Genomic DNA, 72,089 nt, shown 5'->3' with positions numbered 1-72,089 from the left:
TGCTGTTTTATTTTCTTCCTAAACCGAAAATAGTCCCGGGTCCGTTCGATTGTTTAAAACTTAAGTACCTAACAATGTATGTTTACTTTATTTAAGGATTGGTGAATTAATTGGAATTTTCTATTAACAATATAGATTGACTTCGACGGTAACATTTAAACAGAACTTGTGGTTTAGATGGTCACAACCTATTATTGAATTGAACCTACGGTTTGCTTGAAAGTTACATACAAAATTAAGACCGATTCAATAGCACAATTGTATCAACAACGGCTCAACTGAACGATCTTGGTTATATTTAGAAGGTGTCAATAAGTTAAGCTGGCCCAAAATTGCTTGATATCTGAATGGGGGCTCACTTTTCAAATGAAAGCTTATGGTGTCAGATGGCGACGAGTTTGGGGAGATGCAGTTTAGAGGGTGCGTAAGTTCGGTCCTTGAAAAAAAAGACAGGTATTTTAGACTTTTTCTTCTTAATTCTAGCATATAGAATTTTAATGAACTTCTGTGCCTCAAAATTTTTAACGAATACTTTAGGGTTTAAACTATAAGCCCGATTTTTTCAGAGCAGTTCAGGGTCCCCGGTATGAATTGTAATTTTTTAAAGAGAAGGTAGAAAACACTTTTTTCACAAAGTTACTTCGAATTAACGGAGCAGCAACATTAACCTTGCTTCCCCACCAACTCAACAGGAAAGGAGGCGCACGGCTATCTATCTCGTTGGATTGGGTAGGATCTTTTGACGTGTTTTCGAAATGGCTGGGAGTACCAAAATACACAGGAATGGTTGAATAGCTAAAACCTTTCATTTTTATCCTGTTTGAGCTTTAGGATCGCATCCGTACTTTTCTTCTTGTTATTTAGTAAAGCAGCTCTAAATCGGCTATTTCGAGAAAAAAATTCTACAAAGTTGCGCAAAATTGATGATGTTTAAATATTGTAGAAAACCGTTCGAACCTATCTGCAAAAATAAGGAACTTAGATGCGGAATTTCATCAAAAATTTTGGTCACCCTATTTGTGATTACAGGAAAATGTGCAGTATATCATATTGCACAATTTTGTAGAAGAAAGTTTTTCGCTAGAATATAACTATCAAGCTCTAGATCCAAATTTCCCCACGAACTCGTTCCCTTGAACGCTGTCGGCTGGTTAACCTAGCGTCTCCACCGATTGAACAGTGAAAGGAGGCGCACGGTTATCGTTCTTATCGTTCGCGTTGGAGTGGTTAGGAGCTTTTGACGCGTTTTCGAAATGGCTAGAAGCACTAAAATTCACGGGAATGGTTAAATTGTTAAATTGGTTAAATAGTTATTTTCGATTAAGATCAATCCCTGTCATCTTGAGGACAGTTGAAGCACTTTGGGTGACAAATCAAATCTGTGTGCTTTCAAAAAGAACTATCTGGCAATCTTCTCTCTGATGATGATGGAAGTTGATAGAAAAAAAGTAGGATGTCTTCTGTCACACTTCGGCTTTTATAGGGGGTCGAGGGAAGACAATTTGACGAAGGTTCCCATTTAGCACATTATCGTTCCTGATCATCGGGGGGCTTAAGCTTTTAATCGCTTCGATCATGGACGCATCGATGAATGACGACGAATGTATGGAGCTTTTCTACTAAATAAAATATATATTCAGGATGCGGCAATTAATTTCATTCTGATCGTCGGTGTTCATTCCTGTGCAGCTGATTATATTGGAAAGCGGCAAAGTGTTTGGTGTTTGGACCGTCATAACTCGGACGACTCCACACTGTGAAGCAGAACCCAGAAAAGTCGCTACAAAACTCAAAAAAACAAATATCAGTTTTCATGCCTCATTTTATTTTATACTTACAGTAGATATGTTGTCGACTGGAAATCATGATAATGTACTTTAATATCCATTTAAAATGGAATAAAACTAAACAAAAGGAGCTCTTAGAAAGGGAACATGACCAACTTATCTTCAATTGAACAATGTTTCTACTTAAAATTTTTTGTCACAAACTATAACATTGAATTTATGTTTAATATTCTTTCTCAAAAATGAAGACACATCACAGGTTGACAAAATACTTTACAAAGTCAACTACAAACTGTCAATAATTAATTTCATGATAACTCGAAAGTTAGAATATATCTGAAATTGATTCATATGTACTCAAGTCACAGTTATAATTAATCACTGAAATTTTGGGTTTATGAATAATGAAAATAATTTTGTATCGTTAATGGTCAATCTTACAGTTGTAATATTTTCGACAACTTTACGTCAATTGTTGATATACATAAGCAACTTTTTCCGAAGAAACAAAATGGCTAGCACCATTTATTCAGAAGTTAGATGTCAGCGCCATGTGTGGAAAAAAAATTGATCCTGCCTGAATACAATTTTCAAAAAGATGTTTTTTTGGTGAACAACATTGTCGAAGACATGAACACTGTGGAAACAACTGTTAAGGAGTTACGAGGTTTTATCGCACCAACGGACCAATTTGCCCCACTGTGCGCCGTCTTAACCAGGATGAACTTGGAAGGATTACCAGTTGGCCGGTTTGTAGTTGAATAGGTAGATTGCACTTTTCGGTACGTGACTGTAATGTAGAGCGATACTCCAAGTATCATCTCTTCCACACATCTTGGACCAGTTTCTGGAATAGGTGCCATTGCCAGAGTCGGTTTGATGGAATATCGAGGAGGACGGAATCTGGAACACTTTTGCGGCATGTTCTCGTCAGAAAGAGCTTCGGAATTAGCGGTTCAAAGTCAGTTGGATCATCAGTGGGACAATCGGTTGTGAATTTGGGCAGGATTCTATTTGAAACAGTAGCGTAGTCATGTTATTATAAGCGAGGGTATGCGTTCCGAGGACACGGACAAAGTGTTTCTGAGCTGATTTGCTTAACAGTTTGCGGGCGCTCACTGGAAGGCTTTCGGTAATTTTGAAGGAAACGACAGCAGAAACCGAAGACACAGATGAGACGTGAACAGCTGGAAAACTTTCCGATTAGCCGGTCGACGAAAGTTATTTGGGTTGGCAACCATGGGACAGCTATGGTTGTTCGGCGTGCATCTCCCAACGCTTCAGACGGTTGATCCGATATATTTGCAAAGCGAATATTCAGGTCTCTGCCAGCAGAGGTCCAAGTCAATAATAGTGTCGGCTGAGACTCTACGTGAAATGCAATCCGCCTGGTTTTCCATTCCAGTGATATAATTCAACGAGCAGTTCTCGATGGCGAGCTGAATTTTAGAAGCTTGGTTAGCAACAAAAGTGTTTCATGCGGACGAGGATACCCTGAGCCAGTACAGTATGACGGTAGTGTCGACTCAACAGTAGCATCGAGCTGTGGTGATGGTTTAACTCTTTTGTAATGTTACGCTACTCAAAGGCGCCACGCAGTCCAAGTCGAGGAATTCACTTCCTTCTGAGAGGAACTACCTACTTTTGATTTCGTGGTTAGTAGGGCTACTTTGATCCTTATTTACTATTTTTAGTACGGATTTCATTTTGTGCAAATAAAGTTCGTACTAAAAACAGCAAATATTTGCTTCTTCTAATACCTGCTCGTCTAATACCTAGGTGTACAACTTCTCGGTCTCGGTCTAAGTCAAAAGAAGTCTGAAGAGCACGGTTCTCCGGTGACTCTTCGTTTGAAGCCCATTTGCGAAGCTATTATCCGCCCTTTTCTAGGAGGGCATCTAGTTGTTTCTATGGTCTTACCACCGAAAAGAGATCGTCGACTTAGACATTCTTCCTGAGCGTCTCCGCTGCTAGCGGAAATTCATGTTCTTCGTCGTCTGTAACCTGACTTAGTACCCGATAGGCAAGAAAGGGGTCACTGGTCGTGATCGATCGAAGGAGTATAGACCGTTCCGATAATTATAAATACACTTACGATCAACCGTCATCTCAAATAACGTGCAGTATTCAACCAAACGTTGGCTGCGTCCTGTTGTTTACATCCAAAAGAAACGGATGCTGGCATTTTTTCTAACATTTAGTGCGAAATTTTGAAAATACGTGGCCTTTCTCCCGAGCAAAAAAAGCGAATTGTGCACAAATGTGGCACCGTGAGTGGTCTTTTTCTAAGAAAATTAGCCAGAGAAGAAGGTATAAGTGTCGGAGCAGTTCAAACCGCACTGCGGAAGTATTATGAAGAGTGCACATCTACTGATGCCCCAAGACGTTCTACCGGGGCTGTTGATCCCACAATGGACAAAAAGGTTAAGGAATACTACAAGCGGCATTCTTCAGTACAGGTACGAGATGTGGCGAGAAAGCTTGGAACCTCGGCGAGTAACGTTATGCGTGCCAAGGGAAAAATGGGTCTGCAGACCCGTCGGAAGCAAAAGCAGCCAAAACGAAATCCAAAACAAGCTGAATCTGTGAAACCGAGAGCTCGGAAGCTTTATGACAAACTTCTGACCAAAAAAATGGGGTGTGTTATCATGGATGATGAAACCTACATAAAACTGGACTATAAGACTCTGCCAGGACTGCAATTTTATACATCACCGAAGGGAAAGGATGTCCCTGGACCAGTGAAAGCCATTTACACCGAAAAATTCGGCAAGAAGGTATTGGTTTGGTAGGCCATTTGTGAATGTGGGAAAATATCTCGTCCATTCATTACGAATGACCAATGAATGGTAAAATTTACGTTACGTTACGTTGATCAGACACCTACCATTCGATTTCTGAGACTTTTTTACTCAAAATAAGATATAATTTGACTACCACTTAAGATATTAGCGAATTACCATTAATGCTAAAAAAAACGATATTATTTTGCAAAATATACTAAAATTATGCCAAACCCGGTTTCGTATAGTCACCGTTTTGAGCTCAGTTTTTGTCCGATTTAAGATCTGTTTTTTTTTTTCAAAAGATGGGTAAAAAGATGCTAATATGTGGACAAACTCTTAGAATTTCGATATTTGGCCTCAAAACAAAATAGCGTCGAAAAAACATAAAAAATTACCGGTTTCTCAAAAATTAAAAAAGGCGCCATTATTGCCCCTTGAGTTGACATATGTTCAAACTCAGGGAAATTTATTTCTGCATCAAACTTCATCAAAAAATCATACATAGGAGCTAAGGCAAAAAGGGGCATTTGATAACTCGTCTCATGACTCAATGACTGCTGCAATGGAGAAACGTGGTTTTGACAATTGCATTATTCATTGGAGAAGCGAGATGTTATCAAAAAGAGAAATAGCAGCAAGCCTTGGTAGCTCTAATATAAGTGTAACAGCTATAAAAGGGTGCCCACAAGGAGGGGTGATATCTACTCTGCTGTGGTCATTGATAGTTGATGATCTTCTAAAAAAATTGATGGAAGAAGGCTGGTTCGTGGCAAGTATGATGATATCATCGCAAACCGAATGCAAATTGCCTTAAACATTATTTCCTCGTGGTGCGATAGGGAAGGCTTAAATGTAAATCCTTCAAAAACCACTATCGTCCCATTTACACGTAGAAAAAAAACTATGCTTAATGATATTAGGCTAAAAGATGAGCTTCTTAAACTCTCAAATAACGTCAAATACCTTGAAGTAACTCTTCACAAAAAACTTAACTGGAATACACATCTAGAGCAGGCAATAAAAAAAGCTACAAATACTCTATGGATATGTAATAAAACTTTTGGTAAACAATGGGGACTCAAACCGAAAATGATCCATTGGATTTATTCGGCTATTGTGAGACCCAGAATTACCTATGCTTCACTAGTCTGGTGGACAAAAACAAGGGAGAAAGGTGCTCAAGATAAGTTGGAAAAACTTGAACGGCTAGCCACTCTCTCAATAACGGGTGCAATGAGAAGCACACCCACCAAGGCATTGGAAGCTCTATTGTTTATGCTTCCACTGCATCAATTCATACAATTAGAAGCCGAAAAGAGTGCCTTACGGATCAAAAGATCATTAAAGCTCTTTGAGCAATACTAGAATGTTCTGAAATATGCCTACGCAGGAAATACAGACACTCAGACATTTGCATGATGTCCGACAGTCAAGCAGCGTTGAAGGCTTTGAAGTCTGCGACATGCACATCAAAACTAGTTTGGGAGTGTGTTCAATCACTCCAATCACTGGGTTGTAATAATCAAGTAGACTTATACTGGGTTCCTGGTCACTGTGGAATAGATGGGAACGATAGAGCCGATGAACTGGCAAGACTTGGATCGTCTCATCAGTTCATAGGACCAGAACCCTTCTGTGGTCTATCCGCGTGTTCCCTTAGAATGGAACTAAAAGCATCGGAAACTCTGAAAGTGGAATCCAACTGTACAAACACCTTCATCGGTAGGCAGTCGAAACGTTTTATCAGTCCGAACGTTTCTATTACTCGTAAAATACTGGATCTTTCAAAAAGAGATCTAAGCACGTATTCTGGTTTAATAACAGGGCATTGTCCGAGCCGTTATCATTTAAAGGTTATGAAAAAACTTCAAGATGATACATGTCGAGTATGTGGCATGGAAAAAGAAGACTCAGAACATCTGTTATGCCGATGTCCGGCAATTTTTATCAAAAGATATAAGTTCTTCGAGAGAGGTCTTCTGGAACCCTCTGAAATCTGGAGAACAAATCCCAGTACGGTTGTGCGCTTCATACGAAGTATAATACTGGACTGGACTAATGCTATTGGCCAGACTTTAACGACCACTTCCAATTCAAGTAGGTGATCCTGACTAAGCAAAATTAAAAAGGGGGAATATGTCACAAAATATCAAAACATTGGTCGCAGTGACGAAAATACCCAACACGGAGAAAAAAAAGGCAAAAAAATTGTTGCACTGTGTTATCTATATTTCAGAAAAAAATGACCCGAAAAATCCTGTATTTTTTGTTTTATTCAAGAAAGAAGATGTAGGGGAACTGCTCCATTATCCATCTCATTAAGCCGATATTCACGAAGAATGCACGGATTAAACACCAAATATTCACGAAATCATTGAACAAACAAGCTAAATATGCTTACGCTCTTATGGAATCGTTTAGAATTGTATATTTAGTGAAATTAGCTAGATTTATCCTGAATTTTGTAAAACAAACCATTTTTCACAACGCTTCCATATCCATCTCAATACTTGAATCACTGCTCAATTATTCATCTCACAATGCCCCTATATTCATCTCACTGTTAATCATGAATGAATCACATTATCATGAATGAACGTAGCCGCAGCCCGTCGTAGTAGTTACCTAGATATACGCTGCAGTTGTTTACGTGCAAAATAGGTAACCTAGGTAACCACAACAGTACTGTAGATTTATGTCAATTATGTCGGAATAATTCAACATTTTCAGTATGATTTTTTCGTATTGACAGATTTGGCAGCTCTTGATTTTCTTCAACGCAGTGAAAACAGATGAGAATACAAACAGTTGAAATTTAGGAATTGTAGAAATTCATCTCATCTATTTCTGCTAATTCAAGCTAGTTTTAGGAAATTTGAGGTGAACATTTCAAAGATTAAAGTATTCTTAGTGTAGTGCGTGATTTTGTTAAGTGATTAAAATAAAAAGTGGTCCGCTAGTGATGGAAAAAACTTTGGTTGGCTGCGGAACGAGTCCCGTTGTAGCCGTATAGAACGATGCGCGGATTTTGTTTTCTGAGGTAGGTGATTAAATTAAATGAGTTTTCGAGTGCTGATGCCCGGCTATAATATACAATTTAGTGCTTTCAAATGAGTTTTTGAAGATTATACTTTATGAGGAATCTAAAGTGAACTAAGAAGAATCCATTCCATGGATCAGCAGATTAGTTTAAGAAGAGAATATGCATTTTTTCCTGTTTTCAATTGTGTTTATATGTTGAATGAGATGAATATACGGGCTGAGATGAATAATGGAGCAGTTTCCCTATTTATAATTTTTTCGGAACAGTCTATAGCTAACTCGATGCTGGGTGGCATGTCCTAAGTCAAAGTGCCGACGGATGTTATTGGCAAGTCAATTGGAGTGGAGTACTCGTCAACTCGGGATTGAATCTTGGAGGAGAACATATACATGGCCTGGCTGGACGCTGATCGTCAGGTAGATTTTTTCACGCTGAGCCTTAATGCGCTACGAGAATCTTTTCGAGTCCAGGAGTGCGCGAGCGATGTGCTCGACACCGTTACATGAAGTCGATAAAGTAGGTAAACATCTTTTTCCTCAACCGCTTAAACATCGCTAAAGTAACAAAGCGTGTGCGAAATCACAGTAATGCTGCCAGTCAGCATTATCAGTGTCAACTGATTGGAGCAGGGAGTAATTTTCACATTCAGCTCGTTCGTATTAAAATTGATATTCGTAGTTTTCAGTTTCAACTGAGAGTCTATTACTGGCAATGAAAATTTGCAACCCTGCTCCGTTGTCGTCGATGAGAATAATCACGGCTATGGCAAAAAGAGCCGTCTTTTGATAGTGTCCAGTGGAAGCGCAACTAATCGAATCGGCAACCATTTTTACATTTGTCCATTTCGAAAATTATTCGTGATTAAAAAAAATACTAATCAAGTCGGACTCGATTATCCGGAGTGTCGAAAATTTTTTCACTCCGCATAATCTAATTGCCCGGATTCTCGAATCACCCATTTTGACGTGGGACAACGTCTTTGTTTTCTATACTGGTATGCATTCTGTAAAATTGGCAATGAAACTGGGAAATGTTGCGTCAGATTTCAAACGATAATAACAGCATAACCACATGATGAATAACAATAACCAATATATTGTTGGATAGATAAAATGTTGAACAATTTTGTAATACGCTAGTTATCATTAGTTTTTCTTTGCAAAGCGGTAAAAATCGATAAAAAAAAAAATAAGGACAAATTTACGCGAACAATGAACCAATCACATACGAGCATTCCTAGTACAGACAACATAAATAGACACCAACCATTCCCTCTGATATTCTCTTTATCAATATCAACAAAAACATTGACAGAGTCTCCCCGTCCTAATGATGTCTCGAAGGAAAGGTTTTTTGAGAAGTTTGAAACATCCTCTTTCCTTCAATATTTTCTTAACCTGCTGTTAGAGCGTAATAGGAACAGATGTCTTGAAAGAAAACATGCTGGTGAAAGCAACAGTACAGTAGAGAATATGTAAAGCAGAGCACCACATCTCGTCGTCTATCATTGCAGCGGGCACGACTTCTATTCGCGTGCAATCAAAACTGCAATGCTGCTACTGATGGTGATTGAAAGTTTATCTCATGAATATGATTACCATAAGAACCATAAATTACTCAACAAGAATTGAACTTTTTTGCAACGGTTATAAGTTTTTTTTTTATTTTCCATCTTCGACATTCACTACATAATCGTGACCGACATACTATTGAACGAGTAAGTTCCTAAAAATACTAATTTAAAGAGAAGTAAGAGCCGGCGAGTGCTTATGAATTTCTTGTCCATTTACTAAGATCTATTCAGGATCTTTTTTTTACATTTCAACATTGTTAGAAATTTATTTTTAACTTTAAAAATAGAATAATTTACTTATATTAGCTGTCTTCGTAGTAGAGTGAATAACAGTGTTGGCAAATGAAACAAACTTGTGAAGTAAAAACAAAAACTTTAACTTCGTTGTATTTGTTAAATGTTGTTTGCACAAAAAAAAAAAAACACTACAAGCACAACATCACTAAGTGTCAATAAAGTTCTTTCGAGTGTAATTAAATATATTTCTGAAAAAATGGTAGAAAAAATTATTCAACTTGATCCTGGAACTGCTGTATGTTGTACAATACAAAGCCAATAACAAAAATTCATTAGTGCGGTATAGCATATATCGATTCAAATTTAGCCTGAAAAAAAGTCGCGAAGAGATGGCATATTTTATAATTGATGCAAAAGTTTTTCTCCTAAGCGCTAATAATCTGGCTAATGGTTTCCTAGTGCAAGTGCGCATTTAATTTATATCTACCTATAGTATATTTGATCAATAAAATAGGATGGTCCTGTGTGTCGAAATATCATGCTGAAAAGGCATTTCAATATAGGTAGAAAATCAACAGAATTCGAGGCACAATTTCCATGCTTCAAATTCCAATGCCGGCAATCTGGTCGCATGCAGTTGGTACTGATGCACCTGATTGAAACCTTTCGAGACCTAATCATGCTCGTGTATTATTCCATATAACTGATCTGATATGTAATTTTCTAGATATGCGAATATAGAATCGCTATTGCTGTTTACTCGTATTCCAGTTTAAAGGGTTGTCGCTGGGGATTACTGATATATGTGCGAGGATTGTTATTTATAGCAGCGGTAGTCTAGAGCACAGTGTATGTTATTTTTGCTGTGTGTTATTTAGGGTGAACCCCTCGGTTCGAATTGAAGGTCTCGTGGGGCTGCTCCGATAAAATCAACCAGGGCTTTCTGACGAAAGCTCCGATAAAACCAACTTGGGTAAGTGTACTCAAATCAAACCGCTGCGAAGAGATTAGCTGTAATCCACGAGCTAAGTGCACTAGTGTTGAATGCATATAGCCAGCTCGCAACCGAGGCTTGCTCAGGCTCTGGCTGCCAAACCGCTGGACCCCGCCAGAACGAATGCACCGAAGCGCGAATAGCAGCAGCAGCGGTGGTGGCTCAAATTTCACTAATGGAGACTGTGCAAGCACCGTTTTGCTTCCGGGCACTTTTCGTTTCGGTCGTCTATTGCCGGAATAGATCGTGAAATTCGCGTCAATTTGAAAGATAGATAATGTGCGCCTCGCCTACACCGTATGTGTGGGTGTATGTGCCAACGCCGTTATCAACTTCAGCGTTTGTCTAGTACAGTAAGCAACGTTCAGGAGCAGGCCACGTGGTGGTAGATGACAGGGCTTAGTGCAAGAAAGGGCGGATGCTCCGCGAGTTCTGTTATAGCTGTTGCATTATTTGAGCTTTAACAGTTCCTGATGTTCATTGAGATTAATAGCTCTTGGGCCTAGCGATGGTGGTAGAAAAACGGTGGTGTTCTGATGGGCAGAATGTCGGGCTTAGGACGAGTGCATGATAAAAATTTGCACATCATCGATTAAATAGGATTTTGGATGTGATATAGAGATATGCTAGATTCTCGGTTGGTTGAAGCTGCTCTTAGTGAAAGCAGGATGCATTAAACAAGAATTTCACCAGAATAATCGATCTTTTGTGATATCGCCATTTTCTCAAGAAAATAAAAGGTTAGGAAAAACGGCCATAATTAATATTCCTAATGTACAAATGCTCATAGAAAGTATAATTTTCGTGCAATGAAAAATCGTTTCACGCCATTGAAACATCTAAACTTGCCCTTTCCTTTCATAAACCCTTAAGGATTTGTTTGTCTCATATACCAAATCATTCATTGCAGAAGAATCTATTAACTGAAAGCAGTCATAATTCAGCTACGTTAGAAAAACAAAGTTTCTATTTTTATCCAGAATGTTGATAACGGAGACATGAAAAAACCGCAAGTGTGAAAGTTTGATCGCATCAGGTGCAGCTATTTGAGTGCGGTTGTAGTAAAAGTAAATTTGTGAATATAGTTTGATCGCGCTGAAATTTCTCTAACGAACATAAACAACGTGCATTTCACTTTTTTGCTACACATTCTGCCAACCGGACCGGGTGACACCCACTGTGTTGGGTGATGTTAGCCACGGTAGCGGAATACTATTGAAGCAGACTCGTGGTGCCTATCAATTTGAGATTCTGCGACGACGAGTCTGCTCGTAGATACCAGATGGAGTGGGAGGTAGAGCGCTGGGTGATATGCAAGCAGTAGGATATTTACTACGAAACTGGTTGAACACAAACAGTATCCTGCGACAAGCGACGAGCTGCACTCGATACTGCAGTCAGTGTAGGCCAAAGTCATGGCCGGTAAGCTGGTGGTAACAACTCCTGCCTTCTGCCATTAATATTCGTGCCTCCGAAGCTGATGTGTCCAAGCTGGAATGCGTTCGGGATGGTACCGGTCCGAAAGTGTGATGTTAATGGCATTTGAGACAAGTTGAAAATTTATGATCATAATCCTTGTACAAACTATGAATGATGCCTGCCTGACCAAAGTTGTTGTTGTTGTTGTTCAGCAGCGAGGTTTCATTGCAGCGATGTCGAGGTTTGTGCGGTCAGATGAAAATGTTTGGTTCGGAGTGACCATTATGTCTGGCCAATCATAGATAGTATTCCGCAGAATTGGCATGATGCTAGCGAAAACCGACATTGGTAGTCTCGTATATCATGCTAGATAAACTCTTTGATTGGAAGTATATTGACCGTAACGCATGCAGACAGAAAATTGACGAAGCCATTTTCGACTGATGCTGACAGAAAATCAATTTAACAAAAAATTATATCCACTGAGATACTAGACGCATTTTGATTTTTGTGGACAATAAAATTTACCAGATAAAGTATTCCAAACCTTCACTTGCAATTAATGCAAGAGGTTGAGGTATATAATTCATTGTGTCAGACAATGAGCTCATTTCATGGATTTGGTTTTAATGTTAAAAATAAATCCAACTCAAAATTTCTCAATTTCAACTATGCAGAACAGAGAAAAGTATTGACAACAATACTCATATTTATACGTCTGGTATTATGTCACTTGTATTTGTTCAAACTCTATAAAAAATATCGTTCGAGTTTCTTGCAGCTAAGTTGTGATGGAAGGTTGTTTAAAATTAAAAAAAAATAAAAACCAAAAGAGAGTAGAGCGGCTGGTAACGGGCCAGAACATGAAACCGGTAACGTGTAACGAGAGGGATCGTTGAGAGGATGATGATGAGGTGGTTTGGCTGCTGAATGTCGTCTTTTTATGATACAACGCTGGTAGTTTCGAAAAACTTGTTTGCCGTCCTCTACATGCTGCCATACACAACACTGCTGCCCCCTGCTTTGTGCCCGACAGACGACGATGGTGGGGATGGGGGTGGGTGTGAGTGCGGCTCTAGCTGGTATACGTGATTAAATCGTGTGTGGAAGTACCTTGGTGTATAAACCACATCGTTGGCGGCCGTAGCCATGCTTTGTTTGTTTCGACGGGTGCCCACATGATGCTTTCCATGCAACACGTAGTACTGCAATTAACATGTTTCCATAGTTTTTCGATGGCATCTTCATTATGGTTTTTCATGGCACGGTTGCTCCCTCCTGCCTGACAGAGTTGTTTTCGTTTTTTAATATGAAAATATTCTGCTCGTATTTTTTTTTCGCATCGTCTGGCGCGGTAGCCATGTGGTTAATAGTCTCCCAATAATGGTGGAACGGTATTGTTGTTTGTACAAGTGATTTTCACCTACCATTAAAAACCTGTTAAATAAAACGAGTTTTTGCAACGTGACGAGTAATTATTGATAGTGAAGAGCGGAGCCACTGAATCGATATTTTGACATTCAATTTGTCACATTGAAAGGTTTTTTACATCACGTTAGATGGGTAAATGGAATAATTATCTTTCAAATGACCTAATTTCAACCACTCAATCACTGATAACCCAAACCATTATGTTTTATGGCAATAGTTAACGGTTATGAGGATGAAATCAGTCCATTATCAGATTTTAAAAAAAATAGATGTCAGGTTGTGGAATCGACATGTGGACAATGACGAGTGTTAATTTTCAGGATCTTTTCATATAATACCCGCAGGTTGCGAGTATACTACTAATCGGGTGATGTCAATTGTGTTTAATTTTATTTAACTTCCGATCATGGTGATAGAACCAGCTATCATTTGTGAAATAAATTCTATTAACTCTATTACTTTATGTTGGCAACGTGTGGCTTGACTCGTATTATTTTTTTCTTCTACCAGTCTGGTATTCGAATGCGTTTGTTGCGCTTCAGGTTCAATTTGTGATCAATTTCATGATAATTTTTCAAATCTTTTGAATTCATTTCTGGTAGTTCTAACCTTAGTTCAAGTTAGTGGTTTTAGTTTTTGGAACATTTTTGTAAAATGTTTGTCTCTGTTCAGAATCAAATATATTCATTAGTATTGATTGGAATTTTTTTCGTTTCTGTTTTTTTGGAACGGCACCATTAAATTCAAACTAGTTTTCTACCTTTTCATAACTTTTAGGACACTAGAAACATTATTTGAGTTCTTTTATTTTTTCTTTTATTTTTGTCCAAACAATTCTCTGTAATATGTCAATTTGGAATCCCTATTCCATACCTTTCATTTATTTTATGAAGGCACCTTTCATTGAATTTCATCAAAAATGTATAAGTGTAAACAATTCAATGTATGTTGCTACCATGATTCCTTCTTCAAAGTTCAGCATGAAACATTTAAACTGTTTTTTTTATGTTTCTCTTTTAGCTATGTTGTTTGGTAATCCTAATGTTATTTAAAAGCACTTTTGGGCGTTTTTACATGTTTTCAGAAACGCTATCAGTTATTTCGTTTACGGTGCTACACGCACTTTTGACTATTTTTTGTAGTTATAAGCTTGTTTTGAAATAAATATTATATCTACTATTTTAGTGTTCATTTTATGGCGATTTCAAACTTGATAATATTGAAAATATATTCAATTAGATTCTATTAATATATATTGATTTTGAATTAATTCAAGCATATTTTTACATTTTTGTTTCTCTCGTTTTTTGGTCTTGACTTTAAATCGTAAGTCGTTTTTATTGCATTTCTCTAAACTTAATTTGGGCTTCAGAAACCATATGAGTCGTTCGTATCTTCTACGTTTATTACGATTTTTAATTCGTTTATTACACTTCTAATTGCTTCATTTCCTACTTGCCATATTCTTTTCGAGAAATATTTTGGCGATTTCAAGCTCGATTTAAATAATATGCATTTTCTAGGTTTTTTTCACTTATAGAATGTTTTTTCGAGTTTTCGCCTTTTGTTGGTGAGTTTCGACGATAATAACTTAGTTTTGGCCTTCTCTAGTATTTTTAGTGAGCTCAGGTTGATTTAAATAATTTATTTTGCGCTTTTTAGTCTGTTGAAATATCATTTTGTTATTTTTTGGAACCATTTTATTTTCTGTTATCGCTGGATTTTTTACAAAGTTTATAGTTTGCGGTTTTTTCTTATAGAATTTTTCTTTTGAGCTTTGGTTTGAATGGTTTTCTTAACAATATTCAAAATTATTTTCTTTGTTCGCTTTTTCTGGTCTAGGGAACAATTTTTCGGTATATCAAACCTTTTAAGCCAACCGAATATTTGCATTTTATGAATATTACAAGCAAATTTTTAAAAGCAATATCGAAAAAATCTCCCTTTTGTAACAAATTTGTTACTTATATAACAATAATATTTTTTCCACATGTTACGAAATCAAGACTATTTAATAATGGTCGTCCACAACAATTCCACTAAAAAGGGCAACGGACCTATTTTGTATAGAAGGTAATTATTACTACAATTTTGAAAAAGACATTATGACAACCGTATTGGCTGCAAAAGTGTTCTTAATCTAATAGAGCGCTCTATGTGGAAATAAAAATATTTTTAAAGTCAAAACGGTTTGTTTGATTGGCATAGTGTCTCTTGCAAAATTGTAGATAATAATTTTGTGTTTCCAAAAAAAAAAATATCCCTGTGAAAAAAAAAATTTTTTTTTTCTCAATATTATAAACTTTTTTTCCTAATTTCTTCATAATCGGACAGTCACAGTTCTTAAGAAAAAAATCAGATTTTTAGAAATGAGCTTCTTTAGATATTTAATTAGGGTATCGAACGTCTTCGTCAGTGGTTTTCTTCGGCAGGTTTTTGCATAAGATAGCTGCAGAAAACCAGAAAAAAAAATTTATTTTTCAAAGTGTATATTTTTTCGGAAAGACAAAATCGTTAGCCACAACTTTGCCGAAGACGTCACACCGATCAAACAAACCGTTTTGGCTCTGAAAATATTCGTAACCATCAATATCTTTCCAAAATAGCATTTTTAAATAGCTTCTCAAAAATGAGTCGTATCCAAAAAATTAAACTAATAGCACAAAAAGGCATCTTTTACTCATAGAAACGTATATGCTAAGTTTCTGCCAAATTAAAATTGGCATTAAAAAAAAAATTAAACTGAGACATTTTTTGTGAAATTGCTCACCTGTTACTTTAAAAGCAACCACGATAATTTTCCTTCTTGTAACTAAAGCGCGGTATGCATTTTAAAAGAAATTTCTTTTCCTATCTCAATCCCATGTTAAATGCAGATACTGAATCAGACAATGAAATTTCTTTGTATGAACGGTACGCAGCTGAAAAGATATCGAAAACCGGAAGTGACAATAAACTTCTCTTTGTGTGAATACAGCTGTGGAGCGAAATGTCACTTTTTGGAACAGAAGCAGTAGCATTATTCAGGTGCAGAATGAATCAGGCAGTTAACTGTTTGCTCTTCTGATCGTCTCTCAGTCCCAAGTTGTTTTGACTTGGAAGAGAAAAAAGGACCAAGTAGAACCGAGCTCATTGACGGCAGAAATTTTTTCTGGGAAGCATTCTCAGCTGTCAAAATTCCGCAACAAGATTCTTCTGAACTCATGTCAGTGATGCCACATATACAGGTTTATCTGCATTTACACAGATTTTTTGCGTATTTTACATACAGATATCTGCATATACAGATTACAGATTTTCTGGAAATAATACAGATTTTTTTGGTTTTCATGGGGTCGTAAATTGAACTTCTTTATTTAGTTGAAAAACATAAATTAACTCAAATGCGGTGGAGCGTGTCGGAGGTTTTATTATATTCATATGCTACGCATAAACGTTTGCATGAATAAATCACAGAAAAATACGGATATGTCCAGTACATATGCAGATTTTATTTTACAGATTTTTTCAAATTTTACCAAGGTGATAAGATTTTTTGAGCTCCAAAATACAGATGAAAATGTGGCATCACTGACTCGAGTAACGACACATACTGTCGTATATTTTGCACAAGTTACTAGTGTGTTCCATCTCTAATTCATCCGGTGTATGTGTGTTAGTCCGGTCGTCGTACGCGTCTCAGCAAAAAAATATGCCAAGTGCTGCCAGATATTTTCTGCTTCGTGTTGTATGACGAATGCAAATGTCGATGATTTCAAAGAATTTATTTATTTTCTTGCAAGCGGATGACAACCGTGCTGAAGTTCCGCATGTAATAAATTTTATTCTTGTTTAGGCTTGATTCTCCTTAAATTTCATCTTTTTCACCGTGACAAAAAAAAATTAGATCTGTTTGATAGTACTAAACTCGTGTTAATCTAGGAACACCATATTCGCATCTTCGAGCTTTTGCAAAAAAAAAACTGAGGTTACCTAGAGAGCTAGCAGCGTTTCCAAGTAAGGGCCTTTCACATTCCACGTGGACAGATTTTTGATTATTTTGAACCCCCCACCCCACGTCCATGGACAATCACCCATATAAATTCTAAAATTTTTTTCATGAACCGTTGACATTTCATAAGCCGAGCCCTTCGCCCCTTTCCCTCTATCCCCCATGCGGTCCGTGGAATGTGGATGGCCCCTTAGACATTTGAACCTGGTGCGCTACGGCAGAGATTCTGCATAAGTAAGAGTAAAGGGGGCTGAAATGAATTTGAACGTTGCATCAAAACAAACCCAGCAAGTAAAGTCTCGCTAACACATGCATTGCGGTTCTTGCTTGTATGTTTCCTTGCAAAAACATACGCGCGTAGCCGTCGTATGTTTTGTTGCTTTAAATTTATTATTTTTTGTGTCTAATGTCCGCGCATAAGACATAAAAAGTAATAAAATCTTTCTTAAAAGTGACCAAATCTTTTCCGATTGTTTTGGCTGTATGTTTAGGGCACAGACAAACAGACGTGCTACTCGATAACGATTTCATCGACCAGAAAAATAACGATTATTTTGAAATTTTGCTTAGTGGGGAATAATGCCGCTCGTGTCGCTATGAGCAAGTGTGCACATTCATTATCAAAGACAAAAACCGTTTCACGAAAATAAGTAAGTAGGCAATGAGCTCACATGGTGGCGCACGAGTGTAACGTTTCGAATAAGGATGAATATTTTTCAGGATTTTAAAGAGGCACGTCTGTTTGTCTGTGCTTAGGGTTTTATTTGGACGTAGGACTACGTCTAACTTTAGTAGGGTGGCATGCTGTGAAAATTGTAATGAAAATGTAGGATAAAATGCAAATTATATCAATCATTTTTGGATTAGTTTCACCGCAGTCAACCAGTCATCAGCTCGCTCCTAAAGCTAAGCTGTGAACAGAATGGTATCGTGTAGAATCGTACTCACTTAACCCTCTAGTGCCCAAGTTAATTTCTAGACGGGCTTCGGTAAAATCACTATGAATCATTATAAACACTTTTTAACTAGTGAACTAATTTTCTAGAAATCAAACGAAAAAGTTTCGGCTAACTAATCATTAGCTTTTCTTCTGTGTGGACTTATCACTGCGACCAGAGCTTAGATCTATTGTGATATTGCCCAGGTGTTTTCTGTACTCCGCACTTCATATTATTAGCAGTAACACTATTGAAGTAAGTGATACGCTAATCATTCATATCAGTGCTTGTGTGTAAGTTTTTTTACCTTTCCGTTTCAAGCTTAACTGCTCTACTATACCGAGCCTCTGAAGAGAGAACTTTCATATGTTACTCACACCAGTTTTATTATAATAGGGACTTATTTTTATTAGGAGGAGAGTCAACAAGGGTACTGTAGAATCCAGATTAAAGGAAGGGTACGTGGTGGGGAGCCTGAGAATAAACCCATGATAAAAGTCCTTTGACAACCAAATAGCCTGTTTCTACTATGATTCGAACCCACGACCACCCGCTTACCAAAGCGGACTCTGTAACCTTGCGGCTACGGAGCTCCCTAATCACTAGCTTACTTTGTAGTCGCGATGTTTATTTTAGATGCATGTTGTAAATCAGTGGCTCCGCCTATTTTCAAGCATTGTCATTTCCCCTGTTTCTCAAGACACAAACAGATTTTACTCCGTATGAATGAATGAACGAAAAATTGATTTCATTTTATGTTGGAAACTAGTAATAACCAGATCGATGGGGCTCTCAGCTACGCAATAAAATAACACGTTGTATCGTGTTGCGAGCTTGACAGATATGTAACACTGGTCGGAAAAAAGAAAAAAAAATGCATTCCAAAAGCTCAAACCAGAAAATATTAAAGATTATAGCTATTTAATCATTCCAATGAATGTTAGGGCCCCTAGCCTTTACTGAAACGCGTCAACTTACGTGAGAGTGTCGTATAGAAATCGTTGAGTGTTTAAAATTGCATTAAACATATTTTTTTAACAAAACAAAAATTTTAGCATGAAAAGAGATTACCCAACAACTGCTAACGTTAGTAACGTCGAATTCTCCAGTAATTGTGAATATGGCCGTCACTTCTCTACTCAAAACTCAGCTTCATCAAAGTTTCAAATAATTATATTCGGATGTAACAATTTAAACCGCTGCAATCTTATCTATATTGAAGTTTTGGGAAAATATTCTCAAAAGGTTATACTTTCAACATAACATAACTTTCTCGAACATCATTGAAAAAGATGTATATAATTTCTTCAAGCAAAAGCCCAAATCGGTCATCTGTGACACAATTGAGAATCTTGGAATTGGTAGAAATATTCCCTAATCGTTGGAATTTCATTAACCTTCGTTCAAAAAGCTTAAAAGAAGCGCATATTTTTCGCTCGTTGGGAAAACAATCGTTGCAGAAAAAATCATTTCGCAAAACTACCTGAATCAGTATATATTTAAAACTTTCATTTCAATTAAACTTCTCCAAAAACTCTAAAATGGCAATCTTGGATAAACAAATCTTCTCTGCAATCACACCAATCAAAGTTGATTTAATCTTCACATTGGCATTTGCTCCAATGTGCAACACCAAGTCGCATCCTGGAAGAAGCACCTTACCGAGTGAGGAGACACCAGCGATGCAAACAGGGACAATTTCAACTTCCATTTAGTGCGACGATAACAATTGTCGGGCGAGTACCTCTTGATCAATTCTCCGGTCCCGCGCGCTCGCAGTTGATTCCATTTTCCATTCGAGCTGGCAGATATATTTCCTATTTGTCTCTCCAGTTTGGCTTGGCTGTGTTCGGATTGCTGCTTCGCTTCCCAGAAGAACAAAAGGGCCCGAGCGGAAAGTGTTCCGAAATTGGAAAACTTTGCTCCCCGAGTCAGATAATAAAATCAAGCTTCTCCTAGTGCAGGTTGTTTTCCCTGCTCCCTGGAACAACTAACTGCAGCAACTGCTGATGCTGATTCTCTAGTTTTTAATTATTTCGCCGATTATTCAATCAGTAAACTTTCTCCTTCTGCTGATTGCCTGGAGCTGCTGGAGGATACACGGCGTAAGGAGAAAGATTGTCTTGTTAATTGTTTGATGGACACTGCCCTAAAGGTCCTGTGCGGTGTGGCGACATTTCGCGCTACTAGGTTGTGGAGTCCATGTTGTCCCATTAGATCGATAACGAGGTAACTGGGGAAGGTTTGCTTCTAAGACAAAATCGTGTTTGGAGTTGTGGCTCGTTAGTGGGCTAGTGGTACGTGTTTGTATGAATAAACTAGTGTGATTTGGTATTTCGATGTCATTTCTTGCTAGATATTTCAATCTGTAGAACCAGAATACCAAAACAAGCGGTAGATAATCCTTTATTTATACGACGACCTAGTTTCTGTTAAGATTTTGAAAAATGAAGCTGAACATTCGCACAGCAAAATTGCTGTCATTCTATACGCAACTTTCATCTATACAATTAGCCTTTCAAAAACTGCAATCAATTGGACTTTTCCGGTGAATTTTCTGGCTTACCTAGTTCCATTCTGTACAACGAGAGCAACCCGTAGCGAAAGTTCTCGACGACTGTTTTAAACTAGCGGTGAGTTGTAATTCAATGACGCTATGGTTTAGCTTTCCACGGAATCGCCGAGATTTGCAATAATCAGCGTCAAAAACCGCACATTCAAAAAGCGCTCTCCTGCCGAAATCTAACGTCGGTTTCCCATCACCGAAATTGGACTTCCGCCGGTGGTTTCCAGGGATCGGCCTCAGATGTGAAAAGCGCAGATTTTAAAGTAATTTACTGTTTGACTGAATCGTCGTTGAACGGCAAAAGACCGCAACCGCTGTTCACGCAGTTTCGTACCGTGTACAAAGCCAAGTTCTCAGTCGTACTCAGCCGCCGCCGGAGACTAGTCGAACGATTCGTTTCGTTTCCGTTTTCCGTGTGGGTTGTGGGTTTTGCCAAGCCACGATTTATACATTCGTAACGGCTCACAGACGTATACGTACCGAGACAGTTCAGTTGGGATTACACTTATGCAAGCAAATCATCCGGTTGACAGAAGAATAATGGAGCTGTTAAAGTTTCAAATAATAGAAAGTGATCGTTAAGCAACGCATGAGTTGAAGTTGTTGTGTGTTCCACACAACATATGTTTTAAAATAGTTAGATATCCCACCTTTTGCTGGTCACCATAACGGTAAACATATGCCTTCCTCACAAGGCTGTGTAGTCGTTCAAATTTTATATTAAATATGATTAATTTCAGGAACTACGCACGTAGCTGTGGTGAAACGAAACTATTTAATCATTAATAATAATTTATATGATAACGATTTATTTTAATGCGAAATATGTTATCTTCTTCTATTGAATAAATGTCCAGATGTCACGAAGCAGATGTCACTAGAATCGTTCAAACCCGTAAAATTTTTGTCAAGAAACTTTTGCTTTTCCGACGTTTCTTGGTTTTTAGAAGTCGTTTTTCAAAATAGTTGAGCTCATTTTTGCACCATTGTGATTTCTAACCATTTGAAGTGTTGTTTTGTCATTTTGAGTTTAACCTGGGGCAAATTTCTGTTCTAGCCTTTAGAAACGTTCTTTTGCTTTCCTGAGCTCCTTTTTTCTTCCTTTGCTGCTTTCAAAAGTGTGTTTTCTTCAGTTTGAGCTCTATTTGTTCTGGAAATAATTTGGAAATCACAGTTGCAGCTTTTTGTCTTTATTATCAGCTAAAATCCTGAGTTAATTTTGGATTTTATTTATTTCTCCCTGATTGTCTCAAGTGTGTTGGCATTATGTTGTGCTAAATTTTTTGGTCTTTTCTGATTTTCAGAAATTTTTTTCGATTTATATTCGTTGCTGTCCTGTTGAAAGCATTTTTTTGGCACTCGTGGCTGAATATGAGTGTTTTTAAGATCTATTCTGGAATAATTGTTATTTTGAGTTCAATATGGGACTATTTTATTGTTGGCTTGGATGCGTTTTTCACTATTCTGAATTAATTTTCACTGCCCAGCTTTCTGCTTTTCTTCCGCTCTGTGCCTTTTTGTAAATTTTTTTTTTCAACTTTTTTTTGGGACTGGTGTCATTTATTTCTTTAGCCATTTTGGCCTTCATTGCTTATCTGGGCTAAATGTGCAAATATTGTCTGTTCTGGTCTTCTTGAACCATTGAAAAGTTTTTTTTTTTGCAATCCTGAACTCAACCGTTCGCACTTGAAACGCTCATTCAGTATTCTGAGCACAATTTTTCCGTTTTTACCTTTTTCAATCTGTTAGAAGTGTTTTTCGCTATTCTGATCTTAATTCATAATAATTTTTATTTTGATTATTTCTTGCTTTTAAAATAGTTCTTTTCTTATTTTGGATGTACTTTCTTTTTGGTAATTCACGGACTTTTTTCGCCGTGCTGAGCTAACTTTAAATTGTTTTCATAGGGCCCATTCCAGTGAACAGAGAAGTTTTAGCCATTTTGAGCTCAATTTAAGATTATTTTTTTCTTGGCATTTGTGAAAGTTCCTTCGCTATACTGAATTCATTTTTATTTCTGCCCTTTAATGAGATTCAGAAGCGTTTTTACCATTTATTTCTTTATTTATCAACAGGCCTCAAACGGCCCCAATGATAAAACTTAAAGTTAAACAAACACTAAACATTTTTAAAATAATCTAAAAATAGTTGTCTTAACCTAATCCTAGGAACATTTAAGTCGAAAATATGCGACACACGATTAAACAGTCTTTGAAGCCCTGTTATGGCGGCATTTGCGGCAACGTTTGTTCTGCTATGGGTTAATCGGAGAAATGAACTGCCTCTTAAACTACGCAGCCTTGCTTGGATGTTGATGCGCCCTAGTAGAGATGGAGCATCACAACGTCCTGCCAAGAGATCGGATACTACTAAAGCCCGAGCTGTATTCCTTCGAGCATGTAGTGGGTCAAGACGGATGAGTTGACATCGGTTTTCGTAGCTTGGTAGTCTAAATGGATCATGCCAAGGTAACTGTCGAAGGGCGTAACGAAGAAACCTGCGCTGAACATTTTCGATTCTCTCAGCTGCATTAAAGTACACTGGGTTCCACACTACTGAGCAATACTCCAGGACTGAGCGAACAAGCGAGCAGTATAAGCTTTTTAGGCAGTAAATGTCTGTGAAGTTTCTGGTCATTCGGAAGATGAAGCCTAAGTTCTTCGAAGCTTTGGCAATTGTGAAGTTGATATGCTGCTTAAACGTTAGCTTAGAGTCAAGTATTATTCCAAGGTCCTTCACGTGTTCGACGCGAGGAACTATCACGCCAGCAACTTTGTATTCGAACTTAATTGTATCCTTTCTACGGCAAAAGGAGGTCACCGAACATTTCATTGGATTTAATCCCATCCGATTCCGTTCACACCAATTGGTAAAAACATCGATTTGCTGCTGGAGATTCAGTGTATCATAGTCAACTTCAATTCTGCGGAAAAGCTTTAGGTCATCAGCGAATGATAGTTTCGGTCCATCGAGTGCATGATTGACATCATTAAAATAGAGCAGAAAGATTAGCGGTCCCAGGTGACTGCCCTGAGGTATACCTGAAGTGGCCGTAAACGGAGCAGAATAACTTTTAGAGATATTCACGCTGAGCTGACGATTTGTTAAATAAGACTCGAACCACCTCTGAAGCGAATCACCGAAACCCATTTTTTTCAATTTAGCTATGGTGATTTTATGGTTGATCCTGTCAAAAGCCGCAGACAAATCAGTATATATCACGTCAGTTTGACAGTTCTTCTCAAATCCTTCGTAGACGAACGAGGTTAGCGAAAGTAGATTTGTAGCGGTTGATCGATTTGGCATAAACCCGTGTTGTTCATCGGAGATAAAGGATTTGCAGTGGAAAAAAACTGAATTTATTATCACCAGTTCAAACAGCTTTGATACCGCGCACAATGCCGAAATTCCTCTATAGTTGTCAACGTTGTTTTTATCTCCTTTTTTAAAAACCGGGAAGACAAAAGCAGACTTCTAAAGAGTTGGATAGGTTCCGGTACGCAGTGATAAACGAAACAGGTGTTCCAGTGGCTGTAGTAAACCTTCAATACACCGCTTCAACACGATAGCAGGAATTGCATCAGGCCCAGAAGAAAGCGACGACTTTAACTTAGAGGCAGCTGTAAGAATAATGTCGTTATCAATACGGATATCCGTCAACATCGCGTTTGAATCAGGTACAAATCTTGTTGCCTCGGCCACCTGATCTAAAGAGAGTGTTTCCTCTACGAAAGTACGGCTGAATTTTTCCGAGAAAAGTCTACAAAGGCCATTTGAATCAGCTTCAACTTCACCGTTATAAAACATTGTCGAAGGTAAACCAGGGTCTTTTCTTTGCTCGTTGACAAAAGACCAGAAGGCTTTTGGATTCGTTTTCAATTTCCGCTGCATGCGATATTGATGGGCATTGAAACAGCGCCTGCTCAGTTTTTTATAATCCAGGTTCAGTCGAACATAGTAGTCTCGTAAGGCAAGAGAGCGATGTTTTGAAAATCGACGCAATGCGGCACGTTTTGCTCTCTTAAGTCGACGGAGTTCTGCGGTCTGCCATGGAGTCTTAGTGGATGCAATGATAACTTTTTTGGGTACATGACGGTCAATAATGTACCCAAGCACATGGGTTAGGGTCAGTGTAGCCGCATTAGCATCGTTATTGTCTAGGATGTCGTCCCAGTCGAGACTGTATAAAACACCAAGCATGCTAGCAAAATCAGCTCTTCTGAAGTTGTAGACAACATCTGAAACGGTGTTCATATTAACAGTCGTAGGATTACCGTTTAATACCAAGTGAAGCGGAGGGTGATGAGGAACAGAATTTACCAACGGTACAGGAGCTGAGGTAGCTCGTATTTTTGTGCCCATGCTCACAAAACACAGATCAAGCATCCGACCATTCTCGTTCAAAACTTCGTTGATTTGTCGTAATGTTGCTGAGTTGTAGCAATCGAGTATGTTCATTGCGCCTGTGTGAAAAGTAGATGCCGCAGGATCAGGATACCTAAAACCGCTGTTTGAAGAACACCATTTCAATCCTGGGAGGTTGAAATCACCTACAACAAGGATTTCATCGGAGGGATCGGCATCGGCGGCTACGGAGGCGACAGATCGATTATGTGCATCAATCACGGCGGTATCGCGAGTTCGATCGGGCGGGAAGTACACCACACAGATGTGAAGATTACGGTCAGTGAGTTTTACAGTCGCCCAAATTTGTTCTACGTTGCTCCACGATTGGTTTTGACGTTTTAAAACTGTAAACCCACGACGTACAGCCAACAAAACTCCACCACCAGTTGCTTTACGACTGTTAAGTGGGCCGCGATCGCATCGAAGGACCTCGTATTCGGGGCCGAATAATTGATGGGACGTGGTCCTGTCGTTGAGCCAAGTCTCGGTTAATGCGATGATGTCGTATGCGCAGCCAGAAAAAGCAAGTTTATACGAATCCACACGTGAATTCATGCCTCCGACATTTTGATAGTACATGTGGAGCTCTTGCTGAACCAGTTGAGTCGTCGAAGTGGTGATAGAGCTACGGCTCGAAAGCGAAAAGCTGGAACGTATCGAATTGTCAGGTACCGGAAGTTCAGTCAAACAATTATACTCGCCTGAGGTAGCAGGCTGGAAAACCCCTTCTCCAAGCCCCGACACAGGACCAGGACGACTGATGAACGCAGGCAGCATTTGCGCGACTGTGTCGGGGGGATACGGGGCTCCCATAGTGCTAAGACAGGTGCGTCCTGGGGTCCGTGTCCGAAGTTGCTGCATGGTATCTTGTAGACCGGAGAGCGAAATACTGGATCGTGGCGAGTTGTCAGATGTTGAAAAATCAACGTTCGATCCTGGGGCGTTCGAATCAGCGTGTAACAACCTAAAAAAGGAGGCAGCATCAGGCCGAGCAACGTCGTGATTAGAAATATACTTGCCGTGAGAGGCAGTTTGGAGAGCCCTGTCCCCGACAATAGACTCAGGGCCGGGACGACTAAGGTGGCAGCAACAAATGATTTTAGCGATACTGGAATCTATGGCGGGCACGACTGAGCTAAGTGGGTTCAGGGCTTCCATACTGCTTTGTGACGTGCGTCCCGGGCCGGATGAATCGGTGTTTGGAAAATAAGCGGATGATTCCACAACGTTGCATCCCGGTGAAAGGCATGATTCTAAATTTAGCATTCCTCTGGATTGGCTTCGAGCTGAGATCCTTCCTTCGGTTTCAGGTTCAAGCGGACGACTCTCGTGAAGTTTTTTGTGCGATTATCTTCGAATTCGCGGAAAAATACATTTTCAGGCCATGTGTCACGCGTTAGTGCGATTTCTTTGAGCTCATAGCTAACGCCGATTTTAAAGGAAACAAACCTCAAAGTAGAAAGGTCTATTCCTTTAGGGACTAGTTTAACCACTCTGAGTTTTGTATCAGATCCCAAATTCAAGCATTCGCGTACCAAACCAGCAATTTCGTCCTCTGATGTACTGGGGTGGAACGCCGAAAGATAAACCCAAAAACTATCGTCATTCGTAGGTATCGCCTGAATTAGTCCGCTTGCGACCTTCGTACCATGATTTCCGTTCCTGTTATTCACAGGCTCGGCTGTTTCACCAATGACGACACGGCGGCGTTTGGGTGTGTTTGGCAGTAAAAATTTTTTCGTGTTCCATGGTGGAGGGGTTGCGGGTTGACTTGGCTGAGGTATGACATCAACCTTGGCCGTGAGTGTTGAAATCGCATTGCTTAATTTTTGTATGTCATCCTTCATAGACTGAATGACATCAGGGACTACGGCCCGTTCACGATCATTACAAAGCGAAATTTTCTTGAATTGATCATTGCTGAACAAGTCTGCGCATGTATTACACATCCAGAAAATATTTCTATCATGCTCTCCTAACATATCCAGTACTGGCATATCAATATTTACGCAGAGTAGATGAAAAACTGCGCCACAATATCCGCGACAGTTTATGCGTTCAGATTCACAAACTTGCTTGTTGCATTTTTTACACGACATGATTCAACTGAGGTTGACAGTCTTGCTGTTTGAAGTCTTTGCAAGTGAAAGCTAGATGTTTATTTTTCACAGCCGATGAGACCAACAGTCAAACTATTGGCTTTTTTATAGCAAAAGCTTTAATGGTGTTTGAAAATTTGACGGACAGATGTCGCTTTTCACAAAAAAAAAAAAAAATTTGAGCGGGAGAGTAATAGAGCTTTCATAGACGTGTTAGAGACCAAAACAAACAATCACTATAGCGAAGCACTAAATCAGTTCTAAACACACTTAAACCGAATATTCTTATCGAACTTCGATGAACCGACGAACGTACAGTAGTTAACCAACCGATTTGCATGAACTCCAACGAAAATGGCTAATCTAAACACAAAAAATCGATAAAAGTATAGGCACAGTATACAAACGTATAAATACAAGTCACAACCGTGTTGCCAACCGTTTTGTTTTCTTTTTTTTAATCAAAAACCTTCGAAGACACTTAACTAAAAATACTGCTGGGTGAGGATCCATGCCAAACGCAGGAACAGCTTGCATCGGTATTAACGGGCGACAAATGAAATTATTATTTTTTTATACTGATACGCATACTTTAGGAAAAACTTATTTATTTCTCATGAAAATTTATCCATAATTAAGGAAAAAATCGAACATTAGAAAAAGGTCCTACAAAGTTTTTTCTTGATGTTGGAACAAGAGCGGTGTACAACCTTCACGTCGACTTTTTGAATGCATCTCTTTGTTCTACCAATCAACTGTTTGCATTTTTTTGCCCTCCAGTTATTAAAAAGGACCTTGAAATCCAATAAAACTTCGATTGAACGACATTAAGGTAGATTCGGTTGGTTGCGTATTCTGGGTACAAATGAAGTCGAGTGGTCGTTCTGGTATAAATGTGTTTTTGGCAAAGCCAATACTTTGCGTTTTGAAAGGAATGGAATGAAAATTTTCCTCAAACATTTGCATTGGTACACATCTTGAGTGAAAGGCAAACCACTGGGCTTGAACCAGTCAAGAGAAACAAATTCCTTTTTCGTCCATTACTTTGGTTGGTCTTCTACTACCTTCCTGGCGACCTATTGTTGAGCTTTGTAAGAAACAATAGCCAGTCGAAACCGGAAGATTTTTGCTTTAAAAATGGTAAGTTTTTGCCTAGAGTTTTATGCGCAATGCTTTTTGTTTCGATGCCTTTTTGAATAGAACTGAGCAACAAAACAGAAAATACTGGCATTAAAAGGAGTGTGAGAGCTTACCTATACATAGTATCATTTTTCTTTGAGCGTGTTTGCTGGGGAGTAAGAGAATCCCCAAAAAACCTAAATTAATCCACCTAGCGGTCAGACTCAGCCTTTCTCATTCAAACTTATCATTTGTAAAAATTGATTTAATCTAATGCTTAAATCCAATAAAGGTTTATTCACTCTTTGGGTTTTAAAATATTGATGTTGTAATTAAAGTATAAAATATGAAATTTGACGTAATGTTAGTGCTTAAGAAATAGCGAATTAAAAGAAATGACTCTTAATTTCGAACAATTTATTCACGAGCAATGCCGGGAACGTTCAAATAGTACGATACCACATTTAAATCATGCTGAGGCCGTATATACAAATCAAAGCAGGTATAGTGTTGAATAGTCTTTGAATTTCTTTTTTTTTCAAAACTTTTGAACAGCATATCAAATTGTTATGAAGTTAGTTATTTGTAAGTTTAGGGGAGCTGCGTAGCCGCAAGGTTACAGAGTCCGCTTTGTCAAGCGGATGGTCGTGGGTTCGAATCTTAGTAGAACCAGGCCATCCGATGTCAAAAAGGACTTGAGCATGGGTTTATTCTCAGGCTCCCCACCAGTTACTCTTCCTTTACGCTGAAATCTACAATACCTTTGCGTGACTTCCTCTTTACAAAACAAAAGACCCTCTTATCAATAAAACTGGCCAGAAAGACGCACGACGAAACTTCCCCAGGGAATTATAATTGGTGATATTTGGCAAGTGGAACGAGTATCGGTATAGTAAAACAGTAAGCGTGTAAGAAAGAGTATCACATTACACACAAGCTATTAACAGAAGTGCGGGATACAGCAGTCACCCGAGCATATCTCACAATAGATCTACGATTCTGGTCGCAGTGAGGAAGTCCATACAGAAAAAAAATGTAAGTTTGAGAGATGACTCGTTTGTATGACACTAGTTATGTTCAAATAAGTCGTGTAATACTTGAGATAATAGACTTTCGTTGTTTTACAAATTAAAACATAACGATTGCTTAAGTTTGATTACAATCAAATGAAAAGGTAACGTATAGGGCAGCCAAACTTTGAAAACACGTGTTCAATCATAATTCATCAGTTAACCCTTAACTAGCCCGTTCATCTGATATCAATATTGTTCAAATCGGTTGTGTAGTTTCTAAGATAATGAAGTTTCGTGATTTTCACATTTCGATACATTACAGACGAAGTTACAGTCTGATTACAGTAAAATTCAATAGGGTTTTATGAGGCAGCTAGACCTTTCATTTGATACTAACTCTGTGGAAATCGGGTCAACCATCTCTGAGAAAAGTGAGTGAGTCCAAGTTGTCTTAGGAATATGTTTCTTTTCATAGCTGGATTTCACATTTTTAAACATAACAGGCAACGTAATAATCCGTTTGTGAACAAAAAATCATTAGGGTCTTATGGGGCAACAAGACCTTCCATATGACACTGATTTTATAAAAATCGGTCCAGCCATCTCTGAGAAACATGAGTGAGATTAAATAGTCTCCAGAACACGTTTCTTTCTATAACTTCTGAACCACATGTTCAATCTTCATAAAAATCCAACAGTTAAGGGTTTTTAAGGTAGCCCGTTCATTTGAAACCAATTTTGTTCAAATCAGTTGTGTAGTTTCTGAGATATTGATGTTCCGTGATTTTTACATTTTGATACATAACCTCTAAACTAGAAATCAGATTACAATAAAATTTAATAGGGTCTTACAGGGCAACTAGACCTTTCATTTGCAATTAATTTCATTGAAATCGGTTCGGTCAGACCATCTCTGAGAATAGTGAGTGCGAAAAAAGATGCATATACACACGTACACACCCACACACAAACATATACACCTATACATGCTTATATGCAGAAAATACTCGATTCGTCGAACTGAGTCGAGTAGTATATGACATTCAGCCATCTGGATCACTTTTCTACCTTTTAATTAGCCAGTGATCGTTAGGAGAAAGTCAATATGTTTACTTTCATTAAGTGATTTCACATTTTTATGAACAACGGACAAAGTTACAATCCGATTGCAATGAAATTCAATAGAAACCTATGGGGCAACTAGACCTTTCATTTGACACTAATTTTGTGAAAATCGGTTCAGCCATCTCTGAGAAAAATGAGTGAGTTTAAAAAACCTCAGGATAACTTTGCTTTACATAACTTTTGAGCCATATGTTCAATCATAACTAAATTCAAAAGTTAAGGGTTCTGGAGACAGCCCGGTCATTTGAAACCAGTTTCATTAAAATCGGTTTCGGTGGTTTCTGAGATATTGATGTTTCATGATTTTTACATTTTGATACATAACCTCTAAACTAAAAATCCGATTACAATGAAATTCAATAGCAACCTATGGCGCAACTAGACCTTTCATTTGCAATTGATTTTATGAAAATCGGTCCAGCCATCTCTGAGCAAAAAAATAAAATGATGATGATGGTCCCACCTCATACCCCTACATCGGTTTGAGCTGGTCGATTTATCTAAGTAAGATATTATATAGAGTCATACAATGTAACCAGTTGACAAACAAATAACGGACTGGTTATTAATACAGACATAGTAACCCTTCAAAAGAATACCAATAATTTGAAAATAAATAAAAAATAAACGATTTTTCAATAACATTGATCCAAGGCTCATCCAGAACGTTTCCAACCCGAAAATTATCTGGACTTGGTTAGGAATTGAACCTAACATTTTGGAGCGTTAACTAATCAGAATTGGTTCTGGATAACGATCCAGAACTACGAGAGAGATCCTATGACACTATAATTCCCGATAACGAGCTCTACAGTCCACAGTCAAACCCAAGCCTTTTCAGTTTTTTTCTCCGAACCCTTTTTTTAAATCGTAAAAGCAAATAAATTAAGAAAATAAAGGTGACAGCCACCCAAAAAGCAACTTATCAACCCGTTATGCTTTTTGTTTCAATTTCAGGGGTTTAAACCTGATGTACTCAATATCCAGATTGTCTATGTCAGTCTACGCGCGCGTGGCTCAAACATGTGTAGCCGACTCATTTTTTTTATTTCTATTAATAATTATTATATAACTATATTCAAACAAAAATCCATCATCATCAATGAACATAATAACTCAATGTACCCAATAAATTAGAAAAAAAAGTTTAAATTTTACAATCTTCGTCATTAATTTAAAAAAATTCCTATAATCTGTCTACAAGACAGACTATATGTGTGAAATACAAAGCCTTTTAAACTCCGCCATTGTTGCTGAATGTTTCACTTGTCTTGGCATCGAATTGAAAAAGTTTATTCCTTTGTACAACAGAGAGTTCTGTGATCTTCCGAATAAAAAATGTGGTGTTCTAGCATCATCCGCGTTTCTAGTGTTGTACCTATGAAAATCACTTCCTCTATCAATTCGATCACACAAATATCGAGGCAGCATATTATTCAAAATCTTATATAGAAACACCATTGTCAAAAAATATACTCTTTGCTTCACAGAAAGCCATTGCAATGCGTCCAGCATAAAACTCGAGGAAGTGTATCTATTACATCTTAATATTAATCGCATTACTTTATTTTGTAAGCGCTGCAGTCTCAACATTTGTGTATTGTTTGCAAGAAATATTATGGATGAACAAAAATCTATATGTGGTGAAATGATTGACTTATAAAGACTAATTTTACTACTAACAGTCAATTCATTTTTCAAACGGCACAAAATACCGTCTTTTTGGCAAAGTGAGTGAGAAGAAAAAGTTGCACATACACACACACACACATACACACATACATACATACATACAGAAAATGCTCAGTTCGTCGAAAGGGGTCGAGTGGTATATGACATTCGGCCATTGGGACCACTTTTATACCTTTGGTTTTTCCAGTGATTGCTATACCTTTCTAGGAGAAAGGCAAAAATAGATTCATTACAGAGACCCAATAGAAAGAAAGTCATGAAGACTTCTCGGTCATGTTTCTGTATCGTAAGCTCGTTGCGAAGGTTTTGGTGGGTATTTGATAGAACCTGGTCGGTATTATTAATTATAAGCTATTGACATCGAACAAAACCATCACTAGCAACGATTTCGATTTGATGCGATTAAACCGAACACTGCTTGAAAAACGGCTACAACTAAGAGCAAAGGCACGAAAATGTGATTTTATTGCATGACAACGCTCGATCTCATACTGCCGAAGTCATTGAAACTGAGCAGTTCCACAAAAAGTGTCCCAAATTTAATATTTTTTTGCAAATTGTCATTTTTGATTTGGATAAAACTTCGCATGGACGTTTCTATAGGCAAAAGATGCCATTTTGTGCTGTTGGTTTTATTTTTTAGAACACGACTCATTTTTGAGAAGCTATTGAAAAATGCTATTTCGGGAAGGTATTGATGATTACAAATATTTTAAGGGCCAAAACGGTTCGTATGATCGGTGTGACGTCTTCCAAAGATGTAGATAATAATTTTGTCTTTTCGAAAAAACATACACTCTTAAAATTTTTTTTTTTGAAGAAAAGGTAGAAGAAAAATTAAAAATGTAAACAATCTAATTTTTTAAAAATCGAATTTTGTTATATAAAAAATGGAAAAGATTACCTAAAAAATGCAACTGGTCCGAGCATTAAGAAATATAAAAAAAATTATGATTGTTTGAAAGAAAAATTCAATTTTTTTCACAGGGTACATTTTTTATGGAATGACAAGATTATTATCAACTACTTTGCCAAATAGACTATGCCAATCAAACAAACCGTTTAGACTGTAAAATATTTTAAATTCTGCTAATAAGTGCTCTATTGGAAATTTAAAACATTTCTACAGCCAAAACGGTTTGAATAATTGACGTAGTGTTTTCGGCAAAGTTGTAGATATCCTTTTTGTCCTCAAAAAAAATATGTCCTCCGAAAAAAAAATTTAAAAAAATGGTATAGGTCTGACTTGATTATCCGGAGACTCGATTATCCGGAAATTGATTACCCGGAATTTTTTTTTTTGGTATTCGTTCTGACTTGTTTACTGAAATTTTACCTCTATCATCACTTCTGGCATATTTGTTACCATTTATGTCACTTCTGGTATTTTTGGGGCTCGTTCGAATTAAGTGAAAATAATTATTGTCCAATTTATTTTATTTTTGTTCTCAAGATTTTGTCCCATTTCGTCTCAGAAATAATTTGTGGTTACGCCACTGCATTGTACAATTAAAATAATAAAGGAATTATTTACTTTATGTTCGTTAATCGCAAATTTTAATAATTTTGGCGTGATTCGATTAACGGAAAACTCGATTATCCGGTATGATTTTTTTGATGTTCCGGATAATCGAGTCCGACCTGTACATGGTCTGGCTGATCAACAGTTTTGCTTATATGAAGCGTTATTCAGTTTTGAAAGTGATGACGTGGTTGGGTAGATTCTTCCACACCTTCCCCCTTTGAAAAGAATAACGTAGTGCTACGAATTATTCGAAAAAGCGGTAAACAAATATTCCTAATGTTTGGTGCTTGTGCTTAAGCTGATTTATATGATTTTTTATCGCGATTTATTGAATAATTGTTCGTTTGTTGGTTTATATGTGGACTTCAAAAATATAACTTGAATTATTATTATTGCTTTGGTTTTAAACAGTATAGTTTACGTCTTTTTTACCTTAATTCTTAAAATTATTATTATGAGGTGATAGATTAATACATATTTATTCTGTCTAATTAATTATGCTTCATTTTTTTTAATTTGTTATATGCTTATGCTTTTTTGTTGTTACTTTGTATATTTACTTTAATTCATACATTTAAATTACATCACTCTTTGATTCTACCACTTATCTTTTTTGCGATATGCAAATACGTATATCGACGCTGATTCATCGTCTTCATAAGTGCTTACATGACTGGCATGGGTTATTTGTTTCTTTTTGATTTTTTCGAACCTGCTATCTAATCACAATAAAGTAATTACAATCAAGTTATTCTAGACATATCGTTTGATTATGTCATTAGTTTTCTTGTTCTTTTCTTTTGTTTTAATTTGGAGTGTTGGTTTAACTGAAATTAGGCGTTTGAAAAAAATACGAAGTAATCCTGTAGTTAATTTTTTTGTACAGTCCTGTCACTGTTTTCGGAAACGTTGCGATATTCAGTTTTAAAACTGATGTCGTGGTTGGGTCTGTCACAGTCTTTTTAGAATTTCCGAAGCTTTTTTTGTCTCTCGGAGCATTGAACTGGAATCGTTTTCTTTTTGTTTTCCTTTAAAAGCGTTCTTCACTTTGCTGGAAATAATTTGAAATCATTATCTTTCTAATCCTATTCTGGCTTAATGTGGGATCATGTACTATTTTGTCCTGTTCAGGTCATTGGAGGTTTCGACCATTCTAGTCTTAATTTAGAATAATTTTGCATAGTTTTTGCATTTGATTGAGGTATAATTTAGACATTGAAAATGCATTTTTTGTACAAAAATACAGGAGCTTTTTCAATTTGGACTAAGCCATTTTTTAATCGGCTATGGTTTTTTTTTAAAACGAATTAGTAAACAACCATGGAAAGATAGCATTTTCACATGAATGAATTATTTTTCCAAATCATCTTCTTTTTAGTAATCATTATGAATTTTAATCGAACCCGAAAAAAGAATATTTTTGTACGTCATTTGACGCTTGCAAAAAGTTACAAACTTTTACATAGTCAGAATTTAATGTCACAAAAAGTGTAAACTAGGCTCTACGTTTAAGTTGTTTATGGTATGCTTCGTAATAAAGTTACTGCATAAAAGGTTTTTACTAATGAAAATTATTATAATTACGATGATTGCAAAATCAGCACACGCCATTGGTGTTGGGTTGTCATTGGATGCTTAAATTAAACACGTGCATTCGTCTATCATTTTTATCACATGCATATCGATACCTACGATCCAACAGAAATATTATTTTGAACAAGAAAAAATTTCCTTTCAAATTCCAACCAATATCCGGATTCACAACATCTTCTCCAACAATCAAATCAAACAATCGTTCCAAGAACCATTACTCACGAAAGAAAAAGTTTTTTTATGTTCATAGTTTAAATGCGAAAACTAGCCTAATGTGCGGTCCCTTCCGAGCCACAATCCCCTCCATTTTTTTCTATGCCTGTAAGCATGGGAAGTGTAACACCCGGTCAACTCCATCCTGACAGCGACCCCGTAAAATCGAAGCTTTTTTATGAAAACATCTGAGCAACTAAGCATTGATGCTACGTGCCAATGAAACTCGCTGTTCTGTTTCGAGGGTCTTTGCTGTGCAAAAAAAAAAAAAAAAAAAAAAAAAAACACATTAGTGGCAGGTAGAACGGTGCTACTGATGCTAAAAACCGAATCCCTGAATAGAGTTCAAACGCTCTACTTAGTAGAAATTCAAGAGCTTACCTCTATAGTTGTGAAGCGGAATGCAACTAACAGTCGAACCGAAACGAAATTGCACGTCATCTCGTAAAATGAGATTCAAAACAAGTGTGAAAAGCTGTTCATTATTTATCGAATGGGGAAGGCGAGAAAATCTCAGATTAGGGTGTATCGACGAGACAGCTTTAGAACGAGCTTTTGTTCACCTCACTAGTAGTATAAGAGACGATATCAGTATTTAACAAAGAAAAAATCATTTTCATAGCACGTTCCACCCGAGCCCACATTTTTCCAAGACTTGTTATGTAAATTGTTTCTTATATTTCACAGAGTTCGGCTTGCGCTAACCTTTTGGTGCATTTGTCGCCATCCCGGAAATAGCAGAAGAACTTTTAAGCAGATAAAGTAGCATCCCTATGCCGCCTCATTCCAAGGCATAGGGCCTCGATCAATGCTACCTACCTGGCGAGAAGTGGCTGAGGGAAGTTTTCTTCCCAACTCGGAAGAAAAACAAATCACTCAAAGATCCAATCCGCCTACGAGTCGGATGGAGTGTGGAGCACTTTTGCGACTCATGTCGTGGCGTTTCCGTGCTGCCACCGCTGCACAGTGAGATCGATCTAATCTATTTTTATAATTAGCATATATTATTCATGGCCTCATCCCGGCTATCAACAATAGCAATATTTAATCAGCCAAAAGTTCTTTGACCGTCTGCTACCAGATTGGTTCCACTATGCGCCGGTGCGATGGTGGTTCCGCAAAACTTTCCGAAGTCATTCGAGCTGTCAATATTTTGCATCGTTTCGAATGAATCGTAAAATAAATAAATCACAGGCAATGAATAAAGGAAACCGGGACGCCGGGAATGGCGAAAGGAACGAATCGTTATGCAAAATAAAATATTCATAGGGCATCCATTTGTATCTTTCGTTTCTGATTTTTTATTTTTTACGTTGGTGATGAAACATTTGTGCGGGGAAACTACTCCTCAGTGTGGAAAGTTTAATTTGCTTTGCTGCGGAATGTTTATTCCTGTTCGCGGGCGTCAATCTGGGGAAGAAATCTATACTGCCATTACAAGTGGGCCTAATAACATTCACGGCAGGATCAAACGGATTTCGCAACATTTCTGCCGCAATTGCGAACATAATTTATCTAATTAGGAAATTAATTATGAACAAAGCTCTTGGGTTTCATTGGAAATTTCCCTCCAGTACGGAGCCTCCTACTGAGCTTGTATTTTTCTTCACCTATGTTGGCCTCTCGCAGAGTAGAACTAAATCTGCCAAGAAGTGACACCTCGAGTAGACGTGTTTGTATGTGTCTAGCGTCTGGTTAGGTATTTGGTAAAAGTCGTGTGCTTAATATCATGAAATTTATTCAGTCACGCATACGCTTTTATTTACGTAGGATGTGCGATGCATGCATAAAGCATACGAAGCGTAGTGCAGGTTTCACTTTTTCAGTTGACAAAATAGTCGTTTCGTGTTTTCGAAATACAAATCAGTTGGAATTTGAAATAACTCCACTATTGAGGCGGCTCCATCGTAAGATAATTAATGGGAGCGCATGGTTATTTGTGGACAATAAGTGTTGTATGTTTGATTTGATAGCAAGGCCACCAACTCTCAATAATCTTTACCTCAATAGAAAATAAAACAATTTATTTCCATTGTTTGACGAATTGAGACGAGGCCCATTTCATTGCCCTCGCTGCATAGGAAACCAAATTACACTGTCCCACAGGGTCTATTTTTTCAACGGCCGCCGGCTCGACTGCAGATTCGTGTGCTATTCCTTTTTTATTCAATCTTCGTTCGTCTCATCCCCATCCTTTGAAAAGCGCTATGTACGTAGGTACGTACAGTTTAGTTGCCGATGCTCGGAGTGGTCCTGACTGCGGAGTACCGCGAACGGAAAGTTCAAGTTGTAAAATTAATTAAAATTCTAAGCGCAAACTTGTTGAAGCAAACTTAATAAAGATCATGACATACTTTCCGGCAAGGTAACTTTCAGGGCCGGTGACTGGCCGTTCGGATGGTTTGTGAACAAAAGAATTTGCCGGGGTAATCGGTCGCTTACGATGAATATACAATATTTTTTGCTACGTTCTGAAGAAGGCCTCAGCATTTATTGTTTTTTATCTTGTGCATGTGTATTAAATGCTCTGATTGATTGGCGCGAGTGACCTGGGAAAAAAATTGCTTCAAGCGCAATTTCGCGTATTGAATTATATATTTTAATATTTCATTCGATCAGCCATCCATAAATCAAATTTATGCTCAACTAATAAAATGAATTTGTAACGTTGGTATACTACCAATTGTTGACAATCATAGTCAGTTGTTTTCTTAAATATCGGCAAGTATAATCTGATTTTATATTTTAAATGTAGAGTAAAAAAAAGCTCAGTAACCAATCTTGACACAAAATAATAATCAAATAAAAACCATTTTGGAATAATTTCAGAATGATTTTAAAATCATTCTGAAATCATAGTACAATCGTTTCCGTATCATATTAGGACTATTTTGGAATCTTTCTGCAGTCGTTTAAGCTTCTGGGGATTTGTCAACAGCAAAAGTAAAGACTCGAGCATTCTACCCAACGTGATTTATGTTGGCGAGGAAGCATTATTGAAGGAGTCATGTATGTCATTTATTTATGTAATACTAGTCTCTCGGTGATGTCCAAGACATCCGAGGTTATCCTGCGTGGAGTTACCTTGACTCGCTCTGAAAACTACATCTCATCTAACAAGCATGGTTTTGTTCCGATTGATCGATTGGTGGAAGAATCCTTCGGGTGCGACAAAGCTCATGTCGTCGGCTTCGTGTAACACTGACACAACTCAAAATTTTGCATTTTTGAGTTTTTGATGGCAAACGATGTGAAATCTAGTTAAGTTTCATCTCACGAAACCTCGTTTCAAAATTCCCAAAAAATCCAGAGTTATGAGTAGAGGTGCCTTTGCTGCTTGAAATTTCTCCATAAAGTTAGTAAAAATAAGGTTTTAACTTGGACAACGTGCTCATACAATGTGCATAATAGACCTAAAAGTGTTAAATGAGAATTGGTAATCTTGAACTTTAAAGTTTTCTTGAAAATCAAAAAATAAATTTTCGACGCAAATTTTCAAACGCGTTTTTCTCGAAACTATGATTTTTGTGTTGTGCCAGTGTTGCACGAAACCGACGATGTGTCTCTTCAGCTTTTATCAGTACTTCCGGGGTACCACAAGGAAGTAACCTGGATCCATCTTTGTTCACGATATTCTTCAACGATGTGACAGCTCTGTTTGGAGTTAGAAACAAGCTCATTTATGCAGACTGTAAGTTAAACTGTTTGTTATAATTTACTCAATCGAGGATTGCCATCGTCTTCAGGCTTTGATGAACACATTCTTTGACTGGTGCAATCGTAATAATACCAAAATGTGCGTTGATGACGTTGCACTACAGTGGTCCAATGAGGCAAAAAGTGAAACTTAATACCATAGCTCCTTCATCCTATCTCAATAGTGTATTCGGAACAATTATTTGTATGATTGACCCGTATAATCGCAATTTAACAAAAATTATGAAGAGTTTATACTGAAAATAACTAAAAAGTAAAAGGTTGTATCCAAGACACGACCGCATAACTGACGTAGAACTACCACGCACACTATTAACGAATGCATTATTGTAGGTGTTTCATTAATGGGTCATAAAGTCTACTAATGCTTGCTTTGTGCTGCCTCAACAGTGGGGTAATGAAGACACTGAACACACGAGCTGTAAAAGCTGTTTCACATTCTGTAAATTAGACGGCTGCTTCAGATTTAAATTGCTACTATCCAGCACAGATTGCTCGCTTGAGTTGTCAAAAAATTATTAACCTTCAAATATTTGTTTATTTGCCTTGAGAAAAGCATTTTGCTGCTCAAAATTGGATTTGCTGATGGCAACCTTTATGCTGCCTCAGTAGTGGGGCAATAACGGCAGTCTGACGACACACGCTGAGAAGCGAGAAGAACCGCGCTGCTCCTGAGATATGGTGACCAACCACCGGGCAAGTTATTTGTTCAGTTTTATTGATTTTTGTACACAGCGAATAAACACCGATGGTGCTCTCACACACGCAACTATTTTAACTAAATTTTGTTGCATCGTGTTGCAACTGAGCAGCTGGGCGACGACGAAATTCTGTTCATGCTGATTGATTGAATCGACTTCAATTTATTCCTGTAAAGTCGAATTAATTACCATTTTTAAGGCGTTCAAACAGAACAGGGCAGTTTGTTGTTCAAAATTGGTAATGCTGATCGCAGCCTTTGTGCTGCCACAACAGTGGGGGAACTAACTAAATAGAGTAAAAATTAGACAACTACAACAGAATTCGATTGCTAGGATCCCGCACAGAATGTCTGCTTGTGCTGATGCCATAAAATTATTAACCTTCAATTACTTGTTTATTTGCCTTGAAAAAGGCATTTTGCAGTTCCAAATCGATTGCTGATCGCAACATTTGTGCTGTTCTGATAGTGATGAAGAAGGCACTCTGACAACACGCACTTTGAAAGCTATTTTCACATTCAGTAAAATAGAAGGCCGCGACAAATTTTGATTGTTTAGATCCAGCATAGAATGCTGGCTTGTGTTCTATAAAAATATTACCCTTCAATTACTTGTTTATTTGCCTTGAAAAAGGCATTTTGCTGTTTAAAATCGGTTACTGATCGCTAACCTTGGTGCTACTCTCACAGTGGGGGAATTAAGATACACGGACAATATGCAATGTGGAAGCTATTCCACATTTAGTAAAATAGACGGCCGCGACAGATTTAAATTGCTAGGATCCAGCACAGAACGCTTGTTTGCGTTGTGAAAATTATTACATTTAAAAAATGACTTGTTTATTTGCCTTGAAAAAGACATTTTGATTTCAATTTGGATTTCCTTATGGCAATCTTCATGTTGCCCCAACAGTGGGGGAATAATGGCAGTCTGGCGACACACACTGAGAAGAACCGCGCTGCTTCTGAGACGTGGTGACCAACCACAGGGCAAGTGTTTAATTTGAAGGCAGCCACAGGCGCGACCCGCTGCTATGGTCTGTTACTGCTGAGTGCCGATATCTGCTTCTACTGCTGTCAACGTTGTGGATGGTCCATTCAGTTCACCTTCCGACTAATGAATGTAGCTAGTTTTCCCAAAAACACTCTTTTATAGCCGAAGGGAGCTACGTAATAGGCCACGCCTTTCTGTTCAGTTGTCTAATTCTCTAATATTCTTTAGACGAATTATTCCACAATTCGCATTCGATATTTGTTTCCAGCGAATAAACACCGATGGTGCTCTCACACACGCAACGGTTTTAGCCCGTATTCAATTGCGGTTTGTAACATCAAGCGATTTCGTTTGCTCGTTGTTGCGTGTTGCATCATGTTGCAACTTGGCAGCTGGGAGACTACGAAATTCTGTTAATGCTGATTGATTGAATCGACTTCATATTAGCTCTGCATAGTCGAACTAACTGTCTTTGTGAATGCTGTCTAACAGAGCAGTTTGTTGCTTAAAATTGGTTATGCTGATCGCAGCCTCTGTGCTGCCCCAAAAGTGGTGAGGATTAGGTAAATAAAGTGATTTTTTTTTACCGCGACAGAATTTGATTGCTAGAATCCAGCACAGCATGATTGTGTTATTGCCAAAAATTATTAACCTTCAATTACTTGATTATTCGGCTTGAGAAAGGCATTTCGCTGTTCAAACTCTGTAAATGCTGTTTCCGCATTCAGTAAATAAGACGGCCGCGACAGATTGTGTTTGGATAAAGCTAAACTTTATTGCGGGCAGAAGGCCTAAGCCCTTAACTGGCAAATCGTGACGTTTGGTGCTACCTCGCTGCTGCTGTGTACTGTGATTTGTGTACTGGCGCAACCCGCTACTGCAGCTAACTAGTTATACTATTCTGTCGACCTGTTTAGGGAAAGGCAGCGAGTGACCAATCAGAGGACGTAATTTTCGTTTAAACAAGGCTCGTCAATTATCAATAGTACAATAGTTTGCATAATCAATCAACAATTTTCTACATTTGGGTGGATGCGTGTATAATTTTCCAAACAATTACTGCAAAAATTAAGGAAATCGGTTGAAAACAAACCGATTTATAAGCATTTAAAAAGGGACAATTTTCGTCCCTTCCTCGTTAATAGTTTTCCTATTTACATTCCTATGTGGTAGGCGAATAAAAAACGTAGTTCTACGTCAAAATAAAAAAACTAACTTTTTTGTGTTAAGTGACAGAGGAATGGTTTATTCAGAAAAGATGTATAAAATTCAAAAATATAAAACTTTGTAGAACAAATGAAAATCATATCTTCAATAGGTACAAAGTAAATGAAGTATATTATATGGAACTTACTAAAACTTTTTTTGTACTAAACTTTTGTTAGTTGTATTTTACACGAAAGTGTTGCTCGGATGATATGTTTGGGCATACAAAACACACATTTTTGCCAAAGACCATACATCTCCAGGACTTTACCTTACAAAGTTATATCATATTTAGCTTGTTTTTTTTTCGATAGATTCAAGAACGTATAAGTTAAAAAAGGGCAGATGGAATTATGATGTTAATACTTTTCCTTGAAGTTTTGAGATGTTAGGTATATAAGTAATATATCATTGGGTTGAGCAATTCTTGCAGAATAGAAAAAATATTTTTATTGCTATTTTTGTTACAAAATGGCGGCTGTGAAGCGATTGCCGTGAGACGTATTTTTTAAAGTTGTTCCGCGGCGAGCAGTATAAGTTGTGCCCAACTCCACCTATTACCAAAACAAAATTTTTTTCATTATCTACAGAAGTGTCGCTAGTGAATTACACATGATTATATTTTTAGAATTTTTCTTCGCAAAATGGCAACGGTTTGAAAAAAAAATTCTGTTTCGACAAAAGAAATCGACTTTGATTGTTTATAACTTTAGTTGCTGTTAATCAATCGCTAAAATCGTGTGTACTTCACTAGATAATCTAATAAAGAAGCTACAGTTAAAATGTATGTAAACTTTTTCAGTTCTACTGCTCGCCGATTTTGAAAACATGGTTTTGAGAAAAACGCGTTTAAAGTTTCAAATTGCTATAAATCTTAAGAATCGCAACAGTAAAGTCCTTAATTTTTTAACCTTCAGTCGCCGCAAAGTTGTCCTTTCTGGGCTTTACCTTCCTCTTCTTCCTTTTATTTTATCTGATCTATAAGGCTGCGCCTACGCTCTTTCGTGGTATCAGACATGCGACGCTCAGTGACTTTGACGCACTTGGCGTCCGATCCCACGCAAACCCAAACTTGTCACTCATATTTAAGTACTTTTGAGTATAACTCACAGTTAAAAAGTAACAAACAACTCAAACAAAGAACGTACATAACGAGAACGGCTGATCTACTAAACAAATGGAAATTGTGAGTAAACACGTGCTGTAGAGACGCTATAACGGTCGAAACTTGATGCAGCGACCTCTATACTACAAATTTGAAACACGATATCGATCATGGGTAACTTCTACTAGTTTACAAAGCCTCGAAATTAAAAACAAAAACGAGCATCGCCAAAATAAACGAAAAATGTTTTTTTGGAGGATGAAAGTTGGATGATTGGACGATTTAAACGAATTTTGAGTTTAGATCAGTACTTGAGCGATGTAGATTTTGATTCTAGGATTGTTTTAGGCATGATTTAAGTCAATAAAAAAAATGACAAGACGATTTTTTTTTTGGTAGATATAACCCCTTAAGAGATAGAGGAGTGGTTTATTTGGCAAAATTACCTTATCCGTTCTTAAAATTATCGAAAAAATAAGCTAAAATTTGCTATAACTTTGTAAGAAAAAGTCCTGGAGATGTGTGATCTTCAACTTAAACGTGTGTTTTGTGTTAGTGTCTCAAGCAAACCGACAACTGGGATCTGTCTCTAAGAAAGCTCGCGTATAGATAGCGCTGTACAACTGGTTAGTGAGATCTATCCTAGAACATGCTTCTTTTGTTTGGTATCAATGTCATCTTATTTGGAAACAGCTGATTGAATGTGTCCAAACAGGATTTGTTAGAAAAAGCTTTACGCAACCTATCCTAGCGTAGATCAAAAAATTTTCCGTCCCATCCACTGCGATGCATACTATTGACCTGGAAATCGTTGGAATACAGAAGGAACTAAATCGACAGGTATTTGTAGCGGGGCTTCTAACCGGTGAAGTGAGCTGCAGCGGTAAAGTGGACATTTCGACACCAACAACCGTTGACAGCGATGGTTCATGAATTCTCTGCGGTGGAGTATGGGTGGAGCGGAGAGGGGGGGGGGTTATGGGCAACGGAGGCAATGGGACCAAACGCCCCGGGCTCCCTTAGTTCTGGGCCAGACATGACAACACAATTTCACAATTTGAAATTTCTATATGTTTTGAGAAAAGGGGGCTCCACGCAAATTCTGTCCCGGGCTCTCAGCACCCCAATCCGGCCTTGGCCAGTGTGTCGCTTAGTAATTGCTCGCCGGGTTTGTCGCTTCATTGTTATGTTTACGAGAAAACTCATTTGAGTCTCTGAAAAAGTTACCAAAATTCACAGGAATGCTTAAAAATCTATAACACCACTGGTGAAAGATTATAGCTATTCAACCATTCCAGTGAATTTTGGTGTTCCTAGTCATTACCGTTCTTTGCAGAGAGTTTTCTCGTAAATATAACGTTAGAGCGACGAACGCGGCGAGTAGTTTTGATACGATACTCTTACGTAAGTTGAACCATTTTGGTAATGGCTAGGGGCACCAAAATTCATGGGAATGGTTAAATAATCTCTCATTTGCTTCCGGTTGAGGTTTTGCTATGCATTTTTTTTATTTCGTCGTCCAGTGTAATATTTCATTTCTTTCCAGTTTGAGCTCTAGGGGCAAACCTGTGTTTACCAGTTCAATATACAATTAAAGCGATTCACATACATTTGAGAATCATGTCAGAATCATTTTACAGTGACTGTAGATCAATTTTATGGTCATTCTAGAATCATTTGAGAATCATTTTTATAATCATACTCCTTTTAAAATATTTGTTGAGTTATTTTGAAATTACTTCAGAGTAATTTAAGAATCATCTCAAAGTCATTAAATAAATATCTAAGATTTATTTTACAATTATTTTGAAATGGATTTATTGTAGAATTACTCTAGGATCATTTTATAAACATAAAGGAAAAATTTTCAACTGAGTGTTATAGAAATATTATAGAATTATATTGGAATTATTTAACAAACGTTTTAGAAAAAAAAATTACAAAAACAAATTTTTATTAAATAAATTTTGAAAATTGAAAGCATGGGAAATCTTCATCGATTCCATCGACTTCCAAAGATTGACCTTGTGGTTTATTTGTAGTCTGCAAATGCATGACCAACCTGATATTGGATACGTTCAAACTCAAAGGCAAATCGTTTGAAGAGAATGGCTCTATCAAAATGAGAATGTCCACGCTTTGAATTTTGTTTGAAGCATCGTTACTTGTAACTCATTGGTTTTGGGACGCCCACGCCCAATCATGTCCCGTTTCATGATTTTGATTGGCTCGGATTTCTAAAGATGATCTGTTGGATGATTGGTTCGCGATAATTCATACAATCTACTGATTTATCATACTATATATTTTTTTCTTCATCTATTTGTACAATATGTTGATTTCCACCAATTTCGTTATGAAAGATAAAATTCAAATCATCGACATCTTTGTTTTCAACCGCCGAAATTGCAAGTGCACTCAATCATAGTTAACATGATTCTGAAAGAAATTCGTAAACACATTCTCTGTTAAGCTTAGAAATACTGCGGGAGTGAAATCAATCAAACAAAAAACTACATCTGTTTTGCTGTTTCAACAAAATTTCTAAATGTTTATAAGGATACATTTAACGATCATAAAGGCAAAGCCACCACACAAAGTATGATGTAAAACTACAATAAATGCATTGTTGCATTCGAGAGTGATCCTAAATGATAAGTTCGAAACAAACTTCTTCTCCTTAATAATTCTTTGAATTATAGATCTTAATGTTACGATAGAATATCACTCACAGAATAACTCACTGAAAATAATATGGCGGCCCTGAAAAGATTCACAATGGCATCTGAGGTCAATTTAGGCTGTTTTTCAAAAACCGGAAGTCGTCATTTTGGATTTAAATGGACAATGGACATATTGGATGATATTCGGTCACTTTGAGCTGTTTTCCAAGAACTGGCATTCGCCATTTTAGAATTCAGAATGATGTCTGGGGTTGATTCAAGGCAAGGCTTCAGTAGATTATCCGATTAGGGGCCATCCACATATCACGTGGACAGCTTCGGGGGGGGGGGGGGGGAGGCAAATGTCCACGGTTCATACAATTTGTTTAGAATTTATATGGACAGTTGTCCACGGAGGGGGAGGGGGGGGGGGTGGTCGAAATCGTTAAAAATCTGTCCACGTGGTATGGGGATGGCCCCTTACAGATATTCCAATTGGGTGGTATTTGGTCACTCTGAATTTCCCTAGTTTGAGCTCTAGTACTAATCTAATGCTGATTAGTGTTATTTTAGAATCTTCTTTTAATCATTTGGAATGTTTTAACAGTTTTTTTTTTAAATTATTTTATTATCCTTTTGAATTATTTGGGAAATATTTCTAAATCATTAACCGACATTCTAAAGTCATTTTAGTTTATTTAATATTTTATTTCATTATTGCTATACAATTCATAGGAATTACTTTAAATTGATTCTAAAATCGCTCTGGAAAATTTTTGAAATTGTGTTGATATTATTACAATAAAATCATTTTATAATTATTCTTGTTTCATAAAACCTATTTTCAAAATTATTTCTGATAGTTTTTAAATCACTATAAAAAATGCGGCTTGAATTAAGCTTTTTCTATCTATTATTTTTCCACTTTATTTTATTTTCCCACTAGTTTTTAAATTTTGCTTTTCCTATTGTTGTAATAGTTTATGATATAAAACAACACCGGTAATTGTGATTGCCAAAACTGATGATAAACGTGTTGCATTTGCTGGCAGACTTCTAAAGTAGTGTAATTCCACCCGAAAACATTAGAATACTTTGCGCGATTGACATTTCCATTTCACCGGAGACACATTTTTCATTGCTAACTTGGTTGTTTCGACTTGCTACGCGAAAAATTCACTCCCCAAATCGATTTCCCGTCACCTCGGTGTTGTGCGTTCCGGACGATAAACAAATTTTGCTTCTGTTGTGTGGCAAGTGGAGTAGCAGAAACAGAGAAAGAGAGACAGGAGGTGCAACGGACTCGAACGCTTGGCTTGGATTTTTGTGGAACAAGGGCACAAGAAAACGTTTTTAATTAAGAGTGGCAAATAGTAAATGGATACATTCGCTCGATTTGTTCGCGGAATGTCTTGTTAATTAAGGCGTGAAATGTCTTGTTGTTTGAGCAGAAATTGTTGTATTTCTGGAGTTCTGGATGAATGAAAGTACAAATATCTAAGCTACAGGTGTAATTTGGACATATTTGAATGATAGTTTTCATTTTTTTTGAGGTGGTTTTTGTAGGTTTCCTACACGCAAAAGTTCAAGCTTTAATCATCCAATGTGTCCTTTCAATTCGCACAGAATTTGCTCTGACTTCGCACAACCAATGCGTGATACGCATAACGCAAAAGTTGTACAAGGAATACATTGACAGAGATCAAAATCGGAATATGTATCATATACAAAAATCGTAATGTCTCGGTAAACTTCGGCTTCGGGCGAACGATCAGTTTCGAGGCGCTCAAAAAAACCGTTCCTGACTTTCGCGAGCCGGTGCGTATCAACGGCTCGTGCATCCCTAAAAATCGTCAGCAACCGAAACAGCCAATAGCGAGCCTTGTTGCCGCGGAAATTATTGACGCTGGTGCCAGTAACGCAGAACCGAATGCATGTGAATGAAACCAGAGTCATAATTAAATGCAAAATGTTTTGAACTAATCTCATGTTTTTGTTTATTGTTAATGATTGAATGATGTTTTCAAATGACCTGATTCATGAAAGTGAATCGATCAGGCAATAATTTCTTCAATGGAGTCAGTACCCGACTTATCAGTATTGATTGCTGGTTGCACTGTTTTAACGATGCCAACCTTCTGAACATCGCCTGATGCTTTATAAGTGTAGTGGTTTGGAGCTGCGCAATACATTCAAAATACGCTAGAGCATCAAATGCGTTATGCCCAACGCGTTGTACTGGTTCCGATTTTAATCAGTAAATGCGCTAATTTCGCTCATAAATGATCTGGTTACGCACACTCCAACTTGTGCGTGTAATTATGCTTTATTCAAGATAATCGAGACGCTGAAAAATTTGGTAACTAGGACATGGAAATCAATCTAGAACAAGATAGAAAGGTTGCAATAAAGTTGTACGTAGCGAAACCGACGTTGTATAAATTAATTATGGAGCTATACTTGGCATTGTTTCTCCACCAATCTCCTAATATTACTATCAGGAAATCTTTCGCAGCTCACTTGGCACGCCATTATTCGAATCGATGATTACTGCCCTGGGAGGCACCGTTAGGAAAGTTAGTCGGCTTTCTAAGAAAGAAAGATACTTACGTCGGATTACCAGCGCGGTGGAAAGTTTCCAATTACCGGCTATCATTGGAATGACCCATAAAACGTAGGAATCAAATTAATCTCATAACAATAAACATTTCGAACGTGGTAGCCAAGACTCAAAAGTGTCATTATTCGCAGTACTTTTACACCGACGATCGTGGCTCGGAAAAATGGAGCGAATCGTCATCATCATCATCATCATTAGGAGCGAACCGAAACTCCCACTACGAGACGAGAGTAAAAAATTGGCTCGATATCTTTGGTAAGCCGTCACGCCAGCAACGAGGGGCCGCAGAAAGTACCGACGACGGTTGGATTATTTCAAACCCACAGACCGCCCAACGTCGGCGTCGCCGTCACACCGTACCAGGTAAGAGAAAGTAATCTCATTTATTATCAGTTATCATAACCGCTACCCTTACGCGCCGTAAATGACTATTCTAGTCACGTTCATAATCTACATCCTTCGGTTCCAGTGCGACCGTTTCGAATTCGCTACGTTTGGAAGCTAAGCGCCACATGATGCAGAATAGTTTCGTGGCTACAGAATGAGCTAAGAACGTTGGCTGTATAATATTCATGGCTTCATGAATAAGTAGAGTTGTGTATATTTTTAGCCAATCGTAAACGTGCGTTGATCGGTTGTACGACGTTTTGTCGCAAGTCACGATGTTGTGGCAGAAAATACAGACTGATAGAATTTCACAGAAGATGAATTATTAAGCCGCCGAAAATTGCTTTGATCGGAATAAATTGCTACGATTTATTCACATTGGCTCGCTATTTTGAGTATGCCGCTTCAAATCGAGTCATTCAAAGGTGGTTTGAATATTTATTTATCTTCGTAATATGAAACTGGAAGAGAACCATTTCCAGTGCTAATACAAATCAACAAATTTTAGAGCTAAAATCAAATATCATTGCTATGACAAATTGTTTATCTTACAGATGATCGCGTGCTGACCGATACCTTTTCACTAAAACACCTTTCAAAATGATTGCCCTAACAGCAGTTGATTTAACATGAAAATGAGTTCAACTATTTCCTGAAAAGATCAAAAGAGTCAAAAGATATAAGCAAGAACCACAGAGCCCTAGAATTTTGATGTACAATCACTTTAAAAAATGCTTCCACATAAATTAGAATAATAAATTGAGTTTTTTGCTTTATGAAAAAAATCCTCAGGTGAGTAGAATTCCAGTCTACGTTCCAACGTAAATTGGAAAAACTTTCCATAAGGGTAGTGCACAGAGCTTGATTTAATTTAACTTCGGTTCGTCCATAGTGGCTCTGAAACTCAAACCAGGATTCGATTCCCGGCAGCATACGATCCAACCAGCCAGCCAGCCATCAAAAGGTCCGATCAGTAATGCAGTGGATTATGAAATTAGATTGCGGAGAAAGTTGCCATAGAATAACAACGGCGTTATCCGCAGCACTATGGAATCGATTCAAGGTGAACCGAGAATCCTGAGCGGTGCCGTGTGGAAACGGATCAGACCATCCAAAGAGACGAAGACTGATGAGGGAATTATGTAAGGTAAGTTTTATCGACGAATGGATTATATTATGGGTTGCGAGAAAAAAGCTCGAACTCAGCTTGGCACGTTGCTTCGCTCGTGATAGCGGAAGGAATAGGATAGGACTAATCGATAGCAAAAAAAAAACAAGAAACGAAAAGTCGATGGCGAGATTCATTTCCATTCTCAACCGAATCATAAGCAACGAAACTTTGTAAAAGGTGAGTTAACAGAAAAACAAACGTAAAGCAGACGGCAAATCGCTGGGGAATCGAGAAAAATTGCATATCTCATGATGGCATTATAATCATCTCACACCGCAAGCGATGGGTCCCGGATGAGAAGCTGTGGAGAACTCCAATACGAAAGTCGTTCAATTGAGATAGTAAACGAGAGAAATATAAGCCGTTTCAACGTGTAATCTTTTGTTTGAAATACGATTAAGTTATGGGTGTAAAGTGGGGTTTATCATGTTTGGGCAATAACTGGAATAAAATGGGTACTGATTGGTTCTCTTTGATTCCTGTTGATATTGACTGCTTTGTTCATAAGCTTGATGTTGATGTTTTTAAAAACAATTTCTTCTACGTTATAATTAAAAAAGTAACAAAATGTTAATCAAATACGATTTATTTCTTGGTGATAATGAAACGTAATGCTTGTCAGTTTTCGGTGAAATTCCTGAGCAGCAATTTTAAATCTCGATTGGCCGGAAGAGTTTTACGAAAGAATGTAAAATTATGAAGTCCAAATTCCCCAAAAAGTGCTCTGTCAGGCAAGTAGTCTGCATTTGTGGACTGGAAAGCAAAGATTTCGTTACTCCTTTGACCGTGAACTAACAAATTTAGCGGAAAGAGTGCGTACGGAACAGATTACTGCCTTTTCCAGAGCAGCATGAAATAGATTGTGAATTCTAGTTGAAATAGTCTAAAAAAAGAAGAAACCAGAGGCAATAGTACCTGTTACATTAATGTATGGAAAATAAAATGCCTTTTAATGTTAGGAATTAAAGTTAAGGCAATCCACAATATGAATTTTCTCGAAAAAAATCTCGTATATCTAAGATCCCAACCAACTCAGAGCCCACCAGCAATCTAAATTATATCATTTGGTGTCTTTTTTATCTCAGGTTTAAAATCGTTGTAAATGTAAATATCTCTTTTGGATTAAGTCAATCTCCGTTAAAATAATTTTGCAATTTCTCGGTAAGTCTGAATTTTCTTCACCACATAACGCTATTCTCATACACTCGCTGAAAATCCATTCCCACTTGTTTCTGTGAATGACAGCGCTGTAACCGTATGAATTTCGCTTCACATTTTGCTGCTCACATAATTCGTACGCAACGTGACCCAAACGGGCTCTCTTGTCTACAGTTGGCTTCTCATCGAATGCGTCTGCAGATGGATTGAAATTTCCTCCACGTAAATGGGTATCTTAGCATTAACGATGAAAGAAACAATTTTTTTCCTGGACAAAACCATCCAGCATTATTTTTTAACTGCACCCATTCCAGCAGGCAAGGGAAAAGAACCTGAAAAAAGAACGGATGATCTAAGACAGTGGGAGAAAGGAGGAGAAGCTATTTCTCTTATCTTATTTTGGTCTTTTCGGTTTCTTTCCGCCTCACAAAGTGTGAGTGGGTGCCACAGTATCAGGTTCAATTTTCTTTTTCGCTTGACCTTTCATATCTGATCTTCCGACTCTACGGGGTCAAGCAAACGGGAGGTGTCGGCTGGACAGCTATACAATTTCATCTTGCTGGAGCCTAGAATGACCAAGTAGTTTTCACAGAAGTGTGTTTTGTGGGAAGAATGTTCAGTTGGGTATTCGTATAACTTTCCATTGAAAAGCTATCATTGAAAAAAGGCCATTCTAACGAATAGAACAGTATTGTGCAGTAGTAAGCATTACGAAAAAAGCGAGACAGATATAAGTACGGTGAGACATCATATCCCTCAATTTTCCGGTTCAGGGATAAACAAGACACCGCATTCCATGATCTGTGTCTTGTCCTGTAGTCTGCATTTCAATTTAACCTATTGTGGTGGTGCACACTTTTTCAGTTCCGTTGTCCTCCATAATGAAAATCACAAGACGACACTCGACGAACGCACCATCATCCTAATGGATTGAAGGAACAATTTTTAAGAAAATTGAGTACGGTTTGGGTTTAAGAAAAAAAAAAAATCCGGACTCGAAAACGACGTTAATGGTGATCTTTAACTTCGTTAGGTGACTGTTAGTGTTAGAGTGTGGCCGAACGAACACGATTACGGCGTGTTCGAGAGCATCCACACGAGAGCGCAGAAAAATAAGTGAAATGAATCAATGTCTTATCGTGATGGGCAAATTCCCCGGAAACACTCCAATCAATGGAACGCTAAAGTACGAAAAGTGAAACGCAAACAGTATATAGGATCGTAGTGGAGCAAACCTTTCAATTGAATCGTATTTTTCATAGATGATACTTACGCTACGCTTATAGATGATAGTTTTTGCAAGATGGTAGGGTCGTTATTTTGATTGTTATCGCTATTATTCTTCAGTTGTTCTCGAGGATTATATCTGCCACAGTTTCATAACTACTTGAGATATCGAGAAAGTTTTAAAAGGGCGTAAAACCCCAGCGTTTCGAGAATTTATACATACAATTTATACAAAAATTGACATACGAGTAAATGCGTATTTAAAATTAGTTATCGTAACATCAACACGTCAAAAAGCTAAACAGCGTCAAAAAGTATACTTCTATTTCAAAAAGTGACACCTGAAGTGATACTATAAAGATTCTGAAATCAGTGTAGTTTTTCAAATAAAAATGTTTTTAATAGAAAATATGAGTTAAAAGCGATTGTGAAGCAATTCTTGAAAACAGTTTAAAATAAATCTAGGACAATTGAAATTGTTTGGAAAAAAATTCATCAGTCTAAATAATTTCAATATTAAACAAAAAGGATCTTAAATGTCGACAAAAGCAAAACAAATGCCCAGTAGCTCAAACTCAACAAAACAGAATGATAGATTATGGTTTATTAACAATTTATGTGAATTCTGGTGCACCTAATATAGCTGGAAGTGCGTCAAAGGGCACAGAGTAACTGCTCGCCGCGTTTGTTGCTTCTGCGTTTGCTTGTTGGTAAACTTCATTTGAGTTTCTAGTCTTCATGCACTTCCGACTTAGCTAAAGGTATTAATACTCACAGAAATGGCTCAACAGCTTTGATTTTTCATTTTTTATAGTTTGAGCTCAAGAGAAACCCTGTGTTGACAAATGGTCGACAAAAGCGAATAAAACGCTCTATAGCTCAAACTGGAAGAAATAAAAGATTATAACTTTTCAACTGTTACTGTGTATTTTTGTGCTTCAAGCCAAGTTGGAAGTGTGTAAAATCTTCAGCAACTTAAATGAAGTTTTCCCGTAAGCAAACGTAGAAGCGACGAAACCGGCGAGCAGTTACTAAGGCGTCGTACACAAATTACGTAACGAATGCAGGGGGGAAGGGGGTTTGAGTCAGCGTTACTTATTGTTACGAAGGGGGAAGGGGGGTAGTAGAGACAGTTACGTAACTGTGATGTTTGCTCGAAATTGAAAATTTTGGGGGGGGGGTCAGGCTGATCAGCGTTACGTAATTTTAGGGGAGGGAGTCATGTCGAACGTTACTTATCGTTACATAGGGGGGGTGGAGGGAGTCTGAAATCTAGATTTTTAGCGTTACGTAATTTGTGTACGACGCTTAATCACTAATTATAATTTGCAGGGATGGTTAAAAACTATTTCATTGCACAATAGTCCAGAAACCGAATTTAGGGAGAGTTTGGATCTAGAGCTCGATAGCAATATTTAAGAGAAAAACTTTTCTTTGCAAAGTTGTTACATATGATGAAGCGATCATTGAAAAATTATCATAAATTAGAATTTCTCAAATTTACGATAAAATCAAGTACCAAACATTTTTATCTCTGTGGATAGAACAAAAATTATTTTACAATGTTACAGATACGTTGATTTTAAGCAACTTTGTATCAACAAAAATTCTAGACTTTGTCTCAAGAATAAACTGTTAACTTGTTGTACAACTGCTGATGCTTCAAAGGATTCAGAACAAACTTCTGAAAATGATATTGAAGCGTCTTCGCTGGTTTAGCACGAATTAACTACACAGGCTTACTAATGTGGAAACATATGAAAATAATTCAAACCAAATTATCAATAAGTTCCGACAAAAATCGTTGCAATCCTCAATTTCAACGATTAGCTCACTTTATAGTCAGTAATATAGGTGTAAGATTAGATTAAGGTTTATTTTAAATTTTTTTGTCAAGAAAAAAAAATTTAAATAAACCCTAATCTAATCAGTAGGTTGTAGGTTTACAATTTTCCTACAATTATATTCACTTAACTGCGGAAGCAATTACAATCTTTTAATGAAATAAAGCTTAAAATATATGTAATAGCGTTGATATGTCACCGTTTGTGGCAGAACACACAATAAAAATTCTGAATAAATTTTAGTAAATAATAAATTCATCACAAAACATCCCCTACTAAAAAAAGCAACCTTCATTTCAATTTTCACACTGGAACGGCTTTTTGAGAGAAATAAATTGCAATGCTGATATCGTAAACATAGAGACGGCAACAGACTGGCGCTTTCCGATCTCTTACTGATGCAGTAAATCCCACTGTGACGTGAGAGTTACGAAAAAACAGCCAGCCACCAAACAATACTCTCTACGGAGTAAATGATGATGTGCGATTAAGTGTGCAAGCGATACAAAATAGCCATTTAGCGAGGCCGACTTATACGTCTTGCGGTGGTGTAATCGGGAACGCATCTAACCGGAGATTAGAAGTTGTGGGTTCATGTCCCACCTGCTGGACTATATTTTTCGAAAAATTTCTAATTAACTATTTCTCCAGTTAGTACATTTTTCAATCGTCAGCTCCACATTTACTGCTTGGAATAGAAATTGAAAAAATAAGTATTTTCTATATTTGAGTGAATTCGATGTGAAAACATGACAAAAATTGCAATAAATTTATAGTTTAGCACGTAAAAACACACAAATTTATTTTTTGGAATTTTTTCGGAAACTACACACTTAATTTATCTCGGCAAATTTCCCAACAGCTGATCGAGCTCGGCGAAGTTTTTAACAAATGTCAGTAATATATTTCGACGAACATTCAGCAAATATATCGATTTACCGTAAACCAGCAGGTATTGACATTTCATTTGCCGAAGTTCTTGAGGATTCTGCCGAAAATTTGCAGAACATTTCACTGAATTTATCAGCTGTTGAGTTCCGGCAATAAAATCTAAGTGTGTACACACTTAGATATTATCACCGAGTACGGTAAAATACATTACCGAGATTTCAACAGCTGAGATCTCGGTAAAAATCTCAGTAATACATCAAAATACCGAGATTCTGTAAAACCCAAAATTGAAAACCTGTCAAACTTCAACGAGATTCTCGGTAATGTTTTACCGAAATACTCAATAAATAATTACGGAACTCGGAAAATTTAACTGTCGATTATTACGAGAACTTCGGTAAAATTTACTGAAGTACGTATTTGCGATTTTTTCAGAAAAAAACTCAGAATATGATTAAAACCGTTTGAATATACAAATAAATTTATTAATTATTAAGTCAACTGATTCAACGAAACAGAGCATTAGTGTAAACAGGACAGTTGTATTGCTTCTAGGAAATAAAGTAGCAACTACCGCTCTGCAACTTCCATCCGGCGAAGCGAGTCGATAACCTGCAAAATTGAGTGAAGAAAGAATTGAATTAATCATTTGTCTCCAAATATTTTTCGCAGCAAAATAAAAACCAGATCTAAAAAAGTATACTCACTCAATATTTTAGTTGGTCTGCAGATTTTTCCATAGTAATAATCAGACGCAAATCCAGCTTGTTCTACATCTACACCGAAACACGAACAAAACAATTAGTGGAGCACTCGTTATTTTGACAGTTCTGTTTTTCGGAATCTCGGTAAAAGCTTTTTTGTTCGATGAAATCTCGGTTAAATGATGTCAGGGTTCCGAGTTTCGGTATTTTAGTTTACTGAACTCGTAATTTCTCTATTTCACGGTTTTCTTCGGTAAACAAATTTACGGTATTCCGGTAAACACGTTCGCTTTCCGATTTCTCAGTATTTTTTTTACGGAATAACGGTAAACTAAAAAGTTTTCAAGTAGTTCGGTATTAAGTATTACCGAGAAACCATTGTACAGTTAAGTGTGTAGAAATAATCACCTACAATTTGATCTAACAAGATCAAAAGTGGATGAACTGGTTCAAAAGTTATGAATTTTTGAATGTAGAATACATCGAAAAAGCCGTTTTTTGGCCACCCTATTGAATTGAATTGGATGCTGTTCAAGCCACATATATCTCAGTGAAATGCAAAAATTTTCACTATACAATGTGAATCCGATTCAAACCAACAAGTTATAAAAAAGAGCGGTTGGGGCCACGCACTAATGTATGGAGTTTACCAGTGAAAAATAAAAAAAATATTATGTTAATACAGCGCAAAAGCACACATAAAAAAAAGCAAAACCTTTTGTTTTGAGCCTGTGAGAATTAAAACCTGCACCAAATTTATGAATAAATAAATATATTTGAGTAAGCATGAGCAAATCGTTTCCGTGTTATCGCTCTCTCGGTTTTATGCTTCTCAGCAGATCATTGAGAATACGCAGCAGAGAGGGGAAAGGTTTCTATGCCTTTGTCTCGTAGGTCACAAAACTCTTTCTTTTCTCTTGTGCAGAAAACAAACACTAACACGAAAACTTCCATTGCGTCAATATTAAATACAAACAACAATTCGACCTCCAGTTTAGAAATCCATTTAAAGTGTTAATATGAAAAAAAAATCTTTTTTTTTTTCAATTTTTTTAACCGTTCCTGTTAATTCTGGTGCCCCTGGTGTATGCAGGAGTGCGTCAGAGTGCGGCAGAGAAATTGCTCATCGAGTTCGTCGTTTCTACGTTGGCATAATGTAAAATCAATTTAAGTTTCTGAGAAAGTTATCTTGTCCAGGGGCACCAAAAATCACAGGAATGATTGTTGATACTTAAGATTCTAAACTGAATTACTTCAAAGATGATGCTAAAATGGTTCGGACATAATTTTAAATTTTTTTTATTTAATGTATCATGATCGGAACAATTTAGACTATTTTCATGGTACATAGGTTTTCATGTTACATTTTTACTATTCGCATGAAATCATAGACAAATTACGTTTATCAAAACAAATTATCTGTCCACTTTGCAGAAACATTATTTTAAAGTAAATCCGACGTAAATTTATTCAAATGTATTGTTTTATCTGATCATAGAATTTGTTCCAAGGTCGGAATAAAAAATGTATCAAAATAGGACCAGCCATTTTACTTTAGATTTAGTTGAATTCAAGTGTTTTGACATAGAGTTACGTCTTACAGCAACATATATTACAGGTACAAATTGAAAATCCCAAAACATCGGAGCGTCACGAAAATTGTCCACTTTTGATTGTTTGAAACCAAATCAGCATAGTATTCGCCACTTTACAACACCAAATTTGACAGTCTTTCATTTTTTAGAGTCGTACGCAAACTATCTTTAATCACTTTCATCTTCGAAAAAGACGGTTTAGTCCACGTGACACGTCAACATTTTAAATTTTATATCGAAGTGGGGGTGGATGTAACGGCACCCATCTAACTCCTCTCACATTAGCCTACAGGGTTCCGTACTTTGTTCGATATAGGTAGAGCCCAAAAGAGAGAAGCGGTCTTGTACCAGATCTACTGTGATAAAATAGGGCGGAAACGAAGAACCGTGAAAACCTGCACATTAGGGTGTCCCAAAAAAAAATCGATGTTTAAAAAGTCAAGGTGCTCAGCCCTAAATTGAAAGATAATGTTATTTTTAGCATTTTTGTAGAACATTTCGACTTTCTAAAAAACTGTTTTCAGGTTGCCCAAACGTGATTTATGACAAATGACTTTTTTAAGCTACTAACCCACTCTTTTGCACATTTTTCAATTCTGTTCGATTCCCACATTTTTCCATATTTTTTTTTTTATTTTTGTGGGGTTGTTTATGAATATTTTGCATGGTTCAGTTCAGCATTGCATTTAGCTTTTTGACTCCCAGAGACCATTAAACATCACAGAAAAATTAGTTTTTCTAATAACTTTTAGAAAAAACTGTTCAAAACACAAATAAAAAAAATTGGATCAAGAACTGAAATTTAATTGCAAAACGGGATTTATGACGAAAATTTACATGAAAAAAGATACTTGATATCACGGTGCTCCCACAGACCGTTATTATAAAATAAAATGCACCAAAGAATCTGAGTACACCATTCGATTCGTTATGACGTCCAGAATCTCTGGTCAAAATTTCAAAATCATCGTACGGTACATTTTTGAGTACTGCCCTTTTGAAGGTCGTAAAGTACAAAAAAGTTATATAAAAACGAAGAAATACCTATTGTAAAGCACGTATAGTTTCTACACATTCCGAGTGTTATATTTCAAGACATTAACAATTGGTGAAAAGATTTATTTGAAAATCCCACAGTGCACAGTGGTCTAAATTCGAAAAATCGTGATCGCTTAGAGTTGACTGTGAAAAATTGATTTTATGTACTCAATGTCTTCAGCAAAATTGTTTTATAGAACAAGGCCTCACTTTTGGTGTTTTTAGTTTTTCGATCAATCCACCTAACAGTTAGGTAAAAGAAATTTTTTTTCTAATTTTCAATATACCATAAAGCTTCCTTCAGCAAAGTTGTGGAAAATTTCAAAAAATTTATTGCGATGTCCTATCTGTACGTTGGACATGACAAAATAGAGTTTTTTGCAGAACACCCCTCTTCAAAATCAGTTTTTTGTCTATAACTTCATCTATGATTGTCAAAACAATAAATTTTATAAAGTTTTGAGAGAATCTTAGTTGAATGAATGAAATCTTAGAACATTGTGCATTGTTCTGACCATTACAGATAAAATTGTAGACCAAAAACTTATTTTGAGGAGAGGTGTTCCACAAAAAAAACTCTATTTTGTCGTGTCCAACGTAAAGATAGGACATCGCAGTATTCAGCAATTGTTTATCTTTCGAAATTTTCCACAACTTTGCTGAAGAAAGCTATTTGGTATATTGAAAATTGGAAAAAATATTTTATTTTATCTAACTGTTAGGTGGATTGATCGAAAAACTAAAAATGCCAAAAGTAAGGCCTAGTTCTTTGAAACAATTTTGCTGAAGACATTGAGTACATAAAATCAATTTTTCACAGTCAAATCTAGATGACCACGATTTTTCGAGTTTAGATCACTGTGCACTGTGGGATTTTAAAATAAATCTTTTCACCAATTGTGAAATATAACCCTTGGAATGTGTAGAAACTATTTTGGAAGTTATTTCATAAAATGGTGGGCAAATACGTGCTTTACAATAAGTATTTCGTCGTTTTTATATACCTCTTTTGTACTTTACGACCTTCAAAAGGGCATTACTCAAAAATGCACCGTACGATGATTTTGAAATTTTGACCAGAGATTCTGGACGTCATAACGAATCGAATGGTGTACTCAGATTCTTTGATGCATTTTATTTTATAATAACGGTCTGTGGGAGCACCGTGGATATCTTATCGGGGAGCTGAGATGTTGGTATTTTTATATGTGATGGAAAACTATGCATTTTAACAAACATGGTTGATAACTGTTTTATTTTGGGAGATAGAAAATAACATTGTTAAGAAAGAAAAATGATTACCATACCTTATGGCTATAATCAACATTTGAATCACTATTCAGGAAATTATACCCACAAACGGCAAAATAAAACACTGTGCAATGGAGATATTGAGCTTTAGTGGCATTTTTGACAAAATGCATAGTTTTCCATCACATGTAAAAACACCAATATCTCAGCCCCCCGATAAGATATCAAGGATTTTTTTTCATGTAAATTTTCGTCTTGAATCCCGCTTAGCAGTGAAAATTTCAGTTCTTGATCAAAAAAAATTTTTTTGTATGTGTTTTGGAGGCTTTTATCTAAAAATTATTAAAAAGATTCACTTTTTTGTGATGTTCAATGGGCTCTGTGAGTCAAATAATTGAATGCGATGCTGAACCAAACCATGCAAAATATTCAAAAACAATTCCACAAAAATAAAAAAATATATGGAAAAATATAGGAATCGAACAGATTTCTGTAGCTGTAGCTTGAAAAAGTTCTGTAGCTTGAAAAAGTAATTTTTTCGTAAACCACGTTTGGGCAATCTGAAAGTCGAAATATTCTACAAAAAATGCTATAAATAACATTATCTTTCAACTTAGGGCTGAGCACCTTGACTTTTTCAACAACGATTTTTTTGGGACACTCTATTGCACATTCTTGTCCAGGTAAAATAATAAACATTTAAAAGTAGGACAGTTAGTACGCTCACGCGGTGCACTCAGCGGCGCATGAGTAACCAGAGATGGAGAGCATTAATTGATCATCGTTCTCAACTTCCCTGGTCATTAGAGCTTTCGCTTATATAGAATAGAAAAGGCATAGAGTGGTTTAAGAACAAGTGAGATAGAAGATAGAAGTTAGGCTACCGTACGTTTAATAAATTTAATTTAAAGGTTGGGACTCTTTGTGCTTTACTAACGTAACGGAGAATATCACAAGTTACCGGTAGGAAGGGCAGAAACTTCCCCCCTCCCTAAACCCTTGTTGCGCTGTAACCATTAGAATCAAACAAGTAGATATGCAATGCAATTTCAGTTTGCATATTGTTGTTCGAAATTAAATTGTGCAAATATAACTCAAAGGAAATATTCTTTGGAGAAGAAACTGTTTAGTAAGCGAGTTTCCTTACTGGGAATCAAAGACTTTTGAAATTCGTTTTTGCTGCAGAAAAATTTAATTTTTTCTTGATTTGTTGGGGGCCTCAAAATATGGGGGCCATGACCCTTTTGGGCCCCCCTAAATCCGGCTCTGATTTTACTATTGTAAAATGGAGAGGCTTGTTGAACTGGCAGAGCAGCAGGTGATTTGCGAGTGTTATTATCGTTTTTTCTTGTTTGCTTACTGCAAGCAGAAAAATATCAAGAAAACTAGAATAATCCCGTGTCATGGTGCCAATGATTCTAAAACGGTTCTGAAAAGATTTTAAATGAATAATTTCGAAATGATGCTAGAATGTTACGCTATAATGGTTCTCAATTTAGTTCTCTTTGATTAGACAACGACTCCCAATTACGGTCGTTCAAGCTGAAGCTCTGATTATATAACGACTCTTAATTGATTCTAAAATTATTATGAGTCCAAAACGATTCCTGACGGGATTTTGTATCAATTTTATAATCATCCTAAAATGATTATTTGGGCATTTTCGTCTCTGAGTCTGGTAGCTTCCTTATCGACATTGATTTCACAGTCACCCGCAAGTGTAGCGAGAAATCGTAACAACTTTACAAGCTTGAGAAAAAAATTCATTCCAGCCAAATCTCAAAACGATTCGATGAAGTTCGCTAATGCTTTAATCCTAATCGGTCAAAACAATTAGGAATCCAATTTTTAATGATTCTGTGGAAGGCAATCGTAAATTGCCTTCCACCGTAGGACGCAAAAAATGTACATTTTTGGTTCAGGTAGACTCCTAAAAATATTATGCTTACATATATAATGGAACTAATGGAAGCTTACATACTAATGGAACATAACACACGGCCTCTTGGGCTTTATTTCATAAACTGGTTTCCACAGCGATCGTTATTCCATTCCAGGAGAAAGACAAAAGGTTAGGTACAGCAGCCAACGCTGGCTGTGCCACCCCCCGAAAGTCTGTGCGGTAAACGTGCAAGAAAAATAATGATTTATTTTCCAGATTTATAACACCTTGCAGCCATGTTTTAGACATAACTCATACTGCTTTACGAGTTGGAAAATCATACGCCGGCGCTGCTTACTGCTGCTGGTGCGAACCCAAAACGAGGACTACCGGAAGGCGTCTCAATTGAGCTCAACAGCGGGCACTAGTCCAGCGTGTTCGTCTGATAAACTGTCGCGGGATGATTAATGCTAAACAGTGCCTGTGGGAACGGAACGAAACGCCGCCACTATGCTGGTGTGCCTGGTGGAGACGACAGTGCAGTGATTCTGCCGCCGCGTCGCGTTGTTAATTCATTCAACAAAATCGACACGGGCGGCACTTTCGCTCGTCATCTTCGAGCAATATGTCAACTGTTTGGTGAGGTAAAAGTTTAATTCTATCATAAAAATCAATCATTTCGCCGTAATGGATTGTGGAAAAGAGCGAAGAAAAGTTTCCTTTTTGTTTGACGGAGTTGCTTCTGTGGTCGCAATGGGAAGATTGCCATCAAGGTTCAGTAGTTAATGAACGAGTGGCGTGAAAGAACAGAAGCGCCAACTTTGGAATCACAACTTCCGGAAACAGCACCCATCGATCGATGTCAGTCACCCAAACTGTCAGGTTTTGCAATTAAAATTTTCTCTCGTTTCAATCGGTTCCAGCTGTATATTGAAAATTAAAATGCCTTTATTAAAAAAATGGCTTTTGATGGAGCCGTTACCGAGCTCGGAAAAAGAACCCTAATGGGGTCCTAAAGTTTTAAACGGTTTTCTGATTTTTATATATCAGCTGGAAGAGCGCAAGTTCTCTCATATACCGTACATGGGCGAAACGTCATCTAAGACCTTTCGAGCAGTTTTTTTTATTCTTCATTTAAAAATCGAGGGAAAACGATAAACAGTTTTTAAAAATCACGTTTTGATCAGAAAACGCGGCTTTTTCAATAGATATATAAAAACTGGTATAGCTTTAGGACCCAATTCGGCTGCTGCTGACAGTCAAAGGGATTGCTAACCTTCCAGGGCAGCGAGTGCGATCAAAGAGTTTCAGCCGGTTTGAACATAAATCTTTCATTACCATCATTTAACTTATTAAAACGGACCATAATTCAATTCGTAATCCACCAGCCGGACCACTTCCGAACAAGGGCTAGGTACCTAACGATTCAGTGCATCCTAGAGCGTAATTGAAGGATTATGGTTTGGGACGTGTTGGCGACACAAAGCTAATGCAGGAAGACACTCGCCATGTGTCTCTGGAAGCATTTCATACCACTTGCTGGCCAGTTTCCAGATTGCTCTGTTTGAATACTTAATAGAAAGCTTTTGGGAGGACCCAGGACCACATACCGACTTGGGTATAGGACGCAATCAATCGTATCGGGGCAGGAACATTAGCATGGAAAAGTTAACTCTCTGTAATTCATTGAAAGTTAAACACTGACTGCTCTGTAGATCACAGTAACGCCCTGTTTTGATTAATTGAAATTTCGCCTACAAGTAACCTACGTGCCAAGCCGGTGCATGATTGTGACATATAATGCGCTGAGATTTTGTTTCTGCTTATGATTGCGAGTTGCTCTTTGATGTTATAATGGTGTTTTAATTATTCAACAAGATCTTTTTCTTGTTTATTTGCACTTTTGGCGCTGTGCCGGTCACGATTGCTTAATGGGCACTAAGGAAAATAAAATAAAGTTCAATTCCTGTTGAAAAACTTATGGTTTTTAGAACCTATTTCCGATATTATTTTTATCTATACAAGGGCAGATTGATTTATGTAATCCATTTTTGGTCATATAGCTATTAGCGTTTATTTGATTATTTTCAATTTCACAAAGTGTATAATAGCATACAAAACAAAGACATAGTTATGTCATAAAAAATTTTTGCTCCGATCAAGTTATTTCAATTTGTTGTTACCATAAGTGAAAGCTACTAAATCACTCCACTAAACGCACACACACATTATTCCGTCTCAGATAAAAGCACAATAAGATTTACGCTTTCGATGGCATTTTTTCATCATTATAATGTAGGTAATTTCCTTTAATAACCAATCCTACTAATTATGAATATTCTATTCGGCCTTCCTCGAGTACTTTCAGCTCTTATCTCTGTTGGTTGGTGTAAGAGCGTAAGTCAGAATCTCCTTGTGCCGCCAAGACACATCACATCTCGTTCGTTCATCGAAGAAAGTGTCATCCTGCCGTGCTGGTACTTGTCGGGCTCTTGCGGTCTTTCATTATCCGAACGATGAAAATTAACGTCAAATTTATCCTACTCTGGCATAATCTTTGCTTCTGTTCAGATTCTAACTTCGAGTCATACAGCAATGCGAGCGAAATTGATGCTATATATGTGTGGACTCATGCAGTTTTAGTACCGCTATAGAAGACCCCGGCTTTTCCAGCATGAGTATCAGCATATTGTCTGATACCACTAAGCCGGGAGAAAATGCGCTTGGCGAAAGATCTAGAACGTTGATGCACTTATCAGTGAGCCCTTGGCAAATTATATTGTGTTCCTTGTTCTGACTAGCGTAGATCTGTACTTAGTTTACATTAACTTGCAGCATTAGTTTGTGGCTGACACGTCTGTTGTTGGCTGTAAGCTCGCGGCTTCGCTTCGGCAGCGAAGATTGCACTGATGCTAAGCTAGTTGGTTTAATCACCTTGCGTTGGTTATTTAATTACTGCAGGTTTCTTGCTTTAGTAATGAACAATTCGTTTATTCACAAATTATACACAGAGCGTTTTATTATGTAGTTCTCGTCGATTGTATAATCTTGTATAATTCATTAGTGATTATTGATTACTAAATTTACTTAACAAGCAAAAGGTTAAGAGCTCGAATTTTGGTAGGTACTAAAAGCTTATTAAATTCTCTGAACCTAACTCTACCATTTGTCTTATTGTGATATTAATTATATGAAACTCTGAATTGACGTATAGAACGGAGTAAGACTCAAACGGGGGAACAATCACACTGTAGACCTATCAAACTACGTTGAATAATGGGAAGTGATTGAATGTCGCGGTAATACACGAAAAGCACGATGTTGGAAAGCATAGCGGCTGATCAAAATGCGAGATACTGACTACGCCGTACGGCATAAAGAAAACGTCCATAAAAATGACTCACAATAAATTTTCTACCATGATGGTGGATGTTCAGGCAAAGATAGAAAAGGTTTTTGAATTTTCTCATCGTGTTAAAAGCACCAGCTTTATCAAGCGACTATTATAACGTCAGTATATTAAGCAACCATTTTAATTTACCATATTTGATCTGACTCAAACTTTGCACAGATGTTCCTATGGGTTAACAACGTCATTTTGTGCTATTGGTATTTTTTTTGAATCACGGCCAATTTGTGAAAAGCGTTCATGAAAAATTGTTGTCTTCGGCAAAGTTGTAGATAGAAGTTTTGTCTTTCTGAAAAAATAGAGTGTTGTATCATGATCGGACCAGTCCAAAAATATACCATGATCGGAACAATTTTTCATATGCGAATGATATGTATCAAATATTTACTAGTATCATCAAGCAACAGGAGTTGAGATCCCCCCCACGATTTTTGGGCTAGCACAGGCAGTAGACTAGGCTTGTATGCGGAAAGAGCAAAGTAGGTATTCACCGGTCACTTCTTGCTCATAAGTGTTACGTATAGCAATATATTGCACCAAAATTTCTTCAATCTGATTTGAGCTGTGTTTCTGCCGCTCGCAGAAAAATATTTCACTTCTATTGTGAAGTTATTAAGCGAATTGTCGTTTCGTGTGAGAAAGATCATATCAGTTTATTATCACTCTGGAGAGATTTTTCAGATGTCACCGTGGTGTGCTTTTCGCTGCACTCGTCGCTTTGCCCAACGGTGCACACTGAGCCAGGAATGGAATCTAGCGGAACGAAATTATTAGCGCTCTCAGGGTTTGACCAACCGGTTTTCAATCTTCTACAAAGCTTCTTGGTATAGTTAGAGCTTCACTTCGGATGTTTGAATTAGTTCGAAATTTAGCCACGAAGGTGGCGTTGCGATGCTGCGACATTTCTAACTCTTCAAGTTTCAGAGATTTTATGGGTATGGGTACACTCAAATTAATTTCTAACAATTTTTTTCTCGATAGGAACTGGATAATTACGTCGTATTCTTCCGAGTACAGAAATTTTTTAAGTACTTAAGTGAAAACATTACACAAAATTTGAAAAAAATACATAATTTTGTGAATTGGATATCTCATAGGTCAGCAGGTATTAGCAAACCATGATTCGAGATTTCAGAAATCTTCCATCGAGAAAAATTTTAACTTGCTAGTGTAAATTAACCGATACTGGACCCCTCTATTACAGTGGTTCACTCGTCAAATTAACTCAATTTCACTTAAAATACATCGGAATTTAGGGTAAAACTATCTTGGATGGACTCAGTCCTTCATTGGAGCACCTGTCAGATAACCTCAATTTATGCGAAAACTCGAGGGATTTCTAGTAAAAATCCATCGGAAAACATCTTTGCCAGCTAATCTGCATCAGAATCACGAGAAACATAGGATAAATTAACCTATAGTGGACACCATTCTTATTTTCGATCACTCGTCAGTTTAACTCAATTTTCTTAACATAAGTCGGAATTTATAAATGTTTTTCATGATTGTGATGTAGATCGGCTGGATAAGATATTTCACGATGGAAGTTTTCTGAAAACCCGTCGAATTTTCACAAGAATTGAATTAATTTGGAAAGGAAGTGGTCCATCCAAGGTAGTTCTGCCCTAATAATTGTTACTCGTAATTCTGATGCAGATTGGCCGAATAAGCAGTTTCCTGATGATAGTTTTCTGAAAATCCTCTGTGTTTTCGCATAAATTGGTGATCCACTCTTGGAAAGGGATCCACTATTTATCCACTATGTTTATCCAATGTTGAGTGAAATTGAGTTAATCTGATGAGTGATCCACTATACAAGAAGGGTACGCTATAGATTAGTTTTAACAAGATTTACATCAGAATCACGCAAATCGTTTTCAATAAGAGCGCTGCAAAAGTAGACCGATAGGGACAGCAAACTACGCCATATTATTTCCCGCTCTCTGGACATTTCTCTTCAGTATAGTGAATCGCTTCATATAGTGGATTATTCGTCAGATTAACTCATTTTCACTTAACTGCGAATTTACAAATCAAGAAAGTGGTCCATATAAGGTATTTCTACCCTTTCAGTTTTAGTATACCTTTTTAGTTTTCAAAAAACCGGAAAAAAATTTATTACATTATCTTCAAATACGACATCTTGAGAACATTTCCACAAATTTTCATAAAGATCTGAGCAATAGGAAGAAAGTTAGAGCGATTTGCAACGCGCCTCGCCACGGCCGCGTAAGCTAAACTTGAAACTTAACACGCGATTATCTCGGAATAGTTTTTTCCGGAAAATGACTTTGCCGTGATCCTGATTGCGGGAAAAGTACTGAACCGATTTCCTTCATCTTTTTTTTAAATTTTCGTTATAAAATTCGCCGGTCCTTGAACGATCGCTTTTTGAAACACACAGTTACATTTTGCCGCAAAAAAATTTTAATGCAATTTTTTGCGCTCAAAACGTGCATTTTTAGGAATAAACATTCCCGTTTGCACTGAAAACAAAATACTCATAAAAGCGATCGTTCAAGGACCCGGCACACTTCTAAACTAATGAAATAATATGAGTTTTTTGATTTCGGTTGATCCGCTGAGTCAATGGTGCTATGCACTTAAAAATAAATTCAAACTTCCCTCATTTTTCTCGACCAAAAAGGTATATAACCCATTAATCAAACTTTGGGATTATTTCCAGGCCCGAGTGCCTGTTATTGCTAAAACATATTGTTTGCGTCAAACCGGTTTTTTTATCGGTACAGTGTCTTCGGTGAAGTTGTAGATAATAATTTTGTGCTTCCAAAATGATAATAATAATAATTTTGTACTTCCAAATAATATAAATAGGGTAAAAAAACATATAGTGGGCCTCTTTCCTATAGTGAACCACCCACCTGATTAACTCAGTTTATACAAAAGTCGAGCGGTTTTCAGAGAACTTTCCTTGTGAAACATCTTTCCTAGCCAATCATTTCGGAATACCGGTTTATGTTAAAATAAATCTAGTAAATCTGAAAGGTGGTCCATTATAGAAAGAGGGTCCACTATGAATAATTTATCCTATATTTCTTGGATGTACAAAAGGAAATGGGACCACGATAGAGCAGTTCCACAAAAAATGTTCCAGTTTTAATTTTTTTTTTTGAATTGTCATTTTTGATTTGGCTCAAACTTCGCATAGACGTTTCTATAGACAAAAGTTGCCATTTGGTTCAATTTTTTGGGACACGACTCATTTTTGAGAAGCTATTGAAAATTGCTAGCACAGACTATATGAGTAGCCAATAATCAATTACTGTGATATTCTCTGTAAAAGTATCTAAAGAAATCTAAAGAAATTGACTTTTCGAGACATCAAATAGCTTAGACTATTTTGATGTCTCGAAGGTTATTTGGAAAAAACTTAAACGTTTTCTTAATCTGCAGGTGGAACCTTATAAAAACTGATTTCTTGGAAAAAAACATGCTACTGAAGGCGACAATACCGTACAGTACTGTCACCTTTATCATCCTTTTATAAATTTATATGTCACGAGTATTTAGTGAACATCGAAGATGAAATGAAATAAAAACAACTTATAACCTTTGCAGAATTGTTCAATTCTTCGTAACCATGAGATAAAGTGTTAATCATCATCAGATTGCCCACGAATAGAAACCGTGTACCGCTGCAATGATAGACCAGCGGCACGCTTCTCTACCTGTACTGTACAGTACTGTTGCCTTTAGTAGCAAATTTTCTTTCGAGACATCAGTTTTTGTTAGGTCCTAACAGTAGATTAACAAATTGTTTCAAACTTCTCGAAAAACCTTTACCTGCGAAACATCAAATCAGTCTATGTTCATGGAAGCAGACATTAAATGACCTGTTGGTACGGAGAGACTTTGAAATTTTTTTTTATTCTCGCTTATTTACCGTCGGTCTAGTTCCGCCACTGTTGTTGTGCCAATCACCGACGCCCGGGGAGGCGACTTCACCCAGGACCCTAACTCACGACCCGTTGATTAACGGACCGGCGCAAAGGGCTTTACTTCCTTATGCGATGGAAGGCGTGATCCCAGAGATTTTTCACCTCTGAAAATCTCCCGGTGTCGGCTAGGATTGAATCTAGACCAGTTGGGTTGGTTGTGAGTGGATCACGCCACCCAATACCTTTTTTTCTTGGTATTGATATAGAGAATATCACAATAAATGGTTGGTGTCTGTCCAGTAATTTTCACTTATTTTCCTTCTAAACGTCTATAGATCTCATGGACGTAAAATAATGATAAGAGCTATAGAAAAGTTGTCAAAGGATGACTTTTAGTAAATTGTCTTTTATTTCGTTTGAAAATATTTTAGAAATTGAGCTTGGGTTTTTTTTTTCCAAAGGTTTTTTTCAAAGAAAATGTTGAAATGTTGCTTTTTAACCGTTACTGTAATTTGTGGTGCTACTAGCCAAGCCGGAAGTGCGTAAAGTCTTCAGAGATTGAAATAAAGTTTTACCGTAAGTAAACGTGGAAACGACGAACCTGACGATCAATCACTTTGCGACCGTTCGACGCACTTCCGAGCTTGCTAGGGGCATCAATGTTCACAGAAACGGTTGAAAAGCAATAATCTTTTGTTTTGCTGTTCGAGCTTTAGGGCAATATTTTTTTTCGTTTTTGACGACCAGTGTAATCATATTATACTGGGTCAAGTGGGTTAATGGGTGTCCGAAATGTGTTTTCAAACATTTTAAATCATAATTCGTTTGAATAGTTTCGTCTCAAATGCTGGGTAACGTATTATTTAACGAATATCAGTGATTATGATAGCCCAAAGGTTATTCAGGTTACTCAAAATGTAAAAAAATTTGCTCAATGAGCTGCCAGGTTGTTTTATGGGAGAGACATAAGTATAGCTACCAAATGAAAACACATTTGGTAAATAAGTTTTTCTTTAAAATAATTTTTATTGTATTTTTAGAAGTCCATACAATGTGCTTTTGAGGTGTGAAACAATTAGACAGATAATGGCACTTCTTCTTCAATTTTCCTCGGGGTGCCCGGGATCCTTGCCTTCATGGACTTTTTGGCACATTTGATGATACTGGACTTAAGCTGTTTCAAAACTGCAAAATGAAAATGACTCAACGGCAATTTTATTCTCTCAAGTTGAAACTGATTGTCACCCATGTCAATTCTCATTAAAAATCAAATCAGTGAAAAAAAAAATGATAGTAATCACCCGATTATATCTGTACCCGATTTTATCTGCCCCCGATTTTATCACATTTTTCACCCGATTTGATCATCATAAAACATTTCATTAAAAAAATGTCAGGGTGAATTGAATTTTTATTACGCTTCAATATTTAAGATATTTTTCATAATTCTGTGTAATGCAGTAATTCTGGATGCAGTTTACATTAAAAATTCAACCGATGCACAATGTTACATTTTGCTGTTATCGTGCGAATAATTGAATAGTGATACAAATGTTTATTATAACCGTATAATATGTTCGGAGAAGTTTCAAAATATTTGAAAACGCATCATTTGATGTAGAAAGCTGGGTAATCAATCCTCCTTAAAGTGAGATAGAATATTTACTTTTTCATTAGATAAAGATAGACGCTTGGTGTCTTAGGCAGTATCAGGTATCAGGTGATCTCAAAACAAGAAACTTTACAAGAGACATCATGTTTCTTTCTCTTACATCAATATGTAAGAGATAAAAACATGATGTCTTCTGTAAAGTTTCAGCAACATAAAGTTTTCTATGAGAAGGCATTAAAAACCGTTATTTACCTTTTAAGATTTTTCTGGTTGCAATATGTGAGAGATATTAGCATGCTGTCTTCGGCAAATTTAAGTTTTGTGAGAACATCTAATATTTTGCTTATGGTACTGCGCTACAAAAAAGCAAGTAATTCATTTTACCAATTCAAACAAAAACATGAACGAATAAAAAACTGAATTGTAATTTATTTGCAACTTTACATCGATTTTTTCAGGTTTCTTATTTTTTAAGGTTTGTTCAGAAAAGTTTTAGGCAACTGAATTATCTATTTAAAAAAATGTTTTAAGAAAATAGTGATGATCGATTTTTTATAGTCACTTTTTGTTTTTGAATTTTTTTTTCAGTACAGGATCTCAAATTGAATTTTTTAAATATTTTTTTTTTTATAAAAGCGCAGACAGTTTTCTCAAATTCATCCCTTGACAACTTTTCTCTATCTTTTGTCATTATTCAGATATATCGATTTATGAAAAAACAACTGCAGCTTTTTTCATATGTTTGTACAGATAAATTTTCCAAAAAAAATTAAAATCGCTGATTTTACGTATTTAGCTGGTTTAAGATTATTTATTTTCTAGCTCATATGCGGTAGGTTAACGGAGCAGTGTTTACAATGTATTGGCTTTTAAATTTAAAAAGAAGCGAATTTTGTTAGAAGGAGTGATCGTTACGCCCGATTTACTGGGGTTAGTATGGCATTGTCATTTTCTGGTTGGGAATTTTAAGGTTGGGAGTTGCAATTGTTTTTAAAGAGGTGATTTACATAAAAAATATAACTGACTTATCTCTAGTAATTGATAACTATTCGCTTATATCTAATATCTAAAAAATTACTCAATTTTTCGATTTGTTTGCACTGCTTAGATTAGAAGTATGTATCGTGGCAGAGTCTCGCTATGAGTGCCGCGTTGTATCCGCTTTGTGCAAGTTTTCTGTATCTCCAGTATGCTCGTCAATCAGTACATAGTGGGTTGGGTATTCTGGTGAATATACAAAAGATTTTTTTTTTTTAAAGTTAATGTTGGGATTTTTTAGGAACAAGTATAGTTCTGACATATACTGGAAATCACCGCTTCCCTGAATATCTCTAACGGGAACGTTCGGTTGTCTTCCTCGGGCCCGAAGGGAGTCTGTTAGCTTGGACCTAGCACCAAAGAATTCGGTACACGACCAAACAACATGCTCGATGTCATGGTAGCCATCGCCACAAACGCAGTGATT

At 37.0% G+C, this 72,089-nt stretch overlaps 1 protein-coding gene across 1 annotated transcript; it reads right to left on the bottom strand.

Moving 5' to 3' along the window:
• Window positions 1-24,239: 24,239 nt before the first annotated feature.
• On the bottom strand, window positions 24,240-26,438 carry LOC129728254 (uncharacterized). The gene has a single exon (XM_055686677.1). It carries the CDS (start codon window positions 26,436-26,438, stop codon window positions 24,240-24,242), a length of 2,199 nt encoding a protein of 732 aa, XP_055542652.1.
• Between the last annotated feature and the right edge of the window lie 45,651 nt (window positions 26,439-72,089).

The sequence above is a fragment of the Wyeomyia smithii genome, chromosome 3, assembly GCF_029784165.1.
Source record: "Wyeomyia smithii strain HCP4-BCI-WySm-NY-G18 chromosome 3, ASM2978416v1, whole genome shotgun sequence".
Lineage (NCBI taxonomy): Eukaryota > Metazoa > Arthropoda > Insecta > Diptera > Culicidae > Wyeomyia > Wyeomyia smithii.
This window is presented reverse-complemented; position numbering and strand designations above follow the sequence as displayed.

Excerpts from the sequence above, each read along its gene's own strand:
- LOC129728254 (XM_055686677.1), bottom strand. The coding sequence starts at position 26,438 with ATGCTAAATTTAGAATCATGCCTTTCACCGGGATGCAACGTTGTGGAA.